At 40.7% G+C, this 72,089-nt stretch overlaps 1 protein-coding gene across 1 annotated transcript; it reads left to right on the top strand.

Moving 5' to 3' along the window:
- Nucleotides 1-28,796: 28,796 nt before the first annotated feature.
- On the top strand, nucleotides 28,797-51,877 carry LOC149246966 (uncharacterized). Its single transcript, XM_089458068.1, has 3 exons — nucleotides 28,797-29,384; nucleotides 34,904-35,182; nucleotides 50,200-51,877. The coding sequence occupies exons 1-3, from the start codon at nucleotides 29,154-29,156 to the stop codon at nucleotides 51,583-51,585; spliced, it is 1,896 nt and encodes a 631-aa protein (XP_089314194.1). The 5' UTR covers nucleotides 28,797-29,153; the 3' UTR covers nucleotides 51,586-51,877.
- The last annotated feature ends 20,212 nt before the right edge of the window (nucleotides 51,878-72,089 follow it).

Genomic DNA, 72,089 nt, shown 5'->3' with positions numbered 1-72,089 from the left:
AGCTGGTTCAGTAATACAAGTGTTTACCTTCACACTAGGATTAGTTGTACTGTCTTTTGGTGGCTGCTGAACTTCTTCTGTAAAGGCAGGGATACCAGAAATGTTTGGAGTAACCGGAGTCTTCGATGGTGTTGGAACACTTGTTCTAACTTTACCAGGGGATTTGGAACCGGTTAAACGAGTTCGCTTTGTCCGTAACAGTTTCGATTCTGGAGACAAAGACGGTTGACTCGTAAGCCTCCACGAATGACGGGGTTTCAATTGACTTTCTTCCACGATTGCGGATTACTCGATCAACTAAAAATCAAGGGGAAGTATGTTTCCGAATTAGATGAATTTTAGACGCTTTGACACAACTTGTTTTTTCAATTTTTAAGAGTCGAGAAAAAACAAAAGATGACTCTAGTCACCTTCGATTTTTAATGAGCCTGAAGTGACAAGTGCTCAGATGGACCTTTTCCGTTAAGGAGTCTGAAAAGGAACAAAAGGGACTGCTCTAGAAATCTAGACAGAGGGATTACCAAACTGATGAGTCCCAATTTTGGTACAATTTGGGCTCATTTTGGCCTATTCTACTTGCTCAAACCATTCATATTTTATTGCTTATGCATGCATTTCTTAGTTTATTCGTGTTGTTTGCAGGAAGAAGGGTAGACACTTTATCTACGTGACTAATGCATTATGATTTCAGGTTTTTGCATTAAAAGGGAGAAAAGACCACGTGAAAAGGAGACAAGGAGACAAGGAGGTGGCACTGCTGGTTTTTAGGGGAGGATGTCCACGGTCTTGGGGACATTCCTCGTGACTCTCACCAAGAACTCCGAGCTCCAATCCATCTCCCCTCCGAGCTTAGAAGCAGCCAGCTGTTCTACAGGAACAGCAGTTACAACTGTTCTACAGGAACAACACTTATGACTGTCCTACAGGATCAGCAGTTAAACTCTAGTTGGACAGCCGAGCTCCTAAAATCAAGGACACTTGTTGGATCACTGTTTTGCATAACTATAGAGGCCGTAGCCTTTGATAGGTTGTTGAAACTTTCACATTACTATTGTGATTTTGGAGCACAGCTCAGTTTTTGTTCCTTTTTGTAAGCCAATTTGGCATAACATCAGATTATGAATAAAGAAGGCAGATTTTGATCTAGCTCTGAGTTTTCTTAAGGAGACTATAGCTCTCAGGTTAGGGCCCAACCTGAGAGCCATAGATCCCCTCTACTGTAGTGTTGTTTCCATTTCGTTTCAGCACTTTGAGTTTTCATTTCCACATGCAATTCGAATTACAGGTTGTTAATTTAGTTGTTTTTCATGAATTTAGATAGGATTTGCTTATGGTGAGTTTGTTTACAGTTGTTTAGGTTAGCAGAGGATAGGTATAATCCATTGGAGCTCCAGCAAAAAGGTTGTTAAGTCTCCACTGCCATCTCCGTTTGGAGATTGGAGTGCAGCCTATACCAACCACAAAAATACGCATTTCTTTATTTCATGATTGCTGCAAACACAGTCACGTTATGTTAGATGCTTCCACATGATCCACACCTACACAACACTCCTTCATCACAGCTTCGTGCACATTCTCCTTCGCGTTTTGGATTGCTGTTCATAGAATTTACAAGCACAGGTAGTTTAGGTTAATGCATCTTTGGTTTGGTGACAATCATAAGCATTTGTTTCACTTACACTGCTCTCTCTCGTTCCATTACCTTCTCCTCCATCTTGATCACGCATGCAAACACATCTTTGACCCCTGCTCCGCTCTGTTATCTCCCAAAGTCTTTCATTCCTCACGTAACTTCATTCTCTAGCCCTTTCATTGACATAGCCCTTTACCTTCTAACCTACTCCCTACACTCATTTCCCATCCTATTCCTCCACTTCTACAGCCATCACCAGCCTCATTCCTACCTTACACATCTCCCCCTACCATTTCATCACTCCTCCATCACGCCAAACACTCACGGTAGGTCATCATGTAGCCATTTGTAGACATCCTGTAGAAACCAGAGTATCCTGTAGGATCCCCTGCAGACTTCCTGTAGGAGGCCACTCACTCGGTTGCCGAGCTTCTGAATGTGAGGAACCTCTGTGGATGGATGCTAAGGATCCCTAGGAACCTCTCCTAGCCTCCCCAACCTGTTCCATGCTTTCCTTCCTTCTCCATCCCATCTGCACAACCAAACCCTAGTTAGCACAAAATCACAATCATTCCATTCACTTAAGGGAAAAATACAAAAACATGTCTTTTATGATGCACATAGCTTAGATCCATGCATTCCCACTTATTAGAGGTAACAGCAGCATTGGTAGAGGTTTTCATTCACATTCTTTGCATTATAGAGGTTAGACTAGTTAAATTAGGGTTTCCTAGGTTTACATGCCTTGATTTGCTTTCAGTCCATTTTGTCAAGTAGAGTAGTTTTCCTTTGAGAATAGCTTTCGTCCATCAATTAGCAAGCTTCTTCTGAGAGCCTATAGAAGTTGGCTTGAGCCCTAGCGGACTTGTGCCAGCTGACCAAGTGACAGCTGCGACAAGAGCTAGTACTTGTGCATATAGCACCGTCGCTTCCAAGTTTGTACGAACTACCGGGTTGATAAAATGAGAGACAGGAAGCCCCAGGAGTTGTAGCATTATTGCTACAATACTGGAGCTCACCACAAACCAATCGCAAAACTGCAGAATACTTTTTACGGTATGGCAGTCAATCTTCCTGAATGTTGTGTTCAGTGCATTGTGATCGATAGGGAAACAGACACGGATTCCTATGGATAAAGGATAAAGCCTATTGTGGTCTCCCAAAATATACTCGACGGTACGTGGGAGCACAAGTCCGTACTGGCACTTGTCGTCTCAAAGTGGAGGAATCACCCAACCAACAGTGAAAACAATAGTTACCAGGCTTTACGACGCTGGAATACGTCTCTAGCCTAGACTTCTAGATGTTGTGCGTTAGGTTCCAAAGCGTTTTTAGATTCATTAAATTTATTTTATAGCTGATCTTGCTTAAGAAATTTTCCTTTCAGGTTCACCGCATGATGTAGATGTACAATTCCTAAAATGCAATCTAAGATGATAAACAGTCGTTTAATCTTCTTTTTGCAATGAAAATCCTAGCTACTAAGGAAAGAGAGATGATTTTCTTTCAACATAGAGCAGAGAGCACACACTATATGCATTGTCCTAAATCAAACCAACAAACAGTCTAAATGCAAATGCACATGCATGTATTTGTTTTCAGCCTTCTTAATGTGTGAATGATAAAAAGAAAGCTAAGCGCAAATCTGAATTATCTTTCAAAGCGACAATTACTAACAAGCTTCTTTTCAAAACAAGATGAGGACAATGACGAAACTTTGCTATTCGGAATTGAAAACTTGCTTTCGACACTTGAAAAACTATTAATTCAAATCAAATATAAGAGTAACAGTGTAATCGACTATCAAGAACAATCAGATTCTCTTCTATGACTAAAAACGACACTTGCGACACTTTCAAATCAAGAAACAACAGTACAATTACGCTACTTCTTTGTAAAAGAGAACTGAAAATGACTCAAAATACATAAAAACATTTACAGTTCTTTGCACAATGGAGGCGGAATAATGGCAAGAAAGAGGGTTTCAACAGAGGTGTACTGACTACAGGCAGCAAAACTCCTGAATAGAGCTGAAAAGCATGAACATAGAAGCCAAAATCTAAGAGCAGAAGAGGTCTGATCAGTGCACCTGTAGCACAGGGAAACTGAAATGCAACGCACCTACTACACTCGGGAAGTGTGATGCATTTAGGTTTCAAAGAAGACACAGTGCGATAGACCAGGGACGAGACTTTAGCTGGGTTCCGGGTCACAGTTTGCAACTCAGTTCAGGGATTTAGGCTGAGCAAGTGGTAATCAGTAAATCAATCACAGGGGTAGATCTAAGGAGGTTACTAGAGACACCACAAGGGCAATTACAGAGCTTGTAAATCAATTGTTTAATTCATAAACAAAACCTAGAGATAGACTGAAGCAGCATTGATCTACTTTGCACTTGCATAGCAAATGCAGTTCGAAGGCTAGCTGGTTGTAAGTTTATAAAGTAAACAAATGTAGATAAACAAACAATCTATTCGCTCCCCAGCAGAGTCGCCATTTTTTTATCGGAAAACTAGTGTCTATGTAGAGCTGCTAGTCCCACTAAGGCTGGTAGCTACCTTAGAAACAAACAAACTAAAAACTACTTTCGTTTTCCTTTATGAGAAATAGATAAGAGGGGAATAAGGAGACCAACCTCTATCTTGCGCTTGGTTCCTTGCTCGATTCCTCTCCCTTCTAATAGGTCTTCGCCACTCGCTTCCTCGTCTACCCAGCTTCAAAGAACACCTGTAGAATCAAAGCAGCATAACACTATCCAAGAACATAGATCTATTATCATAAACAATATAGGACCAGATATATATTGACCACACAAATGCATATAACATCAATCATACAAGAATGTGGAGGAAAACTTGAATAGATTTATTGATAATCAAGAAAGAGCAAAGAGGATTACAACCAATTGTTCTCACCCAGCATCATCCTCTCAGCAAGAAAGCCCTTCTTCACCTCATGAAAAGCTTAGATCACCCAACACTATGATATTGCACCAAGAAACCAACAACACTTCCTTACAAGATACAAAATTCCAGCCTCTGGATCTATGGGATGAGGGATCCATATATAGATGTTTGCAAGGGGGGTGAGTCAGCTTTTGAGATTTGATTAGTGTCCTCTCTCTGATAGTTCTTGATTCCACTTGAAGACTGATGATCTCTTACTCATCCCTGGGCGAATGCAGAGAGGCAAGTGTCACAGGAGAAGTTTCTGGAAGATTCCATGCTCCTCCACCTTGCGGATTGACCCTGCCATTTGTCCACTCTCGCCCATCGCACCCCATAGAAGGGCTTCTCAACATGCATCACACCTACTGTGTGTAGGCAGGTAGGATGCAACGCACTTTGACCATGGAGCAGGTGAAATGGTCCAGTTTTGACCAGTTCTGAGTAGTTTTTCATGGAGAACTTCTGGGAGATGCTATAATCAGTTGACCTTGTTCTTTTAGGGGTTGGAATAACACCTTTAGGGACTTAGGAACCCTTGGTTTATGGACATTTATGATTGGGGTTGCAGTGCCCAAAAATGTCTATAACACCTTCCAAGGCATACTCGAGTCTCAAGCCATAGAACGCCATTGACCAACCTGAAGTATGAGATGAATTCGATTTGTACCTGCAACCCCGAACTTTAAACTTCGAATTCTCTTCTCTATATACTATTCACTACTCTGATAACCTTTGCTCTGATACCATGTAGAAATTCTCACTATAGATTAACCTGATAATGCAATATAACTAAAGCAAAATACTTTAATCTACTTCTACAATCAAACTTGCGGAAGCTTAATAGATTTGAGCAAGATCAAGTAGAACACATATAACCAAAAGAAGAGTCAATACACATCAAACACAAAAGAATACTCAGGGGAAAGCCTCAGCTAAAAACCCCACTATCTGTATTATCATACAAGGCGGAAAATACATCAGAATTATACAAAGCTTTAGCTCCCATAGCTAGCTAGCTCTCAGTACAATCCTCTTGGATGCTCACACGCAAACAAGGCTTCTCACAAACCTTCTCCTCTGCCCTCCAAGCCTCTTATTTCCTTGTGTAGCTTCTCCTGGGTGATAGTTGTTACCAAGTGTAACATTGATCACTCACACTGATCCTACACCCTGTCAAAACTGCGCAATCCTCAAGGAACCTTGTTCCTTCTGCATAGATGAGTTTCCTTTATAGGAAAACTCATGCAACTGATAGTAACCTGTCCCTGTCTTTAATCTCAACTGGGTCTTTCTCTGAATAGACATGCATGAGTTATTTATGAGATAATCTTCAGTTATCTGGAGTACACTAGTTTGATGCATGCAGGCATTAACTGACTGAACTCACAATTAGTTCCTCAAATTGTTTGGAACTAATTTAACTGGACATAACTCAGATAACTGAGCTAACTAATTAAAACTCAAATATAACTCATCCTTATCTCCTTAATTAAGTGATAATCTCCTTAATTTAAGGGATAGTTGTTGCATGATTTCACAAAGACTTCTAGCTTGAATTTCTCCAACTAATTAATCCAAGACGAATTAATTAATTATTTTTCAAACAGCTGGTGAGGCTAAATTTGAATTTTAATTCTCAATTTTAATTCAAGGACAAATTAAAATTGGAATATTCTGAATGATATTTTTAGCATTTCTTGTTGCTATTCTCAACGCTCCCTCTCAACAAGAAAGGAATTCAACTCGATCTCGATCCCGAACCTTTGGAATGTTCTGCATGCAACACTTCTCTCTAGTGTTGTTGCTCCAGAAACTCTAGAAACAACAAAAAAATATCCAACCTGAATTAGTATGATGCATTTGTCATCAAAGTCTCTGACTGCGTCAATCCCACTGATTCCTCCCACTACTATGTACTTTGGGCTCCCGTAGCAAGGTACGATCCATGATATAAAACCTCTTAATGGACCCTGCCCAATTTCAGCCTTCTTGAGACTATCACTTCACATCGCCCCACCTCACACCTGGAGGTATGGCTGCATGTGATCCCTCTACTGACTTGGCTTGAAATTTCCCCCTACTAGAGGTCTCTGCATGATTGGATGCCTCCACTTGGTCTCCTCTCAGCATCTCCAATTGTGGCTCCTCCACAATTGTCTAAGACTTCTTTTGGGACTGCAGGTTGAGAGGTAATTTACTCTCCCTCTCAACCACCAAGTCTCTAACATTTTCTTTGCTCCTCAAGGTTGCATGCATCTTGAACCTCAAGAGCATATGGGTTATTAACTCATGAAATGATCTGTTTCACCTGTCCCATGGTGATGTGTCTAAGGAAAACCTTTCCCTTACTGAAGACAATATCATAGCCTTTGTCCTCTAACATCACAATCGATACCAAGTTCTTCTTCAGTCCAGGCACATACTTCACATCTGTCAAGCTGATAAGAGCTCTGTGCTCCCTCTGAAAAGCAACCGTGCCCACTCCTGAAACACTAAACCTTTCATCGTCACACATCTCTATGAGTATCTTAAGGTCTTTCTCCTCCAAGGTACTGAATAAACTTTTATCATCGGTCATGTGGAATGAGGCTCCACTGTCAAGAAACCAACCAAAACCCATCATCGATGACACTATGCATGCGATGAGGGTGAAGTCCATCTCGAAATGAGAGGCTAATGCCTCAACTACTGATCCTTCCGAGGATCCCTTCTTGGACTTCTTCGATGGGCAATTAGTCACATCATGACCCATCTCATGAAAATTAAAGCATCTCACTTTAGATTTGTCACCCTTCTTCCCTCCATGAGAAGAATTCGATTTGGGATGAGAATCCTTCTCCTTCACTTTCCTTGCCTTACTCGTTAAGGCCAGATTTTCTTCATCATCCTTGGATGAAGAACCATCTCGTGTGATCCTCCTAATCTCCTCCTGCATGAGATCCGACCACAGTCATTCCCAATCCGACAGTTTCTCCCTTCCATTCACAGAGTCCTGGTAGCTATGCTAGCTCTTTGGAAGACCGTGGAGAGTAAGGCTCACCATATCATCATCGGCAATAGTTATTCCCACACTGCTAAGCTCATCTCTACAGGTGGTGAGCTTGTTCAGATATGTGGAAATAGTATCGCAGTTCTCCATCTTGATTCTTCGAAGCCTATCCTTGAGTGCCAATTTTCTCTGGTCGTTATTGTTCTAGTAGAGGTCCTTCAATGTATTCCACATTGAATATGGAGTATCCTTCACATGGAGACTCGAGACAATATGGTCTCGAACTCCTCAAGGATGATCCATCTCGCCCTTGCCACACACTTCTTCCACTTAGCCAACTCTTGTGCATTAGTTGAAGCTGGCTTTTGATATCTTGATCAATGAAATTCTTCAAGTTGTTGCCATCTAATACAGCCTCCATGTGATATTTCCATGATATGTAATTCAAGTTGCCTTCCAAGGCATACTCGAGTCTCAAGCCATAGAACACCATTGACCAACCTAAAGTATGAGATGAATTCGATTTGTACCTACAACCTCGAACTTTAAACTTCGAATTCTCTTCTCTGTATACTGTTCACTGCTCCGATAACCTTTGCTCTAATACCATGTAGAAATACTCAATGTATATTAACCTGATAATGCAATATAACTAAAGAAAAATACTTTAATCTACTTCTACAATCAAACTTGCGGAAGCTTAATAGATTTGAGAAAGATCAAGCACAATACATATAACCAGAAGAAAAATCAATACACATGAAACACAAAAGAATACTCAGGGGAAAGCCTCAGCTAAAAACCCTGCTATCTGTATTATCATACAAGGTGGAAATACATCAGAATTATACAAAGCTTTAGCTCCCACAGCTAGCCAGCTCTCAGTACAATCCTCCTGGATGCTCACATACAAACAAGGCTTCTCACAAACCTTCTCCTCTACCCTCCAAGCCTCCGATTTCCTTGCATAGCTTCTCCTGGGTGATCCAGTTGTTACCAAGTGTAACACTGATCACTCACACTGATCCTACACCCTGTCAGAACTGTGTAATCCTCAAGGAACCTTGTTCCTTCTGCATGGATGAGTTTCCTTTATAGGAAAACTCATGCAACTGATAGTACCTGTCCCTGTCTTTAATCTCAATTGGGTCTTTCTCTGAATAGACATGCATGAGTTATTTATGAGAGAATCTTCAATTATCTGGAGTACACTAGTTTGATGCAGGCATGCATTAACCGATTGAACTCACAATTAGTTCCTCAAACTATTTGGAACTAACTTAACTAGACATAACTCAGATAACTAAGCTAACTAATTACAACTCAAATACAACTCATCCTTATCTCCTTAATTAAGGAATAATCTCCTTAATTTAAGGGATAATTGTTGCATAACTTCACAAAGACTTCTAGCTTGAATTTCTCCAACTAATTAATCCAAGATGAATTAATTAATCATTTTTCAAACAGCTGGTGAGACTAAATTCGAATTTTAATTCAAGGACAAATTAAAATTGGAATATTCTGAATGTTATTTTTAACATTTCTTGATGTTATTCTCAACATGCTCCAGCAGCGCAAAAGCCCCACAACCCCTAGTTAAGGCTGCGTGAAGGCGAATATATGAAGGCGTGAAGGTCTCGCGGGCCAGGGAAGTGCGTGAAGTAACCTGTGTGAAGGTATTCACAGTTGGACCAAATCAACCCCTCATACATCTCAAGGGTGCGGAAACCTGGTTCCAGCATCCCCCCATACTGCTTCGGGTGAGACCTCATTCTGCGCTCTGCGGATTGTTGCCGAAAGGGCCAATAGTACAGGGATTCGTTTGGCTAATTAACTCCGAACTTGGGTCAGGCCCCAACAAGCCAACAAATGGTTCTGTTGTCGGGACTAGAATCTGCATGGAGATGTCTGATGTTGTATCATTGGAATACAACTAAGAAAGGAATTGAAGGTTGGTTGGATAGGAGAATTCACGAGTTCGCGGTGAAAGAGAATAGGAATCCGCGGCTATCAAAAGAAGAGTGGTTAGACTACTACCTGTACACAAAGATCCACGAAATTTTCTTCGCACCTTTCCCTAGTGAGCTGTACGAGTGGATCACGAAGCTAGTAGATAACCAAGGAAGGTGTAAGCTCGACAGTCCTATTGTGTGGACCCCAGAGTTGGTGCGCAGATTGGAAGCATCAGAGGATAAGATCGTGTGCACTGTTGATCACTGGCTCGATCGAATTATAGGAGGATTCATTACTGAGTTCGCAGTAGATACTTCAGTCAACTATAGCAAGGCAGAACGACACTTCCTCAAAGGACCACGAGGTAAGTACATTAAGTCTCTGAACACTTGGATTAAAATGCTAATTTGTGAAAATTGGATTATGCGAATACATTGATGTTTGGGGCTACGCGAAGTGGGAGAATTTACAGAAACGAAGGTAGCGCAAAACTAGAAACTAGCCCCTTGATTTCATCTCTGCGAGGGGATGAGGAAGAGCTCACGAAGGTCTCACCAAGAAGTGCGATCAATTTGATAAGGCAGAGGATTCCACACATACCACTGCCACCCACACCACCAATAGCTTCACTGCCTTCACCCCCATCTTCGCCCGTACCACCTCCGCCACCACTGCGAGTCAATATGGCAAGTGCGATAAAGATGTCGGTGTTCAAGGGAGTAGGAAATGAAGATCTAGACCAGTTTTGGTTCGTGATAAAATTTTTATGGGAAGCATAGGGAGTTACAAACGACATATAAAGAAGGTGATGTTGATCATCGCTCTGCAGGATCGCGTGCTAACCTGCTATATTAAGCATTCTAATGACAATCCGAATGCAGGGATCATGGATATCCAAATCGCGTTGAACAGAGAATTTAGCAGGCCGAAGACAGAGATGCAATCGATCATTGGGTTCAAGGAGATAACGATGCTACTAGGCAAGACTCCTTGGGAGTTGGATTAGAGACTGAAGTGCACAATTCACGAAGCTAACATGACTTTGATGGATGGACAACACCGTGAATGGTTTGTAGCATCGCTAATGCTACATTTGAGGAACGCGTTGTCACAACAAAGGTTAACAACTTAGGCAGAGGCCTTGGAGATCGTGATGAGGCTGAATGAGACCCCAATATAGGATCCTAACCTGGGAGTGTAGCAGATCCACACACAGTTGAAAAACTTGTGCCTTGAGATGCAGAGTCTGAAACAAGACAAGATAGCTCGAAGTGCGCGACGAGGTATGGTGTGTTAAATGTAAGGGTTAGGGTCATGACAAGGACCATTGCCCAATGTTCGCGAATTACCTCACAGGAGGAGGACCAAAAGCCCAAGCAGGACCTAGTGCGGCGCCTGCGTTGTGGTGAGCGATTTGTCAAATAGGAGGAAAGCATGCTACGGACAACTGCCATTTGTTGTAGAAGTACACACATAATTCACAACAGTTGTTCTGTAATTTCTGTAGATCATTGGGGCATGATGAGCGCATCTGTAGAAGCTATAAGTTGATGATGGATAAGACTCCCACCTACAGAGTTCAGGCTGAAACGTGGCCCCTTGACCAGACCGCGGGAGTGTCGCGAACCAGTTTTGAGGGGTGCAAACGAGGCCGAGGTGGAGGAGGACCTAGAAGAGGTCACAGACAACTGATATGTTACAAATGCGGGGGGGAAGGACATTTTGCCCGTGATTGTATGAATCCAACACGTCCATCATGCTTGTATTGTACATTGTTTGATCATGACACGGAGGATTGTCCCACACTGATAACGAGGTTGCGCGATAAGGAAGCGCTCCAACCTCCCTTGACTCAGAACCTGCAAATGATGAGGTCTGAGCCACACGAGGAAGACCCTAATGTAAACATTGTGCTCTGAAGTGGGATAATGACGGGGGATGATAAAGGCAAGCAACCTGAAGATAGTACTTGGGTTCGCAAGGCTCCGATGAAAGAACCAGAGTTTGATTTGGAGCACACCAAGTAAACCTTCATGGAAGCTAGGAAGAGCTTTATTAATGCTTCCACTTCAAGAAGAAAAGACATACCGGAGCCAGAAATGGACCCATCAATGCTCACGATGTTCCTAGAAACATGCATGAAGCTACTACACGATAGCAAGGCTATAAAAGGATTGCAGGAACTCATAAATAGATGCGCTGGGACTGTGCCAAGAGAACCCCATGTAGTCCGGAAGATTGGAAATCATGCGACAAGGACAGGAAGAGAAATGAGATTGAACACGCAGATTGGAGAATATGAGATGGACCAAGTGATTCTCGATTTAGGATCAGACGCAAACGTTCTGCCAAAGCAGACATGGGAGCACATGGGAAGGCTTGCGCTGCAATGGTCTCCTATCCAACTGTGAATGGCGAACCAACAAAAGATCCTACCTATGGGAAGTTTGCAGGGAATCACCGTGGATATTGAAGGAGAAAGCGTGCTGGCAGATTTTGAAGTGATAGAGATTGTTGATGACAACAATCCCTACCTTGCGCTATTAGGAATAGATTGGGCCACTGACATTAATGTGGTGATAAATATGAAGAAGCAAAAGATGATTTTTGAGAAAAATTCTCTGTGTATAGTCGTACCTTTGGACCCTGCAGAAGGATCGCGCTACATGGAGCCAGTGCACAGCTATGAAAGTGACGACGACTTAAACTTCATCTACAAGATAACTATGCGAGAGCAAGACTGGGTAAATCCCACTGCGGATGGGTGAATCTCATGGGAGTGCAAAAGATCATGTACATTGGATTCAGACAAAGAGATAGAGCGATGGCATATCCGGTTACACGAGGTAACCACGCTAAACTGTAACATGATGACAGGATTGTTGCGCTGTATATCAACGGAAGTAATGGATATACCTATGTATGATGGGTTAAGTGAGGCTGATGACTTCCTGAATAGAATTGAAAGAGAGGTTCCGAAACAACAACTTTTTGAGGCTTTGAAATGGGTACTACGCGCTATGCACGCAAGGTGGTGGGGTACGCACCAAGGAAGCTTTAAGGACTAGCGCGAATGTAGGAGAATGATGCGCATGTGTTTTGGGAAGCCTCAGATGCATCTAAAGGACAAGTATGATGGACGAGATGATCCACGCACACATTGGTCCAGGTGGGTACATGCATATGGTAAACAACCTGCGTGGATGCACATGGACTTCATGTTCTAAAACATGGTCAATAAGCAAGTGTTGGCAAGGAAATTGCGTGAACGGTCCCTCCAGTTGGGACGACGAAGTTTGGAAAGAATGCATGTGTAGAAGGTTACCCACGCAGAAGCCTTTAACGAAGTGTGTGAAGCACTGAACAGGGTATATAATGCATAGTAGAGTGATTGGGACCTGTGCATACTAGCAGTTCTATGGGCATATAGGACAATGTGTAAGAAACTGATGGGCAAACACCTTCTACATTGGTCTATGGAGCAAACATTGTAGTTCCAATAGCGCACAGTAAGCCTAGTCCGTGCATAGCAGCACCAGTAGATATGCCGGTTCGCAAAGCCTTGGAAGAAGGGATCGCGCAGTTGAACAAAGCAGAATGCTTGGGACCTGGGGACAGAATCCGACAAGGTGATATTAGGCTTCAAGAACTCATGAAGGAAAGGGTGTGGTTAAGGGGGAAAATCGCCCTGGTGGAAGCGGAAGTCAAGAAGCTTGAGGATGAAATAAAGAAGGATTTTCTCGAGAAGAAAACCAGGGTGATAAAATAGGGTGTGCACGATTATGTTGACGAATTTGGGGAGTACTGCTGAGCATTGATCAACCTGATGCCTTGGATTGGACCGCATATTACTAAAGGGATCACCCATGGTGGCGCGATGCTGATGGTAAAGTACGCGACGCAGACAATTAAAATAAAAGGCGGATTTTCTCCAGGAAAAGTGACGAATGAACGGTTGGAACCCTATACAAGTGGTGCAACCACCTGACTAGCCGTGGGAAGTATAGTCTTAGTGCTCCTGGCAATTGAAAGGAGGTGTGGGACTATAAACTACTATGCCCGAGAGCTACATGATGTCGGGGGTGTGCGTAGAGGCAAAGTGTCACAAGGTTCGCAACCACACAAGGGGGGTTGCGTTGCCATGCGGGTTGGTTGGAAAGTGACCGTTGTAGTCACTATTCATGATGTGATGCTTGACTTGAGACCAAATGGAGCGGGCGGCAGGCATTTAAGATGAGATTTATGGGCAAGATTTGGGCAAATCTGCCGCCAAGGGAGCATTAATGGATCGGATTTGGGGGAAACGGTCGAATTCAAATTCAAAAGGCGCTATAAAATACAAAGGGTTGCCTAGGAAACAACACTTGGTAATTTACGAATTGAGTTGTTGAGCGCCTCGAGTATTCTAAACTGAGATTTGTTTGTCCCGTGGAGAGCGTTGGTTGAGCGCCTGAGTGAACGGTTGAGAGATTTCTGGACGAACAAGATGGCAGTGTCTGAACAATCTAGGGAAATCGTAGATATGAACGCCGAAGAAGCCGCACAGGCTATGACCATAGAAGATGCCCCTGAGAGCATCAAGATTGTGGCGGAAATCCCAAAATAACCGCACACACCGAGATTGAAGAAAGATAAACAACCAATGATTTTGGTGCGTGTGTCCCTCTGAAACCCATTGCAAACTAGACTAACTATGGAGGAAAAAGGGAAAGCGGTTAACCTGGAAACCGATGAGGAGGAAGAAGACCTTGAGGACCTCATAATCAAAGAAGATGAGGATGAGGGTATGGAGGAATAAATAGATGGAGTGGTCCCTCTAACTAAGCTTCCCGCATATGTCCCTCCGCAGAAGGGGAAGGTGAAGGTGCCCAAGGACATCGATGAGAGCAAGAGCTCTTTGCAGACTCCACTCCTCCCAGACGATATCATCTTTGAAGGAATGCACTTAGGAAGGGTGCCAAGCTTAAAATTTTAAGACTGGGATCTCGCTGACCATGAGAAATTCCCTCACCTGGCGACTGCGCACCTCATGAAGCCAAAGAAACACACTACAGTGGGAGTCATAGAGCTGGAGCCGTGAAAGTGGTTAAGAGGAGTCGAAAAGGTGGGGTTATTGAACCTGCTCTGGGTGCTACATTACCATCGCGCCCCAGTGACTATCTTCGTCATCAGGCAACTACTCTACCTGGTGCATGGTGGGTGTTTGTGGTTGGAGGAGCCCATCCCCATCATGAACCACTTAATCCACCGAGTTACTCAACTCCCGTGTAAAGGTGAAGACCTCGCAGGCATTTCGAAGGGGAAGAGCAGCGATTTGGCCATTGTAGAGGCCATGAAAAAGAAATACAAACTGGAAAAGAAGAAGAGGGGCTATGCGATCTCTAGTATCAACAACAAAGCAGTCAGAGTGGTGACTCAGATACTGGCGGGTAAGGTCATGCAGAAGTGACGCGTGAACGAGGTACCCGCGCCGGTGGTGGCACTTGTTGAATAGTGCGCAGAATGGGTCCAGTTTAACTAGTCTGAATTCTTGTGCAAGGATTTCTTGGAAAATTGTCGGCACAAGAATAAGGAAAAACCTTCCACTATGCATGGCTTCTGCTGTCCATAGTGCTGGTGGCTAGGGAATTGTCGGAGGACAACCAGTTCCCCACAATTGCAAGGGATCTCCTGGAGGCCGCGAAGTACGCTTCGCTATGGGCCATTAAGGATGTGAACCGGATCCATGACAGAAAAATATTCTAGGTGTTCATGGAGATGAACATCAGAATGGGGATTAACCGCAAGCCATAGTTATCACCCACTGTCTACAACAGCCTGCAAAGTTTTGCAGAATTTAAAGCGGACTTTCATCACATCTACCTCAGGGCACGCAAGGACCCTGCAAAGAAGTGGAATGAAATGCCTTATATAGCCACAGATGATGTGATCTTCGACGTGCTTGAGACTTGGTTGCCGGAGTGGCGCGCTCCGCACATCTCTGTGCTGGAAAAATCCACTGCGCAAAAGAAGGAGGAGGAGGAAAAACTGCGTGTGGCGTAGTTGGCGGAAAAGAGAAGGAAAGAAGCAGCAACAACAAAAGTGCAGGAGGCGCAGGACGCCATGCAAACAACAATAGAACAGAAAATTTTTGTAGCAGCAGCAGCACAAAAGGTAGCAGAGAAGGTGTGCGAGGGCCAGAAGTCGCCTTCACCTAAGCAGGAGAAAGAGATGGAAACAGAGGAAGAAGAGGGTGGTGCGAACCCACAAACAACATCGACAAAATTGAAGCGCTAGTGCCCAAGCGAGCGGACGGGACTGCGCAAGAAGGTAAAAGTGTCCAAGTTGTCTATCGACCTGATCACCCTTACTGGGGGGGATCTGCACGATATAGGAGAGACGATGTGTGACGTCACCACAGAGGCCCTCCAGAACTTCGTGGTGGAGAATCAAATTATGTTGGGGGCCCTCCGAGCACAGATTCAGGAGTTGTAGGTGCGCGCTCCTCAGGTTGGTACCGTCTCAACCAGCCTCATAGTAGGAATAGCCAAAGCCGAGGAAATGTTGCGCGCTTGTACAACCAACACAATAGTGCTACCAGAAGGGGCACTGGTTACAGCAAATGAGGTCGATCGGCCTACGGTTAGTACACTAAAGGGGATAGGGATCAACATGGCTATGCTCTCGCGGGAGACACTTTATGTTCTACAGGATGGGATTAATGCAGAACTGTGAGCTAGGGAGAGCCGCGTGTTGCAGGTGCTGAGTGAGCAAAAGATCAACTTGGAGCAGTTGAGCTTGTAGCACGACAAAGTCGTGTCTCAGAATAGGCAGATGGTGCAGGTACTGGAAGAAGCCTGCTAGATGGTCCCTGAGTTGGAAATCCCAACTGAAGCACCAACAGAGGCGCGCATCTAAAGATTAGCAGCAAGGGTGCACGAGGCGCGAGAAGAAATGGCCAAGATTCAGCTGGAGCTGAACCTTTAGATAACAGAGCTATAGTTGAAGGCGCAGCCTTCAACTCCTCCAGAGGTGAGGGAATAGCGCGCAAGCGCCATTACATCAGGGCTAGAGGAGATTAGCGGTGCAGTAAGAGACTGCACCAGAATGTTAGAAGAATCATTCGAGGTCCTCACAAATATGCAAGAGGACCTGAAGATACAGTGCTTGGAAACAGAGGCACGTGATCTACAACAACAGTATGACAACGTCAAAGGGACCATGCAGACGATGGCCCTCACTCAGAGTCTCACGTGAATGCAACATGCCAAAGCGCTGAAAGAGCAAGTAGATGCAACGTGACATAAAGAAGCAGTTTTGAAGGCGCTTGTTCAACCTTGGATCAATGAGGCCTTCGTAATCACAACAACAATTGAAGGCAAGCTCGCGCAGCTACAGGGGAGCCAAGAATAGATGTAGGGGAGAAGTTCTGACACCGCGGTCTCGAAACAACGAGTAAAGGAGATTCAACAGACAGTCGCTCAGTGCGCTGCCAACCTTGCAGCAGTTCGAGCAAAGTTGGGAGGTCTCTGCGCGAAGATCTCTGCACCGACAGCGTGACTCGAGGGCGAGTCATGATGTTTGTGTTAGGGGCCTGTTGGGCGTGGGATCCCCCCCAAGGTAAGTTTTGGGGTTTAAAGCCCAATTTTTTACTAATTCCATTGTAAAGACTCCATGAATTGTGGGTGCGGAGCACGAAGTTGTAATAGAGTCATAGGGTTGTCCGCCCTCACTTTTGTAATGTAGTGTCAGTTTGAGAGATCTACCCATGGTCCGCAGACCATGGGATTGTATAAATAGAGCGAGGCTCTAAGTAGTTAAGAGGGGGATGGATCATCTAAGAAATTGATGAAGCAGTAAGTCGAAGTGTAGAGTTGTGTCTTTGGGTCGTAGAGTAGGAGAAGGCTCTGCAACTGAGTGCATAGAGGCCTAGTAGTTCGCAACTGAGTGCGTGGACCCCTGCAGCTGAGTGCGCAGGGTAGGTCGAGTTTGTAACAGTTGGAAACATTAATAAAGAGAAGTTTTACCATATTTCTGTGTATCTTTTCCCATTTTACATATTATTGGGTATGAATTGCAAGTTTACTATTTATTTACTGCGCGAACTTATATAAAGGTGTTGAGTAAATGAATATAATACAAGGTATTTGTTTATGCGAAGATAACTGACTATTATAAGAAGATAGGTAAGATCCTCGGTGTGACTTAGGGAAGTAGTGCAGATCCCTGCTCCACCAGCGCGAAAGCCTCACAGGCCCTGGTTAGGGTTGCGCGAAGGTGAATATATCAGGGCGTGAAGGCCTCGCAGGCTAGGGAAGTGTGCGAAGTAATCTGCGTGAAGGTATTCATAGTTGGACCAAATAAACCCCTCAGACATCTCAAGGGTGAGGAAACTTGGTTCCAGCATCCCCCCATACTGCTTTGAGTGAGACCTCAATCTGCGCTCCACAAATTGTTGCTGAAAGGGCCAGTAGTACAAGGATTTGTTTGGCTAATTAACTTCGAACCTGGGTTAGGCCCCGACAAGCCAACAATGTATAAGATGTTTGGTGCTACATCACACATCAACACTAAATCATGTCTTCTCTCATGAATCTTGACTCCTAATTTAGCCTCAAAATATCAACAAAAAATATAATAAATGTCTTGTCATCATGAGCCATCTACAATGAAATCAAATAAATAAACTAGTTCTTCTACCCCTTTTATGGGTAAAGATGATGGCCCTAGAAATGGCTTTTCCTCTAGAGGAAGATGGTCTTACGATTGGCGTTAGACCATGTTGTCCTCTGAAAGAAGAAGTAAGACGGAGAATCTAACATCCTCTATTAGTGCTACTACTAAGTCCAACTTGCTCTATTAAATTCCATAAAGGTGGTGGCACTTATTCACTCACAATCTTAATAGTCATCTCCTCTCTCTCCTCCTCCTCCTCTGCCTCTCTTTCCCCTGTTACTTCCTCCAATGCCTCCTCCTCTAACCAATAAGGGACTGATTCCATGATATGCATCTCAATCTCATCCCTCTATGCAACAATGTGTCAATCCCATCCAATGAAATGGCATCCAGTTCAAGTGTTTTTTGAAGTTATCTCACCTACAATTAGAGGTTGTAATAGATGTAGACAATGCCATTAAGGAATTGGGATTCCAACCTATATGAGAGTCATAAATTAATAATTAATAATTATCATACACCATTAGTTGTGGGAATCCCTCTATTAGAGAATAACACTCTACACGAAAGTTTGAAAACTTCATTCCTAAATGTTACAATTTATACATGAAGAGAGCCAGAGATTCTACTATGAATCCTGCCGACTATCATTATTTCTTACCTGCATTGCCGACCAACATTCATTTCTATTTATAGAGCAGTCTTCATCTTCACATGAACAAAGATTGTGATTATTATTCTAACAACTTCCCTTAATAAAAACCTATATGTTAACTCGTCTATTGGTCTAAGCCTTAGATAGGCTTACAAACATGATCAAAATATTTTATTTTGACTTTCTTTGCTACAATATATTTATGAAACTTTTTCTTGAACTTGTTGCTCCAAACTTATTTCTTCTTCTTCTTACTCCAGATCATGAACACTAGATATTTCTCCTTGTTACAACTATGATGATGCCAATTCATTTCAACTCGTTTTTCAGGACGTTAACTTCCATAATTGAGATTTTTTAAGTATTGTCCATGAATTGATTCATTCATGTTGTTTTCAACAAAGTCCAAGTCTTGATTGTAGATAGACATTACAATTGGGTTCTCTTCTTATTTTTCAGTTGCTTCTTCCTGGCTGCTAGCAATAATTGCACACTGGTAAACATTCATGATATTTGCAAAATCATCATAATTTGGGTTCTTTTCAATTTTGTCTTCTTCTGCCAAATATTCACTCTTTTCTACATTACAATATTTGTACTCGTCTTGCTCATCCAATTGATCTTCAATCTGGTTTACTGCTTCATTGAGCAGGTTAACTATGAGTTTTTTTCCCTACAAAATTTTGAACCAACTTTGTCTTGAAAGTTGTTCATTATCATATTTCACTTTAACTTCTTCAATTCCTTCTCTCTCTTCTTCTGTAACTTTCTCTATAATTTCTTTTGGTGACTCTTTAGACATCTTGCTCCCCCTCACAACATACGTCATCTTGAGAATATTCCAAAATACTTTTGCACTCTTTACTTCACCAAATTCATTTAAAATTCTTGATAAAATATTTTCATCGAGAGTTTATATAATGAGAAACAATGCTACTGCGCCTATACTCTTATCTCGGGGATTTAGTTTCTTGAACAAATTCTCATAAATATATTGAACCAAGCAGTCCCTCGATTTTAATTGCCTAAAGCTTAAAGAACTTACATCAATCACTTTAATATTGCATCGTTGTCTTCAAATTCTTTGGGCAAGTTTAGATTTATATCTAACTTTTCATATTCCGCCTCTACTTTTTTATTCTCTCTCTTAATTTTTTGAGTTTTCTTCGGAATTATTTGAGTCTCTTTTTCTGACCTGTCTCTCTACCATATAGCCAAATCTGTAACAAACAACAAACTTTGGCTCCTCAATATTGCATGTCAACACATACTAATTTCAACACACCTTCCTTTTCTCTACACAGAGGTCCACGTGGATGAGATCTTCAACACATACAACTGGCGTTAACAATTTCTCTCTGACCGACCTAGGTTCAATCCAGGCTCATTCAATGCAAACATTCATAAAATTCCCCAAGTTCATATTTATTTAAATATGTCTCCAAACACAACTCCTTAGACTTCACTAATTCTAGCGCACCCTCCAACAGATTGTCAAACTTAATGCAAGAAATCTGACAACAACTCCACTTTCTTCCATGCAGTAGTAATTAAAGTAAGCACAATATGCTTTAGCAACAATCAATTGTGATCTCTAAAATTTGTGCAGCACTAGTGCCAATGACTTGCAACTATACTCTGAAGTTATTTCTGAGGATCAAGGTTGAGCGCACTCTTTCAATGCAACCTCAAGACCCTTAAAAGGGATATTAGTCAACACCTATGGAAATTTCCACAATGTTGGCATTTGTCTTGGAATTTGAACTTTTGGGGCATCCTTAGCCATAGAAATATGTAGGAAAAAACAATTCCAAGAGATACACACAGTTCTCTTCTTCAAAATGGATGACTCATTACATGCAATTTCAAGCAACAATTCTTAATCCTCAGCAGCAATAACAAACACCTACAACTATAACTGACTTCAACAAATTTCAGGTGACCTTTGAACAATGCATCTTCTCTAGAAAATCATGAAAAAACTACTCTTTCAACAATGATTTACACAATCGGCTTCTCAATCAACAACTATCTCAATGTTGATGTGAGCTCAGGACATCCTCACACTGATCTTGGAAACGTTATCTTCTTTGAGTAGCTATCCAATCAAGCAAAAGTCTCAATGCACCACACAACATTCAACGTAACACACTACTTTCAAATTTCACATTCATTGCATACTTCTAACACAATTTACACACAAATATCAGTGAAGGTGTAGTGACAGTATAAAAAATCTCCCTCAATGCAACAAATCTCCTCCTCCTGGTCTACGACTTTCAATGTCTTTTTTACGTAGGCTTTATTGTCCTCTCCAAACCATTGAAGCGAATGCATTGTACATGAGCCAGAGGTCTTGAACTATATGAAACCACCTCCTTGGGAAAGCAACAATATCACTTGCAACTCAGGTCACTGTCTCCTCTGACTCGATGTTAGTTAGTCTCCATAGGAAACTCCCTAGTAGAATGTTTCTTGGCCTTTGAAATTCCTCCTCCTACACAGATAGGAACAGTCAACACAAAACATTGCTTTTAATTCGAACAACGTTATCTAGACAATAACTCTTGAATGACTTCACTCCACCATGCGTGCACTGACCGCTCCTTAACCACACAAGCCGGTTGCTTGCCACTCGCAAATGGGTTACTACCTTACAAACTAACTCCACACACAGATGGATATTTATGTTGCACGCTAGTGATCTTCCTCTCTACACATAGTGATGGCTCACCTATCCTCCAACACTTAGGTTTCAACACATTTCAGTGCCACACACACTTTGCTTCACATTGGTTCCACTCTAGCCTTGGTTCACTGGTAGAATCGATTCCTTTTCCTTTTTCCTTTTTTTTTGCACAGAGCCCGACTTTCTACACCTCTTAGTCCGTCAAGCTCTCTCTTTCAAATCTCAGGCAATGACCCTTGTGTCTCACAAACGTATCAACACATATAGTGATTTCTTTCTCCATAGATCTACAACTACAACGCTCTTTACACACTATTCTAATCCACGCTTCAACAATGAAGGATGACCTGCCTCAACGAGCTCTCTAAAACTTTAGCGCACCCACATGTCCCTTCGCCTCCGCCTTGACTGCAATTAAACACACAGATTCAACCGCTGCACAGACTCACTCTGCTTCCAGCCTCACAACCCTCAACTCTAATACCATATTAGAAAAGAAAACTCTATATGAAAGCTTGAAAACTTCATTCCTAAACTCTGCAATTTATACGTGAAGAGAGTTGGAGATTCTACAGTGAATCATGTTGACTATCATTATTTGCTACCTACATGGTCGACCAACAGTTTAGCACCGACTATAGAAAAGTCTTCGTCATCACATGAACAAAGGTTGTGATTATTATTCTGACACCCTCTCCATGCCACAATAAGTTGATGATGGTAAACAAAGCACACTCTCTCCTTGACAATATGAGGGAAAACGAATGGGTAAAGAAAACCCCATAAAAATAAAAATAAAAATATGGTGGCAATTGATGGGCATACTTTTGCTTTTTTGTAAATAAGATAAAGTTATATTACTCCAAAAATGAGGTATTTACAATATGAGATGGATGGTGCGAGCCAAGTGCTCCAGCACTAGAGCCATGCTTTCGTATCCCAGAGTAGACAAAACATGCATTCTTAACATTTGTGGAACAAAATTTTACAATGATTTTTACAAAAAGTGACTCTCCTTGACTAAGAGAAATTTTGCTTTTACATTTGGGGCAATTAGCAAAATACTTCTTACTTTAATTTTGTGAAGAAGGAAGGGAAGAGTTGTTGGAAGAAACAGAACTACAGAAAGTGGCGAAAATATCCCTCAAGATACTGGTTGGAGTGTTGAGGGACTTGAGAGTCTGGTGAGACACCTTGATGTCGTTATCTTACAAGACGCGTATAGTCGACAACTTCTCGAGAGATGGAATTAGGTTCATAGTTGAACTTGTAAAAAGAGTGCTTCCCAAGGGCGCTAAGCAGTGACCTCTGCAGGGTCATCGTCCAAGCTAATAGGTTGTGGATTCAAACTACTTATCTAATATGGTAAAACAAAAGACTTGAGTATACTCTACTCATAAGTGGAAATAATTAATCGATTGAGAAATCACAACATAACATGAGACACGATTCAATCGCATATGCTCAGATATTTATCTAAGGGGAAATCTTGCTGCTCAAAACCCCTTCCTATCTATATATTGCATTAGATCAAAAAAAATAAAGAAGAAATACAATGCTTGTTCAACCTAATCAATCTCTGCACAAGTATAATATATCTCTATGCTTCCTAAACAAGCTCTAGTCAATATTTAGCCAATTCTGTTGCCTGCCAAGCTCCTATTTCCTTGCGATGTTTCTCAAGGAATTAACCCCCTATTAATTAGGGAAATCCCCATCCTGAATTGCACAATCCATATAGGCACTTCTCTGACTGCATGCACCACTTGTACAACTCGGAAAATTATATAGTTGATAGTACACTACCCTTGAACTCCAATCTCAACTAGGTAACTCAAATTTCATGCGTGCATGAGTTAATTATGGTTGATTTATCAGTTAACTGGTTGAACACATGAAGTTGCACCCCACTGCTAGACCTCCTACTAGTTCATCCTACAGTTGGAACTATTTTAACTGACATTAACTCAGTTTAACTGAATTAAACTATTACAACTCAAATTGAACTCAACCTAGGGTCCGAAAAATTAGGAACCACTCTACATGACTCAAGTTAGGCCCTCAACTCGAATTAACTGAGGCAACTAAGTGAAATTAACTTAGTTAACTCATTCTTGATGTCTTATGAAGTAGAATTACAATTTTCTCCTAATTTAATTCAAGGGAAAATTAAATTAGGATTTTCTTGTTGCCATTTTCAACACTCCCTCTCAACAAGAAAGGGATTCACATTTAGCTCGATCCAAAACCTTTGGAATGTATTGCATGAAACACCTCTCATTGTCGTTGTTTCTATTACAACATCTACAACTGAGAATAATAAATAAATAATAAATAATCACTGAATCAATCTGCAATTGTCTACTGGGAAAATTGTGTTGGTACTGACTTTGCTACTAAGCCTCCTACTCTCTTGTCAACACTGCTCTACACTCCTTAATATCCGACTGACATTGATCCTCTTGCTACTAAATACTGTGGCCCCCCCATAGCAAGGTAATGATCCATGAGACAAACACACCTTAATGGACCCTGCCCAAATTTCTGCAACTCTTGGACTAAGGATCTACATCGCTCCACCTCACTCCTGGAGGTATAGCTACATGTGCTCCCTCTTCCCACTTGGCTCGAACTCTCCTCCTACTGGAGGTCTCTAATTGGTCCTCTTCATCATCATCCTCCTAGTCAGCCCAACTGCCAACTGGCTGAGGCTTCCTCTTGAGAGCTAAATCATGCTCCCTCTCAACCACAACATCTCTAATCCCTACCTTGCTCCTCAAGGTTGTGCATGCATCTTCCTCTAATGTGTAGAGGCTCTCGATCCTGACACCAAATTTCTTGATTTGACATGAAGCAAGATGCTTGAGGTAGGCCTTCCCATCTCTGAAGACTACCTCATACCCTTTGTCTTCAATCCTCAATTTCTTCATCAGTTCAAGTTTCTTGGCTTCATTTCTATTTCTGAATAGCTCATTGAGAGTCTTCCACATAGAAAAGGGAGTCTCTTTGCCATGTAATTTCAAGACTATGTGGTCTCTCACACCCTCCAGGATGATCCTCCTGGCTCTAGCTACACACTTCTTCCAATCTGCTAGATTTTGAGCATCAATTGCTGTCGATTTCTGGATATCATTATCAATGAATTCCTTCAACCCATTATCTTCCAACACTGCCTCCATGTGATCCTTCCAAGCAACATAATTCAAGCTTCCCTCAAGGGCATACTCGAGTCTTAGTCCATAGAAATCCATCCTGCTAGCTTTGAAGAAATGATCCTACAAGTTCGATCCTCCTGCAATAACAAGTTTGAAATCTCTTCTCTATTGTGATTCCTACTCTGATACCATATAGAAATTCCTTGTATATTAATCTTCTTATGTAGCATGCTAAAACTAAAGACTTGAATCTACTCTACTCATCAGTGGAAACAGTTAATCGATCGAGAAATCACAACATAAACATGAGACAAGATTCAATCACATATGCTCAAATATTTATCTAAGGGAAAGCTTGCTTCTCAAAACCCCTTCCTATCTGTATATTGCATTGATTATAAAAAATAGAGAAGAAATACAATGCTTGTTCAACCTAAACAATCTCTGCACAAGTGTAATCTATCTCTCTGCTTCTTAGACAAGCTCTGGTCAATACTTATCCAATTATGATGTCTGCCAAACTCTTATTTCCTTACATTGTTTCTCAAGCAATTAGCCCCCTATTAATTAGGGAAATCCCCATCTTGAATTGCACAATCCTATATGCCCTTCTCTAACTATATGCACCACTTGTACAACTCGGAAAATTATGCAACTAATAGTACAATACCCTTGAACTCCAATCTCAACTAGGTAACTCAAATTTCATGCATGAATGAGTTAATTATGGCTGATTTATCAGTTAACTGGTTGAACACATGAAGCTGCATCCCACTGCTAGACCTCATACTAGTTCCTCCAACAATTGGAACTAGTTTAACTAACACTAACTCAGTTTAACTGAACTAAACTATTACAACTCAAATTAAACTCAACCTAGACTCCTAAAATTTAGGAACCACTCTACATGACTCAAGTTAGGCCCTCAACTCAAATTAACTTAGCCAACTAAGTGAAATTAACTTAGTTAACTCATTCTTGTTGTCTTTTGATGTGGAATTACAATTTTCTCCTAATTTAATTCAAGGGAAAATTAAATAAGGATTTTCTTGTTGCCATTTTCAACAATTTTGAGGTAAAAATGGGTCTCAAAATAAAAATGTACAACCACAATCAACTTTATAAAAACTAATAGGATTCAAGATGATGAGGATGTCAACCATGGGGGATGATTCACCATTAATGGCGTAAAAATATTAAAAAATAAAAGAATAAAAATAATATTTTTTCAACTTATCTCCCTACGATTTTACTCAAATTTCGAGCAGGAGCACCCGTTAAATGTGGAATTTAATTCTTCATCTAAGGAGTATGCATGTTGCATAATTTGGATGGATCCTACTACATGAAAAATGAAAAATACATGAAAAACATGATTGCAATTACATTTTTTCATGCATTTCTCATTTTTCATGTAGTAAGGTCCATAGAAAGTATGTAAACATGGGTAATTCTTGGATGCAAAATTAAATTCCGCATTCAATGACTACTCCTACTCAAAATTTGAGTAAAACCATAGGGAGACAAGTTGAAAATATGACTTGAAAAAATAGTTTTTTCTTTTTTTCCCGCTAAAATTTGATGATGTGATCTAATCTTATTTTATTATTTGCACTATTATTTTATAATATTCCTTAGGAGGTCCATTTTAGACCTCAAAATTTCTCTAATGTGCACACGCTTTCTTTGCACACCAAAAGCAGTGTCTGACCGCCCTTGCCTCGCTCCAGAGGACACACATTACAAAATCGACAACATGTATAATTTTAATTTTGTGAATTCCACAAATGCACATGTAAACCAATGAAAACTTAAAACAAAGTTAATAATAAAATAAAAATGGTGCCACTTACTATTCATATTAAAACATTACATAGGAAATAATATTTTGCTTGAGCGTTTGATATGAAAGTTATAAACATACAAGATATATATTTGCATAGATTTCAATTTTATGGAATAAATCATGACACGAGCACATAGTACAATTTTTGCACAATGTCCAAGTTCACATTAATGCATTACTAGGTATTAGCCTATGGTAGAAGGGTGTACTCTAATCGTACCAGTCACAATTCATTCACTCTATCATTCTGGCCAGACTTAGCCAAAAAGGATTCTAACATTATTAAGCCAAGTGCACCACCTTCGCCTTCGATGAAGGCAAGAGGATCGATCCAAAACAATAGGTTGAATCTGAGCATAGCCCCTCCTTGTTTGGATCCTCCACCACCTCAGAACACTCTCAACCTTGACAAATCTAATTCTCACTGCTCCACATTTTGTTCTAGTAACCTTGATTCGAGTAGCAATGTTGTTAGTGTAGTCTGGTTAAGATTAATATTTAAAATTTTGATTTATTAGCGTCTATCACTATGTTGGAGTCCCTTTTGCCATGCCTTATTTTACACTGGTCACATTGTGTGGAGTGCAAAGCCAATGAAAGCCATCTCTACACTCCACACAATGATCCTCAGAGTGTGGAGGCGGCTTTCATTCTATGGAGTACGAAGCCACCTCCGCACTCTACATAACCACATTACATTTCAACTAAAGAGAACATAATTTTAATTATCGGATTTAATGAACTTCACTATTGAAATCGAACGACCTTACATTAATAACCCATTTAATTATATTATAACTTAGTCGTTGCTACTTTCAAGGCCATAAAAACATCCTCATGCATTGATTAACTTTGAAACTTGCGATCTCAGAAGAAAACTTATTCATTCATACATCAAAATGTTGAAAGAAATATAATTTTTAAATTTTAAAATATAGAGACTCTTGACTTATTGCAATGATTTTATTACGAAAACTTGTAGTTTGTATGCAAGGGTCTTGAAACGAGAAAGAATTTGAAAGCATGAATGTAGGCCAATAACACCAACACGGACAACTTCGTTTACGGTTTCAATTTCCATGTGTATAAAGAATTGTGCGGAGTGTGAAGGTGCGGAGAAAACTCCACACAATGAAAGCTTTTTGTACTCCGCATACAACAATGAGTTATCTATGGTGTGTCATGTCTAATTTCAGATCAATTGTTATCTCTTTCTATTTAAATAGTCTCAAAGTAGAAACACTTTTTAACACTATGAGCTCCCTCATGTTTAATGTAGAGGAAGCACATGTGGAGGCAAAAATAACGATAGATTGCGAAAACAATTGCGGAAACAAAACATTTATTGAATAGTGACAAAACACAAACGCTTGTATAAGAGTCTAAGGGGTCATAATGTAATCAGAGCCGACATAACAATAATAATGTAAGGGCACAATAATAACAATTGTGGGCTTCTGTAGGGCACAATAATAACAATATGGAGACTACATGGGTTACAACAATATAATAAGGGGGTTGTACTAATAACAATAAGGGGTTACACTAGTAGTATATGGAACTAACACCAACTACCTTAATCAATTAATTACCGGTAGAGACAAAGACTATGTTGCATTGTTGCTATTAATCTTTTCTCAATATTATTATTTGAACTTTTTTGATCTTTCATAACAATTTATTTTCAAAACATCAATATCGAAAGAACAATTTAATTATCAATGTGATGATTATAAAATTTGTTCTTATTATTATTACAGACTTTCCCAATATTTAAAAACAATTTATTTTCAAAATATCAATGTCGTTGCATTTTTTTTTGTATCTCAAAGGAACCCAACAACTCGCCTGATAGGTAACTAGTAAAATTCTGATGATCTACGACTTGTCCTCCTCTCCGTAACTAGGTCTTTTTTTTGTATCTCAAAGGAACCCAACAACTCGCCTGATAGGTAACTAGTAAAATTCTGATGATCTACGACTTGTCCTCCTCTCCGTAACTAAGTCACAACGTTGTATCTCTCAACTTTTACAGAATTCATATTACTTCGATCACCAATTAAACTACTATTAGATATTATCATTGTAACTATATATTTTTTCTAATAAAAAAATAAAATGCTTATTTCAACACAACAACCTTTTTAAAAAACCAAAATTTGGAAAAAAAAAAAATTTAAAACCAAAATTTGGGAAAAGAAATAAATAAATTAAGGCTAGTTGGGAAAGAAAAACAAACGCCCACGCCCAATGTCATTAACATGCTCACGACCCACCCAACCGACTTTCTTTGCCATCCAAACTCCTCGGCTAGGATTACTCCATTATGCTGAGAGAAGGCGTAAGGCTTTGCACTCACACATTACTTAGATTCTAAGCAACAGAAAATTTATTAACAAGCTTTCATATAAACGGAGAATCACCATTTCATGGAATAGAAGGCTCTTCTCCCCGCAGATGCTCGGCATTTTAATCAAGCTCCTTTATTTCTAAATACACATTTATCCGATCCATCATCGTATCCAGATTCAACGCAACACGTGAAAACGCGGGCAGTCTGATTTTATTCCTGAATTGGGTCAATACTACTTGGAAATTGGATTGAGATACGGTGGGATGCGCAAAGGATGATTTCGCCAGAAGCCATGGACAATCAGAACAGAGGATTGAGAGGATCTGAGAACGCCCAGTTCTTTGATCTGCTGCAACCATCTTCCTCGCCAAATAACAAGACGAAGAAGAAGATAGAGGAGATCAATTTTGATATCGTTCCCAGCTACGATTTTCAGCCCATTCACCCGAAAGTTGCAGAAGACATCCCCCATGTTACGACACCGAAGTCAATGTTGTCTTCCAAGGTAACAGTCTCATCCCTCTTTAGCTCAATTTTGTAATTGTTTTTATTAATTTTCCGTGGGTATGTGAATTCATGGATGGATGATATGTATTATTGAGATCAAATCAGGACGGTATTGATTACGTCGGCAAATTTATAGCCCGAAAATCCAGTTTTGCTTTGTGGGTTCCATTTTAGAATCATTTTAGACAGCTTGGTCTTCTTGCTCTGTAATATGAGGGCCAATTTGGCATTTATTAGAGATTTATGTACCAGAAATGTCAGCTTGAGATGCCTGCATATTTGGTTATAAACTGACTTATAAGGTTTAGTCCTGGCTTAGGGTTAAACTTGACAGCCACATGTGTATTTTCAATCTTTATTGTCTCCGTTTATGATTTCTCTCACCGTCGTCCTCGTGAGCTGCGGCACTCTCTAAATAGCCATTCACAGAAGGGTCCAACAAAGTTGCTTGAATGATGATGGTGGGAAAACAGTGAAATCGCGTTACTCTGCCTCTGCATGCTCTGAGGCGAGGCATGCCGGCGAATTTCCTTTGGTCCCAACATACTATTTAGAGACTTTTCCTACTTATAAATAAATTAGGGTATTGTTGATTTACCAATAATTTTGCGCCATTGAACTGCAGTCTGCTAAGGAATTTGTCGGGAGTAAAATTAGGTTTTATTAGATTGAACTGAATTTGTTAATTCTTATCTCACCTCATGACACGCTTTTATAAAATTCCCATTTGTAAGGGCTTATTTATTTTCTCAGAAAGTTCTCAACCCAATTCACTTGATGTATTGGCCAGTTAAAACTGATCCCACATTGAATATATTAATTGTTAATATGATATTCAATTCATGCTAGCTATATACTTTAACATCTACTCCAAAACCAACCTTTTTCTAGAACATGATATGTTGTGTGAAAGTATGATGTTAAGAGGGGGTTGCAGTGAAGATGTTATTGATTTAGTTTTTTTCACAAGAAAGAGCATCCACATAGAGACACCTCCCCAGATGTTGCGGAATCAAAGGGGGAAGACAATATGACCTTTTGAGAGGAGATTTAGGTGGGCAGAGATCCTTTCAACCAAAGATTTAAGAGAAACCAACTGTGATGCTAGCTCCACATGTTTTCTGCCGTAAATTTGCATAAATACCGTTTTCTCTTTTTTTCAAGTCCTTGAGTTTTAGAAGCTGAGTCACCGTTTCCACTGTAATCTGTTCTCTTATCCTATTGTCTGCCTTGAGTTTTGTGTCATTCTTGCCAGCAATCCCAATGGATGGTGGATTCATAATGCTACACTGCATTACAGCCACCACATGTTTGCATCTTTCAACCTCCTTAATTTTGCGTATACACAGTAGTTCTGTCTACAATGGCAATGGGCTATTGCTGCTATAAAATTATGCAGAGCTCCCCTGCCTGAAGTTTGAAGAACAAATCTAGAAACCATTTCTGAACAAAATGCTCATGTCCAACTCTCCTGTGTTGCTATCCCCAGTCTGCAGACCAAGAGGAGAGGGTGTGACTACGACTTCATCCCAAGACTGAACACCTAAACCCTTGCTCGAGCCTTCTGTTCTTCTATTCTCAACCAGTGAATCAAGAGTGGAGAGGGTGGAAATGATATTGAACCAGACCAGCATTACAACAAATCCACAAACTTCAAGACATCCATTGTACTGCACATAAACACACACCAGAAGGAAGAGCGTGGAGTAAAGAACGATAAGATGCCTTAATTCCATGTAGTTCTTTGCCTTGATGATGGGGCACTTGTTGTAGTATCACACTATTATCATAATGAATGGGCAAATCAAGGGAGGGACATGAAGTATGGAGCCTCATGGACCTTATATACAAATTCATTTTTATCCTGGTGGCTAGGTTGGTCTGAACATCAGCTTCCCTGTTTTGGTTTCGCAAGATTGGATTGAAGTCAATATTGGTAAAGTCTGAGACCAATCTGATGATCCACTGTGTAAGTCCAGAAAGCCTGAAGCTTTGAAGAGGAGTTGATCGAACAGTGACTTTAGTATAAGCAAGGAGTCCTTGACCACTGTTGCTTGGCAAACTCGTTTCTCCTTTAGTGCAACTAGGCCTTGATATACCACTTTTGCTTCTGCTTTGTTATTGGTTGCATTGCCCAGTCCCCGTGCACACCCTAATTCCTTTTTTCATTCAGGGTCTAAATGACGCCCACCCCCCAATACCTGCAGCCCCATTAGTGGTTTAATTACAGGTGCAAAATTCTTTCATTTCTCTTACTATGATTTTGGAACTACAGCAAAAACCTAGTCCTGCTGTGCGCTGTATGGCTTTGTACGGCCTGCTCAAACTGCTGAAGAAATGCTGAGCTGCTGTACGTCTGCTATACAGCTGTCTGCCTGCTGATATGCACCCAGAAATCATATGGCTGCTGTATGGCTTCCTGAAGTTGGCCTCTTCAGTAGTTGTGTATGGCCTCCTTTGACTTTTGGTGGCTGTGTCATCCTCCACCTGCTGCTAACTATATTATCTCTCTCTGTCTTGTACACTTAGTAAATCATTTGTCACTCTATGCAATTGATTCACTGTAACTTTCTATTACCAACTGTGTCTTTTCCCTCTATCTTGCCCTTACTTTATAATTTTGACTTGATGGTTTAGTCTCCATAGCCCTAATCTGTCAATGAGATCGACTGTTGAGATTAAATCCCAAACAATGGTGAAGATTACATCTAAAATTCTAAATCACTAGTTTAAAATTACACTTTATCAGGCTTTAATCAACTCCATAAAATTAGAAGGTTATTCACTTTAATAATTAACTTCAATAAAGTGAATTACAAAGGTAAAAGGACTTTGGATTATTTTTCTGTTGGAATTTCTAAGTTTGACACGTTAGAAACCCTTCATGCACTTTACTGGTTTATTCCTACCTACTTGTTCTGATAATTAACAAGTTATTTACCATGTAAATACTGAAAATAAATACAATTACATGCTCAACACATTACAGATAATCAATTGAAGGAAATACAAACAAGCACACAAGTGACACCGTTGTTTTTGGACTAATGTCCTCGGAAAAACCCAATGTGGGAAAACCAATGTAGCTATCTGAGGGTTTGGTTTATTAAGTAGTTTCAGAATACAATTTGGGTGCCAAATACGGCTCACCCAACAGAGAAAAATCTCGGTAGTAGTACCTCTCTACGCAGAAGCAGATATTTCGGTTGAAACCCCAGATAAACACTCCGGCAGCTCCATAGCTCCAATCTGCCCCACGAAACCCCAACGTCAGCCTCTAGGGACTACGTCAGCCTCTCTCTGGCCTAACGTTAGCCCAACGTCACTCTAGCTTGGCCTGTGTCAGCCTCTGGAGGCACTGTGTCAGTCCTCTGGCCCTCTGTGTCACTCACACTAGCCCTCTGAGGCACTGCGCAACTCCTGGCTGGCTCTGCGTGAGCCCTGGCTGGCTCTGCGTGAACCCTTGGCTGCTTCTGCGTCCCTCTCTCCGGCTACTGCACTGATCCTCCTGGTGCTATCTCTGCCTCTCTGCTTCTGTATTCACTGCTCCTCAGCTGCAACTTTGATCACTCTCTCAACTTTGTCAGCAAACCCAGCCCCAGAAAGTCGAAATCTTGATCTCTTGGTGTGTTCTCCAAGTGACCCTCAAGCCTCCTCTTATACTTTTCTCATTGACAAATCAACGGCCGAGATTAAGTCCCGAATCAATGGCTAAGATTAGATCTGGCTTGATCCATGACTTTTGGACCATTCTAACACAGTTTTATATTAATTCACATTAATATTTTATTTTCCGTAAGTTTAGACTTAGGGACTCCATTAAAAATATTAATTATTTTAATATCTCCCAAACTGTTTAGAATCTGCCCAAATCTTTTCTGGGTATTGGATATTTCACGTGCCTTAGCCTCTCCACCAATTTTCGTGGCTAGATCACATCCGCTGTTACACCAAATCAACATTTTCTGCATGTTTGACACTAAACCTGTGCGGAAGTACCTGTCCAAGCTATACATTCTCAAGAACTCACAAGGCAACCATGTTATTGCAGTTCCAATCTAATGTCCAGGGTTCCTAAGTTTAGATGATGGTTGTGTGCATGGCCATTCTGAAAACATTATCAGTTTATTATCATCTTTGTTTTAGTATTCATAGATTTCACGAGGATTTTATTGAAGTCAGTGGAAAACTGCTTCATGCTACAAAATCTGGTCACACTTATGCTACAGATGCATAAACAGCTGACTAATATCTTATTGAAAAGTGCCTTTGACCTTTGCCCAAATCATTCCATCAAATCCTAGTAGTGGGGATAATCTTCCAAGACAGCTAGCTTTTCCCGGATACCATCTCTAACCAGTCTGGGTGTATGTGTGGTTTGAGGTGAGAGCTTTTAGTGAACCACATTATATAGGTGCCAAATATTTGTATCATATTGCCCATTCTATGGTGCTGATATTATTGTCAGGAAACAAGATGGCTTGCCTAGGTATTTGGAGTTTTAAAGGCATGAGAAACATTGTGAAATGCCTCCAAGGACATTTGAAATGATAACCTAGAAAATCGTAAGCTTTGAAGTTTGATAAGCTAGAAAAAGCAGTTATCCAAAAACCTTATGATGTAAGGATCAGAGTCTCATAGGATTGTTGAGCGGAGACGCTCATTCACAGCCCAGTATGAGGGTATGTGTAATTCCATCCATGCTCAACTTGGACTTGACACATGTCCCTTAAAAAATACTCTTTAAAAATAATTAATAATCCCATTCTCATTGCGTTTACTTGGTTCATTGCTAATATTACAATTCAGTATGAAAGAGATGTGGTAAAAATATTTCACTTTCACTTTTGGAGTTATTAATAAACTATTTCCATGTCTATGTTAAATAATACATTAAAAATTAAAAAAACCTTCTACTCTTATTTCTTCTATAAATATTTCCTTTCCTTTTGTTCATATATATATATATATATAGAGAGAGTGTACATATATCTGTTAATGTTGACCTTTGTAAGATATTTCAATACTCAAAAGGAAAAAGTAATTAAAGGTAAAATAATTTAGTTCAATATTAATAAATTATTCAAAAGTATAATGTAAACAATGAAAAATTACACATGGTCTATATATAGAGAGATAGAAAACCACTATAGGTCCATCTAAATCACGGATTTATAGCACTAAAAGGGATTAAATCTCTTGGCGTGTATTTTTTTTTCAGGTTTTGCATTCTAAAAAGAGGTTTGCATATAATGAGATTTGATTCCTCTTGGCTCTTGGTAGATCCGTGATTAATATGGATCTATACTGGTTCTAATACACCATTAAATATACATTTTGCTTGGAATGGTAATAGGACTAGATTATCTTTCTCATTTATCTAAGAAATCTTTGTTAAAGGTTGTATGATCTGTTCCTTTTGATGGTATAATCTGTAAGTTATTGTAATGTGTAAATAGCATCTTGAACACATTAAATCGATTATTTTTCTGACTGTTTATTTGCCACCAATCATAGGCTTACAGCTTTGCTGAACATACCGAGCCTGCAAAACCAAGGCAAGAGAATAATCGAGAATCATACGATGTAGTGACAGTTGAAGCAGTTGAACGTATCATGAAGCAGTATACTGATAACCTGCTACATGCATTAGAAGGAATAAGTAGAAGGCTTTCACATCTGGAATCCACAACACGCCATCTTGAGACTTCACTGGGAGAGTTGAAAATGACTGTCGAAAATAATCATGGAGCAACTGATGGAAGGCTTAGACTGTTGGAGAACCATACAAAAGAGGTGAAGTTTTGGTTTTAGTTGCCATCTTTTTGGTCTGACTTGTGGATGATAATATTCTAGGTTGGTTTTCAAACTGTATACTTCAGTCTTGAGATATAGCTCACTAAAGAAGTCTATATGAATATGATGCTATTACTTAATCTACTTGTTGGAGTCATGATAAAATGCTGTTCAACTGCCTTTTATATGCTCCTTGTCAACTCCAAACAACCTTTGTGGCGCGTTTGAGGTTCATTATATCTTTGGATAGCTATTATATCACACCACCACTGGTATTGCAGTGCTACTGATGGCTAATGTCTGTAAGTAGTTTATATGGCATAGTCAGTATTTTTATAGTCTCATCTAAATTATGATACCATCAAATGACAGAAGCTTTAAAATTCATTAAAGTTTGAAAATTTGAATATCACCTAACATGGAAGCTGAATGATCATTGAAGTTTGTGGTATTTGTGCTTCATAATAATTAGCTGACGATGATGTTGGTCAGAGTTTTCCAGGTAACATATCCTGGATATTTATGCTTCATATTGCAAGGGCGGTACCCAAGGTAAACCCTAGATTCTTCAGGGCACAATGCCAGTTAATCAATTGGGCTCAAAGGCAATATAACAATTCTTATTATGAGCTCAATGTGTCACTTAGGGGACTAGAACCTGGGTGGGGAGGATAACATTCTGTCCCTCAATCACTTAGGTTAAGTTGAACCCAATTGATATGGTAGTCACAGTTTATCAAGAGATAATAGACATATGATGGTCCATTTCAGATTTATTAATGTTAATGCAACATAGAGTGCTATGCATTTGGTTACATAAAGGACTTGCCTATATATTATTATTAATTAACTTCCTTTATATATTATTATAAATATTGGTGCCTTTTTGTAGATTTTCCCATTTTTTCTGGAAATCACTGTTCTGTGTCTTTGTGCACACAAGATTCCCTTGTAGAAAACGTTAATGATACACTATACTTGTAACCGGTAACAATTGTAAATCAGCAACTACAAGATAGTTTTCTTTGGAGCCATATCACTTGCACCCACAAGAATCTGGTTTGACATTGCAGGCCAACCTGGACACACTCTTGGAAGGTCGATCAAATTACGTTTCTAATGGTGTTTTTTTTTTGTGGTTCACTGTACCAGAGATCGATACTAGCTACATCCACGGAAAACCCCCCGTGTCTAGGTGAGCCAATTTTCTTTTCATGTAGAAATTACTCCCAAGGAGTGAGCATGCCCATCTCGGTGGAACAGGAACCCTGGTGGGGAGGATAATAGCAACTCCTCCCTACTACCTGAGCTACACCCACTTGACTATGTTTCTAATGGTATTGTTTGTATTAGGTTAATACATTCCTATTGTATGGTTTATGACTACCAGCTAGATGAAATTTTTATGTTATCAAACATCTTTCGCAGGTGTTTCTTCAAAATTTATAATTATTCACAATAAAAGTTACACATGGTCTTGACATTCAATTTTTGTTGATAAGCTGCTTCATATTTATTAATAGACAGACAATATACATGCATTTTATTAATAGACAGCCTATGAACCTTTTCTAGAATAATACTGTCTGTTAGATTCAGCATGAATTTTGCCTTTAAGGTCTTCCAATTCTTTCAATCACTGGACTGATTGTCATAGAGGTCACTTGAGATCCGATTGTCTTTCTTGTACAGTCTCTTGGTTGAGAACCAAGGGATTTCAGCAAGTGGATTTCCCTTTTGGAAAACAAATGGTGGCCACCATAGACATTGGTCACTTCTCCAGACCAATTTGTGCATGATGGCCTCTGAATCTTTTCAAAAGCTTTGGGCTACAAAGGATCCTTTCACCTGAACAAGTGCTAGTGTTTAATGGGGTTTGGAGATTTAGTTTACTCCGTATCTTATGGCCAAGTGTGGTCCTTGAGGTGATGCCACTTTTGGGCAGGCTATTCCATGCTTCCTCCTCTTCAGTTGCTGTAATGATTGATTTGGTACAAAGAGCTTGTGCTTGTTGGGGTGCCTAAAATACCCAGTCCTCCTCTCTCTATGGGGGTCCAACAAAGGCCACATCTAACTCTATGAAAACTCTTGACTCCACTAGAGATGGCCCATAGAAAAATTCTGAGAAGCTTTTGTGCAATGATCTTGGGATTGTGTTGAGGTGGCTATGATACACAGTCATGGGTAGTAGGGATGCAGCACGATGACTAATAGACATGGGTAGTAGTCAACACTTTGGGTACATTTTTAAAATTTCCCTGCAGGTGATAAGGAATTAAAGCAACAGTTATTGATTTTTTAAACTCTTAGTAGTACTGCTTCCCATAGCTCCTTCACGTAGGCTTTGAAGGAGAGGGGAATACTAGGGAATTCAAACACATGGCCAATCTATAACCAAGCCCATCCTTGGCCTATCAGCCAGTCAAGGACATCCTTCTGACTGAGCTGATAATGCTGAGTTTTGGCCATTTGACTTTGAGTTGAAGGCCTCATAGAAAAATTGCACGTAGTGCATGATGTTGTCTAGAGTCTAGACTCTAGAGTTTGCTTGTCTTTAGCGATGGTTAGAAATGAATCATCCCTGAAGTGGGCATTCACTAGTTGACTGCCATCCAGCTCTGTGAGAACTGAGAAGTATATCTTTGATGAGGTCATGCACTATACTACATACTACCATGGATGAGATAACCAGGGGCCTCCACAACCATTACATGGAGTGTTAGGGTCAGTGGGAAACCCTGTTAGATTGACCAGGTGAGACCAGTTCTGTATCTCTTCAGAGATGGCTTAATTGATAGAAAGACACACTATGACATCTAAGTTCTGCAAAGAAAATTTCTGTCGCCTTAAAAAAGGGGCTAAATCCAAGTGCTTTAAGCATGGTGAGGATGAATGGCCATTCCAATGTCATATTCTTTTGCAAAATCAATCTTAATGGACATGGCGTCTAGGGCTTGTCTTCTGGCCCATTCCATCCATTCCCAGATAACAATCACATTATCCAACATTTATCTTCCTTGGATAAATAGCAGGATATATTTTAACCTCAGGGTGAGTGATTTTGCTAAAATTTTGTAAGAGACATTCCACTGTTATTGGCCACCAGCTTGTGACTAATTCTTGGTCACTCATGTTATTGGCCATCAGCAATGGGATGAATTTGATCATCATCTTGATGTGCTTGCCCAAGTGCAAATTTGCACAGTTTCTTTCTACACTTGTAAAATAGCAGATCTGGCACCTCAAAGTCCTGTGTGCTTTTATAAAATTCACATGAATATCCATCCTGACTGGGCAACTTATCATTGGCCATTTCCTTTAAGGGCATGGCCATTGTCAGTTCATCTAAAATCAGCTCTTCCTCGTGTTGGCTTATTGGGGCATGACCCAGGTTTAGAGTTAATTTAGCCAAACAAATCCAGATACTATTGGCCCTTTCGGCAACAGTGTGCGGAGTGCGGACTGGGGTCTCACCCGAAGTAGTATGGGAGGGTGCTAGAACCAGGTTTCCGCACCCTGGAGATGTTTGATGAGTTCAAGTGGTCTGCAGTTCAACCCTGCGCGTAAGTCGCTTCGCGCCCTTTCCTGTACCTCACAGCCTGATACACTGCTTTCGCGCAGCCTACTCAGGGGCCGAACACTGCGCTTCTGCGTTATTACCCAAGTCCTTACTGGTACTCCAATGTTGGTTGATTATGTTAGCCTACTTGTGTGCTTTAAGTTAGACTTAACAACATAAACCATTCATACAGGTGCGTGCAATGATTAAACAATATATTTGCAAATTATATCAAACATGCATTAACCCAAGAATAGATACACAAAATTATAATAAAACTTCTCTTTATTAATTCCTTCTTCGGTTACAGACTCGACTCCGCCTTGCGCACTCAACTGCAGGGGTCTGCACACTCAGCTATGGACTACTAGGCCTTTGCGCACTCAGCTGCAGAGCCTTCTCCTACCCTACGACCCAAAGACACACTTCACTTAGTCACTTAGACTCTTCCCATCTCTTTTACTCTCTCTTCTTCTGTCTCTTTTTTACACTTAGAGCTTCGCTCTATTTATACAATCCCATGGTCCATGGACTATGGGTAGGTCTATCCAGCCGATATTACATTACAAAATTAGGGCGGACAACCCTGTGACTCTATTATATGCCCGCAATTCGCTGATCTTTACAACAGAATGGGTCAAAACTTGGGCTCTGAGCCCCAAAACATGCCTTGGGGGGATTCCATGCCCAACAGGCCCCCAACACAAACATCGTGACTTGCCCTTGTGTCACTTTGTCGGCGCGACGATCTTTGCACGGAGTCCCTCCAACTGTTCTCGAACTGTGCAGAGGTCAGCAACGACAGAGCTGCTGCTTGCTGGATCTGCTGCATGCGTTGTTTTGAGACCTCTGTGTTTGGGGTGCTTCTCTGCATCAATGTGTGCATTCCCTGTATGTGTGAGAGCTTGCCTTCGATGTCTGCGTGATGGTGAAGGCCTCGTCGATCTAGGGTTGGACGCGCGCTTTTAGAATTGCCTCCTTATGTCATGCTGCGTCCACCTGCTCCTTCAGTGCTTTAGCTTGCTGCATCCTTGCAAGCCGCTGGGTGAGGACCACTATTTGCGCAGTTCCTCGGACACTGTCATACTGCTGTGGGAGTTTGTGCGCCTCTGTCTCTAAGTGCTGAATGTTGGGGTCCTCCTGCAGAGTTGTGAGGACCTCAAGTGATTTTTCCAACATGCTAGTGCAGTCTCATACTGCACCTCCGATTTCCTCTAATCCCGCTGTGATAGCGCTAGCGCACTGTTCTCTAACTTCCCGGGGAGTGGATGGCTGCGCCTTTAATCACAGCTCGACGATCTGCAGATTCATCTCCAGCTAAACCTTTGTCGTTTCTTCCTTGGCCTCGCGAACTCCTGTTGCTAACCTGTGGATCTGCACCTCTACCAGTAGATCTGCTAGGATGGCCAACCGGGACGCTCTGGCAAGCGTCGTCTACCACCTGCATCAACTGTTGATTTTGCGACACCAATTCATTGCGCTGCAAGCCGTTTGTTCCATGTTTATCTTTTGCTCGCTGAGGACTTGGAGCGCGCGGCTCTCCCTAGCGTGCAGCTTTGCCATTATCCCATCCTGCAATAGATATAGTGTCTCACGCAGAAGGGCAACTAGATTAACACCGAGGCCATTCATCATGCTAATTGAAAACTGTTTGCCTCATTTGATGTCACTAGAGCCCCTTCTGGCAACACTATTGTGTTCGCCATCTGCGCGCGCAACATCTGCTCTACTGTTGTGGTTCTTACTATAAGGTGGGTTGAAAGGGTTCCAACCTGAGGGGTGCGCGTTTGTAACTCCTGCAACTGCGCTTTGAAGGCCCCCAACACAGTTTGGTGCTCCTGCATGAAATCCTAAAGAGCCTCATTTGTGACATCGCGCATCGTCTTGCCGATGTCATGTAGATCATCCTTGGTTAGAGTGATCGGGCCAATGGCCAATTTCGAGGCCTTGACTTTCTTCCTCGATCCTGCTCGCTCTGCCGGGTGTTGGCGCTTCAACTATGTGGACGCGATTCATGGGTTTGTGTCTCCTTCTTCTGCTTTTGCTTCCTCTACTGTCTACCCTTACAAAGGCATTGCTTGGCCCTCGCCTGTCTTTGCGGTTGCTTCCTGTGCGATGCTGTTGCTGCAGTCTTTTCCTGCTTAGCTGCTTTCTATGCTGCTTCTTGTGCAGCTCGCACCTCGGTTGCTACTGTTTCCTTCCACCTTTTCTCGGCCAACTATGCGATGTGCAGCGTGGCGTCGTCTTTCTTCTTCTGCACTGCCGCCCTCTCGAGTTCTGCAAGATCTGGGGCATGCCATTCCGGAGGCCATGCCTCCAAGACAGTGAAAATGGCATCATCAGTGGCTACAAAGGGTAGCTTTGTCCACTGCTTCGTCGGATCCTTTCGCGCCCTGATATATATGTTGTGCATGTTTGCCTTAAATTCTGCAAAACTCTGCAGATTGTTGTACACCGTGGGCGACAAGCGCGGCTTCTGGTTGATCCACATTCGGATGTTCATCTCCATGAGCACCCAGAAGATCGTGTTGTCGCATATTCTTGTAGCATCCTTCGTGTCCCAGAGCAAAGCGTACTTCGCGGCCTCCAGTAATTCTTTGTTAATTATGGGGAATTGACTGTCCTCGACAATTCCCCTACTACGAGCACTATGGATAGCAACAACCACGCATAGTGGAAGGTTTTACCTTGCTCCTGGGCTTCGCGACAATTCTTTAAGAATTTCGTGCAGAGGAATTCAGACTAGTTAAACTGGACCCCCTCCGCGCACTGCTCGGCTAGTGCGATCACTGGCGTAGGTACCTTGTCGGCGCGGCACTTCCGCATAACTTTGCCTGCGAGGATTTGGGTTGCTACGTGGTCTGCTTTGTCCTCGATGTTGGAGATAGCGTAGCCCCTCTTCTTCTTTTCCAGCTTGTACTTCGCCTTCATGGCCTCCGCGATGGCCAAATCACTGCGCTTTCCTTTTGATATGGTCGCGGGGTCCTTTCATTTGTATGGAAGTCGGGAAACGCGATGAATCAGGTGTGCCGTGATGGGGATGGGTTCATCCAGCCATAAATACCCATCATACTCCAGGCAGAGGAGCTGCCTGATGACGAAAATGGTTATTGGGGCATGGTGGAAATGTGACACCAATAGTAGGTTCAGCAACCCGGCCTTTGCCACACCGTGCAACCACTTCTGCGGCTCTAATATTGTCACCACCCCCGCAGTGTTCTGCATCATGAGATTTCTGGTCTCAATGTGAGGGAACTTCTTGCGGTCGTTGAGGTCCCAATCTTCAAATTTCATGGTCAGCACGCGGCCCAGGTGCGTGCCTTTAAACATAGTGCCATCTGGGAGGAGCGGGGTCTGAGCGAACTCTTGGTCTCGTCGAGGTCCTTGGGCACCTTGGCCTTCCCTTTTCACGGGGGGACATAGGCGGACAGTTTTGTCGCAGAGTCCATAGGTTGAATATCCACCTCCATGCCTTCGTCTTCTTCCTCTACGATGATAAGGGCCTGCAAATCTTCTTCTTCTTCATCTGTTTTTATCGTGACAACTTTCCCTTTTTCCTCCATCGACAGTTTGTTGCGCAGCGGGTTCTGCGGGGACGCGTACGGTAGCCGTTGCTTGTTTATCCTTCTTGGGTCTTGGCATACGCGGTGATTTGGGGATCTCCGCCACAATCCCGGCACCTTCTGGAACATCCTCCACAGCTAGGGCCTGCGCGGCCTCGTCGATGATTACCTCTTTTATTCCCAGACCATCCTTAGTTGCTATCATTGTAGCTGTGCTGCAATCTGTCACTCGCAAATTCAGGGGCTCAATCAACGCTCGGCTCAACCAAGTGTTGTTTGCTGGGCAACCCTTTGTGTGTTATAGCACTTTTTGAATTCGAATTCGATCGTTCCCCCCAATTTCAGTTCATTAATGCTTTCTTCGGAGTAGGTTTTCCCAAATCTTGGCCATAAATCGCGTCTTGAATACCTGTTACCCGCTCCATTTGGCCTCAAGTCGAGCATCCGATCGTGAATAGTGACTTCAATGGTCACTTTCTGGCCAACCCGCGCGGCAGCGCAGCCCCCCGTGTGAGATCGTGCACCTTGTGACTCTGCTTCTGCGATCATCTCCAATATTGCGCAGCTCCCGGGCATAATAGTTTATAGTCTTGCGCTCCCTTTCAATTGCCTAGAGCACTAAGATTGTCCTTCCCTTAGTTAGTCAGGTGGTCGCACCACCTGTGTAGAGTTCCATCCTGTCCCCCATCATGGTTCCTGGAGAATCCCCACCTTGTATTGTTACGGTCAGCATCGCGCATTTCACCATTTGCAATGCGCTACCCTGGTCACTATGCTTAACAATATGCAGTCCAAGCGAAGGCATCAGATTGATCAATTCACGACAATCGGTCTTAACCCTGTCATCTAGATCGCATGCACCTTGTCTTACCGGCCTGGGCTTTTTGCTGAGAAAATCTTTCTTTATTTCGCCCTCCAGCTTCTGGACCTCCTCGTCTATCAAAGTGCTTTTCTTTCTTAACTGTGCCCTTTCTTCAAGTTCGTGGAGTCTAAGGTTTCCCTGGTGGATTTCTTCCTCAAGTCTCATGCGTTCTGTTTCTTGCAGCTGTGTGATCCCTCCTTTCCGGGCTTCGCGAACCATCGTATCTATGGTGCTACCGTGCGCGGTCTAGGCTTTGCATGCTCCATAGGGATTATAGCCTCTGCTTCATACTTCAGCGTCGGAAGTGCCCACGTGGTCGGGGTTTTGCACATGGTCCTGTAAGCCCATAGAACCGCTGGTACACGTAGGTCCCAGGCATTGCGTTTCACATGGTGGACCGCGTTCAGTACTTTGCATACTTTGTCAAAGGTTTCCATGCGGATACTCTTCAGCGCGCTTGGTCTTATCATACTTCTTGGTCGTCGTTCACGCCATTGTCTTGCCCGCTCCTGTTTGTTGGTCATGTTTCCTATCGCGAGGATAGTGTGTGTTCGTGTAGGTTGCGCACCATATGCCTGTACCCATCTGGAGAGGTGGGCGCGCAGGCTGTTTCGTCCATCATACCTGGCTTTCATCCACATCTGAGGCTTTCCAAACCGCATGAGCATCATCCTTTTGCATTCGCGCCAGTCCTCAAAACTTCTTTGATGCGTACCCCACCATCTTGTGGGCATAGCGCGCAGTGCCCATTTCAGAGCATCGAAACGCTGCTGTTCCGGTACTTCTCTTTCAAATTTGTTTAGGAAATCATCCACCTCGCTCAACCCGTCATACATAGGCAGATCTCTTACCTCTGTTGTCACGCATCATAGCGACCTTGTCATCATGTTGCAATTGAGCGTGGTTACCTTGTGTAACCGGTTCTGCCATCGTTCTATCTCCTCGTCCAAATCTGAGGTGCAGGAGCTTTTGCGCTCCCATGAAATCCTGCCATCCACTGTTGGATTCACCCAGTCTTGCTCCCGCACGGTTATCCTGTAGATATAGTCTAGATCGTCATCACTGTTATAGTCGCGCACTGGCTTTGTGTAGCGTGATCCTTTCGCAGGGTCTAAAGGTACCACTACGCTTTGTTACTTTTTCTCGAAAATCATCTTGTTCTTCTTTAGATTTATCACTCCATTCATGTCAGTGGCCGAATCTATTCCCAACAGCGCGGGATAGGGATTGTTGTCATCAACAATCTTTATCACTTTGAAATCTGCAAGCGCGCTCGCACTTTCAATATCCACCGTTATTCCCTGCAATCTTCCCATGGGTAGGATCTTTTGCTGGTTCGCCATTCACAATTGAATAGGAGACCATTGCAACAGGGGCCTGCCCATGCGCTCCCATGTTTGCTTTGGCAGGACGTTCGCGTCCGACCCTAGATCCAAAATCACTTAATCCATTTCATATTCCCCGATCTGCACGATCAATCTCATCTCTTTTCCCGTTCGCGTTGTGTGCTTCCTGAGCTTCCGGACTACGCGCGGTTCTCTTGGCCCAGCACATCTAGTGTGAGTTCTTGCAATCCCTTCACTGCTTTGCTGTCGCGCAATAGCTTTATGCATGTCTCCAAAAAGGTAGTGAGCATTGATCGGTCCATTTCTGGTTCTAGTTTGTCTTTACTACTTGAAGTGGAGGCCTCCGCTAAGCTCTTCTTAGCTTCCATGAATGTCTCCTTAGTGCGCGCCAAATCAAATTCTAGTTCCTTTGTTGGAGCCTTGTGAACCTAGACACTCTCTTCGGGCTGCTTGCCTTTGTCATCTTCTTTCGTAATACCACTTCGGAGCACGATATTTACATTCGGGTCTTCCTCGCACGGCTCAGACCTTATCATTTGCAGGTTTTGAGTCAGGGGAGGTTGGAGCACTCCTTTATTGCGCAACCTCGCTATTAGTGTGGGACAATCCTCTGTCTCATGATCAAACTGGGTACAATATAAGCATGATGGTCTCGTCGGATTTGTACAATTGCGGGCATAATGCCTTGGCCCTCTGTAATTGTAACAGATCAGCTGTCTGCGACCTCTTCCTGGTCCCATTCCACCTCGACCTCATCCGCGTCCCTGAAATCCAGTGCACGTCATCCCTGCATTTTGATCGAGGGCCCGTGTTTCGGTCTTAACTTTGTAGGTAGGAGTCCGATCCATCATTAGTTCATAACTTCTACAGGTGTGCTCATCATGGCCTATTGACCTACAAAAATTATAGAACAACTGCTAGGATGTCTGCGTATACTTCTGTAATAGATGGCAGTTATCTATAGCATGCTTTCCTCCTATCTGACAAATTGCGCACCATAATGCAGGCGCCGTGCTTGGTCCTGCTTGTGCCTCTGGTCTTAATGGCATTGGTCCTTCTTCCGCCAGGTAGTTGGTGAATACTGGACAATGGTCCTTGTCATGTCCCTGGCCTTTGCACTTTATGCACCATGCCTCCTCGCGCACTTATGGGCGAGCTGCCCTATTTTGTTTCAAACTTTGCATCTCAAAGCACAAGTTTTTCAACTGCGTGTGGATCTGTTGGACTCCCAGGTTAGGATCTTGTATCGGGGTCTCATGCAGTCTCATTGCGATTTCCAAGGCCTCAGCTTGAGTGGATAGCTTCTGCTGTGACAGCATGTTCCTTAGATGCGGCGTTAGTGAAGCTACAAACCATGCGCGGTGTTGCCCATTCGTCAAGGTCATGTTGGCTTCATGAATCATACACTTCAGTCTCTGATCTAGCTCCTAGGGGGTCTCGCCTGGAAGCATCGTGATTTCTTTAAATCCAATAATCGACTGTCTCTGATTTTGGCCCACTAAATTCCCTATTTAGCATAGCTTGGATATCCATGATCCGTGCATTTGGATTGTCATTGGAATGCTTAATGTACCACATCAGCGTGCGATCCTGCAAAGCGCTCACCAATGTTGCCTTCTTTATATTGTCATTTGTGACTCCTTGCACTTCCCATACAACCTTTACCACGAACCAAAACTGGTCCGGATCTTCGTTCCCTTCTCCTTTGAACACCGACAATTTTATCGTGCTCACCATACGGAATTGTGGTGGTGGCCGAGGTGGTGTGGGCGAAGATGGGGGTGAAGATGGCGAAATTGGTGGTGGTGTAGATGGGGGTGGTATGTGTGGAATTTGCTGCTTTATTAGACTGATCGCGCTTCTTGGTGAGACTTTCGTGAGCTCTTCCTTGCTTTCCCGTGGAGGTGAAATTAAGGGGTTGGACACTAGTTCTGCGTTACCTTCGTTTTTGTAGATCCTCCCACTCCGTGTAGCCCAAACATCAATTTATTCGCATAACCCGCTTTTCACACAGTAGCATCTTAATCCAAGTGTTCAAAGATTTAATGTACTTACGTCGCAGTCTTTTGAGGAAGTGTTGTTCCGCCTCACTATAGCTGACTGAAGTATCTATCGCAAACTCGGTGATAAACCCTCCTATAATTCGATGGGGGTGGTATGTGTGGAATTCGCTGCTTTATCAGACTGATCGCGCTTCTTGGTGAGACTTTCGCGAGCTCTTCCTTGCTTTCCTGTGGAGGTGAAATTAAGGGGTTGGACACTAGTTCTGCGTTACCTTCGTTTTTGTAGATCCTCCCACTCCGTGTAGCCCAAACATCAATTTATTCGCATAACCCGCTTTTCACACAATAGCATCTTAATCCAAGTGTTCAAAGATTTAACGTACTTACGTCGCAGTCTTTTGAGGAAGTGTTGTTCCGCCTCACTATAGCTGACTGAAGTATCTATCACAAACTCGGTGATAAACCCTCCTATAATTCAATCGAGCCAATGGTCCATAGTGCGCGCGATCTTATCTTCCGATGCTTCCAGTCTGCGCACCAACTCTGGAGTCCACACAATGGGTTTGTCGAGCCTACACCTTCCTTGGCTGTCTGCTAGTTTTGCGATCCACTCGTATAGTTCAGAGGGGAAGGATGCAAAGAAAATTTCGTGGATTTCTATATATAAGTAGCAATCTAAACCCTCTTGCTTTGATAACCACGGATTCCTGTTTTCTTGCGTCGCGAACTCGTGAATCTTTCTGTCCAACCACTCTTCAATTCCTTTCTTTGTTAGATTCCAGTGATACGACATCAGACATCTCTTATGCAGATCTCGGTCTCGGCAATGGAACCATTTGTTGGCTTATTGGGCCCTGACCCAGGTTCAGAGTTAATTTAGCCAAACAAATTTCGGTACTACTGGCCCTTTCGGCAACAATGCGCGGAGCGCGGACTGAGGTCTCACCCGAAGTAGTATGGGAGGGTGCTAGAACCAGGTTTCCGCACCCTGGAGATGTCTGATGAGTTCAAGTGGTCCGCTGTTCGACCCTGTGCGTAAGTCGTTTCGCGTCCTTTCCCGTACCTCCAACTTGATATACTACCTTCATGCAACCCTACTTGGGGGCCAAATGCTGCACTTCTGCGTTATTACCCAATTCCTTACTGGTATTCCAATGTTGGTTGATTATGTTAGCCTTCTTGTGTGCTTTAAGTTATACTTAACAACATAAACCATTCATACAGGTGCACGCAGTAATTAAACAATATGTTTGCAAATTATATCAAACATGCATTAACCCAAGAACAGATACACAAAATTATGATAAAACTTCTTTTTATTAATTCCTTTTTCGATTACAGACTCGACTCCGCTCTACGCACTTAGCTGCAAGAGTCCGCGCACTCAGCTGTGGACTACTAGGCCTTTGCGCACTTAGCTGTAGGGGTCCGCGCACTCAGCTGCGGATTATTAGGCCTTTGCGCACTCAGTTGCAGGGGTCCGCGCACTCAGTTGCGGATTACTAGGCCCTCTGCGCACTCAGTTGCAGAGCCTTCTCCTACCCTACGACCCAAAGACACACTTCACTTAGTCACTTAGACTCTTCCTATCTCTCTTACTCTTTCTTCTTCTGACTCCTTTTTACACTTAGAGCCTCGCTCTATTTATACAATCCCATGGTCTGCGGACAATGGGTAGGTCTATCCAGCCGACATTACATGACAAAACTAGGGCGGACAACCTTGTGACTCTATCATACATTTCGCATTCCGCGCCCGCAATTTGTGGATTTTTACAACAGAATGGGTCAAACCTTGGGCTATGAGCCCCAAAACATGCCTTGGGGGGGATTCCATGCCCAACACCTTGCATGCCCATTGTTCTTGTGGCAGCTTTCGAGGGACTATGTTGATACAATGTTGCATGGCTACCTTTTTTTTCTGTCATACCAGGCCATTAAGGACCACTTTATGATGATTAACAAAGGTTTTAATCTTCTCTCGGTTCTGGGAGGGTAGGGAGGCTGATGTAATTAGGAAAAATTTGCTGGAAATTTTCTCCAATTAATAAATTACTGTGTAATATGGATAAATTATGAAGCCACAAAATAATAGTAAGAAATGGCAGCCACAAATACTGTTTGGTACCCCATGTAGGAGAGGTTGACGCAGTAGGTTGGGGTGGTCTGCATCAAATGCATTTTGGTCAATGCTGTATGATGGATAGCAGAAGCTGACTTTTCCTTTTGGATGATCCTCTTAAGTAATTAATTTTTTTAAGAAGGGCAATTGTCTATGGAACTAAGTAAATGGTCTGATTAAAGCAATCATGGCACTGTAGGTGCTTCTATTTTTTTCCCTCTTTCTTATAAAACTATTCTTTTTTCTCTTCGTGAAGCTGTTTTCTGGTATATGAAATCTGTAATTTAATTCTCTTTGTTTGTTTAGTTGTCTTGTACGGAATCCTGAGCCATTACTCTAATATTGTCAATGCCTTCCCCTGGTTAGTCTTCTAGGAAATTTTCAATGTTCCCTTTCCCTATGCAGTAAGCAATCCTGAAGCAATATAGAGCTACTATAGAGGCCCTGGGGTAGAGCTTCCAGTCTTTTGGCCAGAATTCGATGATAATGTTTTTTGCAAGATAGTGAATTTTTGTTGTTTAAAATCGATTTTTGAATGCATAAATGGATTCAGTGCCCTCAAAATCTCGAGGCACTCAAATTCTATAGATTACAGAACTCAAACTTACTATTTCAAGAAATCCATAATGGATTTCCGACAAAATCGACCAGAAAAGGTCAAAATGTCTAATAGTTAGACTATATCATCTTGATATGCATAGCACATTTTCTTAATGTATACAATATGTAAAATTTATTCCGTTATTTCAACAATAGTATTAACTGAGGCTATGTCACTTGGAATGGGGAAATAGGCATGGGTTTCCAAAACAACACGGGCTTCAAAAAAATCATTTCCAAAATTTCATGACATGGGGAAGTAACAGAAGAGAAACACAATTTGAAATTTTCAAAGAAATGTAGAAAAACTACTAAAAAAATTAGAACATTTCACATTTATGATGAAGACATTAAAAGTCATTGGCTATATATATATATATATATATATATATTTCCATATGTTTTAAATAGATTAATATTGATAAGTAATGCATTGCTCTGTAATGCTATAATTATACTATAATATATCAGCGATGGATATTTTGTTAATACATTATTGTACATTCTGCACCCTGAGGAATAATATGGAAATCAATTAAAACATTTCAATAATCTGACTTCTATGTACCGCATCAAGCCTGTACGAAATTCGGGCAGGCTATTAGTATTATTAACCTGTGTCTTGTACAGAATGCTTGTCTTGTCAGAAACAAATCCCCTGTGCGGACTGGCATTGAGCTTGCACAAGCAGGGGAGCTGATAATCACTGATCATAGACATGTCACTGTGCACCCAAGAATTTTGATGCAAGGGAGCGAACAGAAAATTGTTTCATGAGTAGCATATTGATGATGTGTCTTGTCCAAAGTTTTTTGCCTTGTGTTTTACTTATACCTTTTTGCCTGTCCACATACTACTGGTTACTGTTTTCTCTAACACATTGATTCCCTTTTTGTCATTGTGAACTGTTTGAAATGTTACGGGAACTTGCATCAGTCTAATTTATTCTGTGATTTTTTGCAGGTACAAGCAGGTGTTCAGATCCTCAGAGATAAGCAAGAAATCGCAGAGGCTCATTCACAACTCATGAAATTACAACTTTCAAAGAGCAACAGTTCCATCTCACAAGCCAAGCCCATGGATACACAACAGAATGTATTGCCTACAAATCCACCAGCTTCATTTGTTCCCAGTCCTCCAGAACAAATGTTTTCTGTATCTTCTTCTCTGCCACCTCAACAGACAATCCCTTCCATCCAAACATCCGTAACTGCAGGATCACAATACCCAAATTCCTCAACACAAATAGTGCCAAATGAGCTTTCTTTCCAACCCCCTGTGCAACAATCTGCGCCAGCACCTCATCCATACCAATCCTCTTCTAACTTTCAGCAAGTGCCTCCAGCTTCTGTCCCATCCCTACCATACTCCCAGCAGTCCCAACCACTGCATTCTTCTGGCCAACCAGTTCCACCTTCTGTGCCATCCCTACCATACTCCCAGCAGTCCCAACCACTGCATTCTTCTGGCCAACCAGTTCCACCTTCTGTGCCATCCCTACCATTACCATACTCCCAGCAGTCCCAACCACTGCATTCTTCTGGCCAACCAGTTCCACCTTCTGTGCCATCCATACCATACTCCCAGCAGTCCCAACCACTGCATTCTTCTGGCCAACCAGTTCCACCTTCTGTGCCATCCATACCATACTCCCAGCAGTCCCAACCACTGCATTCTTCTGGCCAACCAGTTCCACCTTCTGTTCCACCTCCATATGGTCAATCTGAACGTTCTCCTCATATGTCAGTTCACTCTGTTCCACCTCCACACGGAACACCTCTCCCTTCCAATCGTTATGGTCAGGAGCCATCTTATATGCCTACAAACTATGGGGGGCCTAATCCATACCAACAACCTCCTCAAGCACCCCTACCTCCTCAATCATCTCAACATTTTCCTGGGGGGCAACAGATGTATGAACCCCCTCTTGTGAGAACTGCATCTGGACGTTCATTAACTCCTATGAGTTATGGTCCCTCCCCTACAGGTCTAAATAATAATGATCTTCAGTCACACAGTCGTCCCATTTACAGGGTGCCTCAGCCAGTTCCTTCAGCTCCAAGTGGCGGGGCGGGTTATTCACAACTACCTACTGCACAACCTGTACAGCATTCACTTCCTGTTGCATCTAGTATAACTGGCTCATCTTCTAATAGTTCTGCACATGGAAGTCAGGTTGGGGTTGATGAAGTCATAGACAACGTTTCAAAGATGGGCTATTCAAGGGCCCAAGTTGCATCCACTGTGCAGAGACTCATGGAAAAGGGACAACAGATTGATGTAAATGTAGTTTTGGATAAGTTGGATGATGGAGCGATCCAGCCACAGAAAGATTGGTTTACTCGATGATTGAACGGTAGACTTTGTGCAGGTTTAGATTGTGTACATGCTGATCAGGAGTATTGTCTACACCGTTTTCAATCTTGTTTAGTTCTATGGTAATTTATGTAACAAATTCAGCGATGTTGGGGAAATTGGTCACATCAGCTTTGTGCCTATATATTTCAAGTAAATCAGGAGATCCATTAATACTGCTTTTAAAATAATTGGGGCAAAGTTGTGGGATGACTGCTTCAGCGGTATACGTGCTTTTCATAGTGCTGTATGACATTTGTTTTAATATGAATTTTCTTGGATTTAATTAGAGTGCCAGAAAATAAAGATTTGAGAATGTTTATTGTGTTGAATGTTCTTCGATTTAATTAGAGTGCCAGAAAATAAAGATTTGAGAATGTTTATTGTGTTTATCGTTTGTCTGGCTGATTTATGATTTTAGGACTTGTGGGAATCATTTCATTTTTCGGCTTGTTTACATATTTCATATGGGTTTGAAAAAATGAACCATACACTGTATTCCGTTTGTTCAAATCTTGGGTATTTTGAAAGAAACTTTGTTATCGAAAACATGGTCTGAAATTCTGAATTCAACATCTTAAAATCTACGACTTTAATTGTGTTTCATTTCTATTTTGAACTAGAAAGCCCAGGGTTCAAATAGAGCTAGAAACTATAGGGTTCAAATATAACCCTATAATTATTAGGCATTAGGCATATGTGTTCTCACCATGGCTTGGAAGTTCAGCATATTTATCAATTGATATGGAGTACAAGATAATTTGAAGAAACTAATACGAAGACTTGTGAAAAACAACAAAAATATATTTTATGTTAACAGGTGCCTTTGCGATGTTGGTTAAAGTGTCCTGGGCCCTGGCAGAGTATTTTTATCCATCCATGGGATGTTAATGAGCAAATCTTTGGGCTGTGCTACTAGCCAATCAACACGACCTTGATCTACTCGGGAGGATCTTTTTAGAGGAATTTGGGACTGCACTTATACCAAACATCTTTTTAGGAGCTAGCCCCAAGGCTATTTTCTTGTTTTTCCTTAATGATTTCTCTACTTTGTAAGATATTTGCCATTTATCAAAATAGAGAACTTATTATCAGAATTCAAAAAGGAAGATTTGACTGATTCTTTAGTAGAGGATCTGTATAGTATCCAAGGAAGATGGAAAGTAAAATTAAAGTCAAACTTATTCTAACTAATAAAACATTTACAAGTGCTATCGAACTATAGAACAACGTCCCACTGGTAATTCAATCGTGATACTAATAACATTGATTCATCAACATCAATACAAGTTAATGCTGTTCTGGATTTGTCCCAAGTCAACACAGAAGATCATTTAGATCGTTTTCTGTTGGAGCTCATTAAATGATTGTTTACTGTTGGAGATGAGGTGGCATGTTGCACGAGGTGTGCACTTTATGAGTTATTATGTTTGTGATAATATGTTTTCGGGTCTAATGAAGTTTTAGGAATGAAATCAAATTCCTTATATTTGTAAATGATATATATATATAAAAGGTTTACCTTGTATCACAAACGTTTTTTAGTATGGCTCCTAAAACGCTAAGTCTCATGTATTTTATTGCAAATGAGCTAATGCCATGTATTTGATTATATTGATTGCTAAAACGACTTTTATTGTTATTGCATTTTATTGAGATTTTATTTTTATTTTTATATATGATATTAAAAAAGAAAGATTGCAATTTGGATTTCACGGAGCTTATAAAAATGATCAACCACCAACATTTGGAGAAGCTCACATATTTTGTGTATATAAATGGGATGGCTTTGATTATTCACAATACAAATGTTTATTTATAGTATGTTTTTATGATACAAAACTGATGATCATTATTGGATTGTTATAGGTTAAGTTGTACAAAATGATTTATATTAACTCCGTCAATGTATTTGCTTGTAAGTCCACAGTTTTCTGGAATATATTTGTCGTCTATGTAAACTCAATTCTTTCATAATATAAATATTACTACCTAGCCTACAAAAAAAATTCCGTCAATGTAAATGAGTGAGTTTTAATGCAATGAATAATATTTTATGGTTCAAAGATTGTTTATATTTATTAGTCTATCTACTCAATTATACTCAATTAATTGCATAGAGATTGATTATCATTTTAATATATTATTTGCAAAGTGAATGGTTTCACATGATAAGGGAAAGTTATAGTGCTCATTTGTTACAAATATCTCATTCTATACATCCATAGATTTCTGCTATAGGACATGATTATATCAACCTTAGAATGATAGTTCCTATATGATTTCACACTTTGCCATATAAATGTAGTTATGTGATGCCTATCCTTGAGGGATCATCACTCCATCACTCTTGAGGAGAGTGATGATGTAGCAATTATGTTCTAATTCCCCTTGGTTAGTGTGATGCACTTGTTAGTGTTCATCATGAGGCAACATAAAATGATAAGAAAATGGACAAATCCAATACTTGATTGAAAGTAGTCATTGGTCTTGCTTTGATCCCTTGTCAGAGGTCACTAACCTACATATAATCATTAGCTCATTTTTTTCCTTCGGAAGAAATGTTTCGTTAACCAAATTTTCTGTAATGTTGGCTAAGAGTATGATACTCTTTAGGCTCGCTCTAGATTTGTACAGATAGAGGGTGAATCATTCAATCAAATCCCTAAATCTAGACTCATTTATTAATAGATATAGAAATAGGTCAAAAACTTGCATACCTTTACACTTGTTAGTTGTTGTAGATCTTGATTAATGACGCTACTTGGAATCTTGCTCTTAGAGATCTTGTCCTTGTTGCTTACACTTGTGACTTAGACGCATCATAGACAAAGAACCTAGATCTTCTACAAAAACATAAAATATGTGCTAGATTTAATGTCAGAATTATAAATAAATCAAAATCCAATAAGATGAAATCAGATACACATAAGAATTGGGGGAAATGAATTGAAATTCACATAGAAAGAAGTAGAATGCTTCCAATGCTATACTTTGGATGTAAGCATCTCCTTCCGACAACTTGATTTTGATCCCTCCTTTGCTAGTAGTAAGGCTTCCTACTATATACAAAAAGGTTTCTCTTAGTATTCCACTAATATTTCCTTCCTTAATTGCTCTCACTATCCTCTCCAAGTTGGCCTCTTCTTATAGGAATTTAGAAGAGTTTGGATATAGGCTTGATGGCATGTGAAGCAAGCAATTACAAGTCATGTGCAAGTTTTATGCTCAATTGTGAGCATTTTTCCAATCTATAGTGTTTTTTTCCTTATAACATCTAACTTCCTTGTAAGGCCTATGGTGGAAAATAAAAGTATAATAGATACCTCCTAATATATGAAGTCAGAGAGAAATTAATGACTGAAATACATTACAATATGATGAATCTCAGGAAGTGGCACAAGGAAGGGGTCATGATTGAAGGAACTAGATAGGACTTGCAAGACATCATACGGATAATCCTTGAGATGAGCATACCCATGCTTGTTATGGAAGATAATTGAACATTGTTGCCAATAATATACACTATAGATCCATGGCATGAAATGCTAGGACATAGCCATGAAGGAACACACTGTGGATCCATGACACAAAAAACATCACAACCAATAATAGACACAGTGGATCTATGTCGCATTGTACATCAATAGGACATCAAACACAAAAGAAGAGTGCTCCCGAGTGTTCCTTAAAGTACATAATATGATACAATACTCCACAACAACCTGGGAGGGGTTACATATATGGGCAAGATGCCCCTAAGCCCAAATCTTTGTCCCAACCCCAATGGTATGAATCTACATCATGAAGATGGACCCTAAGGTATCTAACACAATCCACTGAGCATGAATAGGTAAGATGATGTTAAACACTCGTGGACTTGAGTGCTCCTCAAGATATAGTTCGAATTTAGTAGAAGAGTGAAATGAGGTTCAATTTCATGTCATAGTGGGTTTATAGGAGGACTCTTGGGCCTATAGGGAGTCACAACATAGACACCAAAGCAAAAATCAAGTTCTATTCTAGGGCATCCATAAAGAGGTAGAATCTACTGCTCAAGTTACAACATGCAATAAAGGCAGGATAATGTCGCAAATTGGCAAGATCGATGTAAGGCATAATGATGATAACATAGATGACCAATAATGAAAAAGAGACAGGAAAATACTTATCCTTATATGATGATATCAAAAATACATTCCTAAGATCCAATGGATGTCACAATAAAAACACCACCCAACCTTGTAAAACCATGAAAAAGACTAGACCCATGGTTAAATCACATAATGAAAGAAATAAAACATGGATTAGGTAGGAACACAACTATATATTTTTTGATTTTTGTTGAGTCTTACAATTTTCATTTTTCTATTTATTGATTTATACTTTTGGGTTTTTCATCATATCAGATGTTTTTGGTGGTACATTGCCATTAATGTTTGGCATGCTTTTTTGATACAAATGTGGCACTTACCTTACCGCCCAAGTAGTCACCATTCCATTGTCGAGGGGCATAAGTGTGAGAGGTTTTTGAGGAGGACCCATAGAAAGAGCATGATGAGCTTCATGAAAGGTTAATGAGGAAAGCTAGTGAGTGATCATATTCGATGAACTTATATGGATAGTTTTGATGATGGAATTTCACATTCAATCAGTTAGACAACCTCCACTCCATAAACTGGTTGAAAATGAGTGAAGCTAGTATCAATTTTTGTTGAGGTTAGGTAGGCCCATAACACGAAAAAGAGAATTAATTTCAAATTAATTTTGTAATTACCTACCATCCTGAGGATTAAAATGTTCAAGACATGATTGATGGCCTCTACTTGGCCATTAGCTTGGGGATAATAAGGTGTCAAGTATTCATGATGAACAATTAATTTGGATTCTAGTTTCGTCAACATTTTCTTTTGAAAGTGGAGCCATGGTTTATCACAATCATTTAGGAACATCAATCCATGCAATGATATGGTTAAATATGAACGTGGCTATAGTGGTGATGTCATTATTGAAGGTAGGAATCGCCTCAACCCACTTCAGAAAATAATTTATGACAACGATATTGTAGCCATGTTTATTAGATGAGGTAGGCTTATACTACATGAAATAAATGCCCCATTTAAAAGTTTCCAACAACAACCATAGGATAAAGCAGAACAGGATGAACAATTTTTAGTAAATATTTGACAGGGATGGACTTCTGGACCACAAGAATACAACCTTTAAAGATTGAGGGCCAAAAGTAATTGATGCACAAAATTTTCTAGGCCATGGAAGATCTTGATATATGACTATCACATGCTTCAATATGGGAATCATTTAAGACTTGTTCAACCTCTTCATAACTAAGACATTAATACAATATCAAATCAACTTCATGGATAAAGAATATCATTGATAATAATCTGTTGTGTATCCTAATGGTGTATGCATCAACACTCATTTCGAGATACATGGGGCCAAAATGGTTGAGTTTGAAGATATATAAATACGTCTCCATACCAAGGATTATATGTGAAAACAAGGAACAATGGCTCATTAGGGAACAAATCATCAACCATATTTTCCTCAGAAGCTCAAGGAAAATCAAACATTAACTCGGTGTAGGCAATTGAATTCTTAGATTTTTTAAGTGGAAAATTCGAAATCAAACTCTTGTAGAATTAAAATCATTTTCAAGTATTTCCCCCCAATGATCTGATGTGTTGCATGGATTTGGAATCTATGGTGATTGTTGTATTTCACAAGAGCATATAACATCACAAACATTGGAGATCATAAACAACTGCTAAGGTCAACTTTTCAGTGTGTGAATACTAAAGCTCAAGGCCCATGAGGCCTTTGCTACAGTGATAAATGATGTGTTCATTGTGTACCTCATCCTCTTAGACAAGAACCATACTAGTGACTGATTTTGAGTTTACGAGATAAAGAAAAAAGTCCCAAGTATAATTAGGAGGGCTCAATATTGAGCTAAACATAAAAAAATTCTTCAAAGTGTCAAAAGATCTCTATGCTTTTTCATCCCACATGAAATACACACCCTTTTTCAATAGTCGCATAAACCCTTTCATTATCCTAGTGTAATTGGTAATGAAATTGCACAAAAAATTTGCTTCCCTTGCAAATTTTGAAGTTGATGAGGAGTCAAGTTGGTGATCGCTTTCACCTTCAAGGGATTAAACATGATCCCTTACTTGGATGATGAATCCAAGTAACCTCTCATACACTACACAAAAGAGACACTTATGTGTGTTCAAATGAATATTTTAGAAGTGGCATCGAAGAAATATTGCCCATAAATGGGAAGGGCGATCCTTGCATAGTTGTGAGCAAGTAGTAAGGTCACCCATATATGCATACACTATATGTTTGATGTAATGAAAAGCATAGGAAATGACACATTGGAAAGTAACTCCATCATTTTTAAGACCAAAAGGAAACTTCTTATATGTAAACATACCCCAATGATAGATAAAAACATACTTATGTTGATCCAGTTTTTGTTGAGTGTGTGTTATATTCCTTGCATGACTTGTATGCATCACGAACAAAGGGGGGTCTAAGGGGGCTTGGCAAACCCTCCAATGTGAGGTGCCTCAGATGATTTCTTTTGGAGGTTTTTCCCGTGGATTTGCGCATGGTTTACGCATGACAATTTTGCCCATGGTTTTGTGCATGGTTTTGCATATGGTGGTTTTGCCCATGGTTTTTGGTATATCCAGTAAAGGAACTACGATTAACTTATAATACAAGGTGTATAAAATTTGATAGAAATTGCAACTGCTCAAGATTTCAACTGAAAAATAAGAGACACAAGTCTACTCTACTGATATGCGAAATGGAAAACACAATTTACAACAACATGCATAGACATTCAACAAGCAAAACCACAAATACACAGTGATTTCTATGGGAACCCAACTGGGAAAAACCCCTCAAGCCTCTTTGTATTAATAATTTGAATAGAAAAACTATTACAATTTATAGCTCTAGCTCTGAGCTCAACTTACAAAAGAATAACTATTCTCTTTGCTCAATGACAAACTTTGGCCAACACTTAGCCAATTATTTTCTCACCAAGCCTCCTATTTCCTTGCACAAATCCTGAGGAAATTAGTCCCTAAAAAAAAGAAATTTCCTCCAAATTGATTGCGCAATTCCCAAGGATTGATCTTCTAACTCATGCAACACCTGTACGCTCAAAACTAGTCTACAACTAATGTTACATTGCCTTGTCATCTCCACTTTAGTTGAGGAACTCAAATTCCTTGCATGCACTAGCTATTTTGGGCTTATTGATAAGTTAAATGATAGATCTCTAAGTTAGACTGTTGTCCCACTGCACAACTGACCTTCAAATAACTATGTCAATAGTTAGAGGTAATTTAACTAAATACAACTGAAAATAACTGGACTAGATTACTAAAATTTAGAAATCACGTATGCATAAATGAACTCCAAGCCCCTAACTCGAATTTACTGAGCTAACTAAGTGACAAAAGCCATGTCACACTAGTTAATTACCTCCAAGTTGTCTTGCTGATGTGGAAATTTGATTTACTCAATTTGACTAAGGCTAAAGTCAAATTGAGCCTGTTACCCACCATTTTGTGGGTGATATCCCTAGGAGTTTTTTTTTTCCATGATGGTCGTTAGTCAGTAGCCAGAAGTCCCTCACAACCACCAAATAGATTGATGTGCCATTTCTCCACCACCTGAGCCAACCATATGGTCCCTCACCCATTTGTCATGATCGCATGTTTGAAGGTTCCCCCCCAAAACCTAATGGTATGCCTTGTTATTTGGTAATTGAGTATTCTAGTTTATTTATCATGGAAACTTTGGGCATGGATTAATGGGAGGATTCGGCAGGAAGAGTGGTCTAGGTCTATGCTCTTTTACTGACCTATTGGTTTTAGGGATGGTACTACATGGGAAACCCTAATTTTGGTTGAGTGGTATCGCTCCCCGATTCATGTATATTACTCCCTTTCCGCTCATTACACACCCAATCATCTCTCCTCCCACCTGGGTCCACATTCCTCCACTTGGTCCACATAGGGTCAGCCACACCCCTCCCCTTGCCCCACGTCTTGGTTCGGGCTTGGAATGATTCTCAGAGGTTGATGTAGCTAAAAGAAAAAAGAAAAAAGAAAAAAGAAAAAAAAAGAAAAAAGAAAAATGATAATTGGCCACATTCAACAAGAAATAGTACCACAAAATGAAAAAGATGGTCGGGACAAAAGCATTTATCATGTGGGAAAAAGCCATGACATGAGCTCTACCCCATTCCATGGTCATCACACTGGTTCCTAAATGGCCCTTGATTAACCTCCTTTATCATTCAAGAACCCATGGTTGTCCCAACCTTAAGTGGGCGATAAACTACCCCACCTTATAAGGGGGTATCCACTGTTGTACTTTACACATCATTCTCTCATTACATAGAGCCATGAGTAGTTTACCAAAGAAAACATTGAAAAGGTAAAAGGAATATGAAGAAGGGTGGAAAAATCAAGGCCGGGGTAACTCAACACTTCCATTTTATTAGCTACCCTTGTACCATGGTTGTGACCCAAGTTGCCCCTTTTCATTCCCTACTCCATTCCAATATTATGCCACATGCCACCACCATTTGAAGGATGTACCACTGACATACCACCCCATTTAGAGGTAGAAAACACCTAATAGGATGCTTGGTTAACCCTATTTGGAGTTGGGAGACATTAGCACATGACAAAACCCACTATGGAAGGGCATGCCATTATGAAGTGCTCACTTGTTATCCATGGTTTATAAAATAATTTACTTGATTTCTTTAATGATTTGGGGTGCTGGAAGGCAAGGGGATGCATTGGATCTTATGTAATATTGCAGGTGGTTTCCATTTGGTTTTGGTCTCCCTATAGAGGGTCCTGACCCTAGAGGGCTACATTGGCACATGTAGGGTGCGTGTAGAGATCCAAAGGCCTCCACAAAAGCAGAAAACACTCCATGGATCCCCACAACCATTCAGAGACTACTCATGGTTCACTTATTGGACGAGGAAGTGCACTTGATCCATCATGACCAGCTGGCCCCAAAGTTGCACCATACACTTGGTAGATGATCAATGATTTGCACGATGATGTGGCATCACCTAAACCATCATCCTAGCCCTTGCAGGTGATCTACATGCATCTTTAATTTTCTTGGAGACCCATGAGGACACTTGTGTGTCCCCACATGTCATTTGGAAAACCACAGGTTATTATAAGGGACCAACCCCTTGTCCACTACTTTTGGGAGTTGAACTACACATTATGCACATATAGACTCCATTAGGCCTCCTCCAAAGCCCAACGACATGCACTATTCATTATTCGACTGCTTGAGAAGCTTATTCTTTTGTTTATGAGCTAGTTTGGTGGGCTTGTCACCCAAAGTTAGTTTTTTTTGCACATTTTTTTATTGTAGGGGCTTATGTAGGCATAATCATCTAAATCAAACTCATTAGAAGTGTATAAATACAAGTGACATGGATTCATTTTAGCATCATCACTTGGTTGGACTTATATCTCCTTAGATAACTTTGCTATCCTTCTTGGTGGATGAAATTTTGGAGCACGGAATGATTGCTTGGATCATTTTCTCTTGTCTTGGAGCTTCTTGTTTGGAAATTTTTTGATGGTTGGATATACTCTAATACATATAAGTGCAATTTTAATGCTATTCTTTGCTCTGTTTTTGTCACATACATTGTTGCTAGGATTTCACTATTCTAGGGCTAATTCGCTTCTTCTATTATTGCGAAGTTGTGGAAATTTTGTTTCTAGATAGCGATGCTTCATGTCCATTTATGATAAGTGAATCTTCCTAGGGATATTTCATGGTTGAAATTTATCTTTATAAGCCATATATTTTGCAAAACGAAGTATAGTCTTTGAAACTTCTCTCATTTTCCCTAGTGCTAAGTGAAGTTGCCTTTAAGGCCTCCTTGACCAAGAAAATCAAATCTGAATTCATAATCATTCTTGACTCCAATCTCCCCAAAGGATTAGGCAATGGTATACTATAGGTGATCAACCTGAAACTTAATTTCCTTCACCTTCTCCTCTTATTTCTAGGTCTAGCCCCATAGGTCACCTAGGGCATCGAATATATCACAATCTAGCCATCTAAATACTTCGATTTTTGGTCCACAACTGCACTTGTGTGTCCTCAAGAAGCCCTCCAAATTTCATGAGATTTCGACGATGGGATATTGAGATATCACAAGCCATATCTCAAAGACCAGTTCTTCCCCTTAGTTTTCCTTAAGCTAGTTACCTCATAGGGATCATTGTACCACCTTTCATTGATTTTTTTTTTCTTTGATCCCCTTCTCTTCCTTGATTAGGTCAAGCTCATCATTGGTTGATAAACCCTCCCCCCTTGACCTAGCCTTGAGTCCATTTTGTGCCGTTTCCTATCAGAGCTAACTTTTCAAGGATCACTTAGGAATCCAAGTATATAAAGATATTGAGGAATAGGAAGCTTCATTGCATGGCATAATCCCTAAACCTAACCCTTAAATACTCATCAAACTTTCATAGAAAAACCTACACCTTGCTGGCAAAGCAAGCAAGCCCTAATTTTGAGTTTCTCCTAGGAAATGTTGAGTCCTCATACTGGGTCTCCTCCCATTGGTGAAAGTCCATAAAGAGTAGGGAGCCTTAGATGAGGTGATAGTGGGCTATGTCTCCATTGTTTCCCTTGTCCTAGTAGTTGCCCCTTTAGGACCCCTGCTAGTTTGAGCGATAACATTTTGGCGCCATTGCGAGGGACACAAAACGTGTGCTTTGTCCCCCATACGACACATTGACATATCATTATTAATGACTCCATTGGAAGAATGAAGCCCTAGTTATTAATTGAACTTTATGGTCGATGCTTGTAGGGCGAAGTAAGCATTTTTATAGGAATATTTAAAATTACTGTGGTGACTCCTACAAAATTTACATGTATACCCAAACTAGGGTGTCTTTCTTTGATCATTTTGCCACTTTGGACATCGCTAGCGTCCCTGGGCACCCAAATCATGTCATAGGAAGGATCATATGTGGGGTACCCACATTTGATGGTGACCCAAGATCCACAATTAACCATGTGGAAAGATTTAATGCACATACTTCAAAGGAGAAAGTGGTCCACAAAGATTTCCTTATGTTGTTATTCTTTAGTTCTCTCTATGGTCATAACTCATGGTTGAAAAATCATGAACCTAGGAGCATCTCATCTATTGAGGAGTTAATTGATGGCTTTCTTAGGCATTTTCAAGTATGCCCCACATTGAGCATTCAAGAAGAAGGCTTCATTGAGCATCATCAAGACCTTGAGAATCTAAGTGATGAATGGGAAGATGAGTCCTCCTTGGGTCCACATGATGAAAATAATGATTTTGGGAACACACGTGTTGGGGAGGATGAGCCCATGGAAAGTGAAGTTGAGACTAACCTTACCTTTTGCAAGGATATTACTCTCGATGAATCTATTGGGTTGTGTTATATTCTTTCTACGACTAGCCCACGTAGTTAACCCATGGGTTAGTTCGCCCCCCTTCATTGTGCCGATTGCGTAGTGGGGGGTCACAGGGGGTTTGAGGGGTGTAGGTTTTGGACGCAATGGTTTTTAGTCCATGGTATTGGATGCTTCAACATGTATAAATATGTATTGTAATATTGAAAGGAACATAATGCAAAATCGAGTTGGTAGTCCCGGTTTTGGTATCCAGGGGAAAATATTTGTGTATATGTGTTTTATGTGTTATGCTCTCACATTGTTTATTTTATGTGTTCTAGAATTCATATGTAGGTAATTTCTGTACGGGTTTAAAACTTACATTTGGTATTAGAGTTGTTTTGGCTTCAAGAGGACGCCTTTGTTGCTGAAGGGTTTCGGTCGGGCCTGTGGTAGACCCTATTCAGTGGGAGATCTGCGAGATCGATTCTGGTGGTGAAAGAAGATGGCAAGCAGTTGAAATATAGAGATCGAGAAATTTAATGGTCAGAGTTTTGAGTTGTGGAAAATCAAGATGGAGGATCTGTTGGTGGATAAAGATTAGTGGATCACAGTAGATCCAGGTATTAAACCAACGGGAGTGTCTGACGAAGAATAGAAGAAATTGGATCAAAAGGAAAATAGCACAATACGATTGTGTGTCTCAGATTCAGTATTGTTGAATGTATTGGGGGAAGCTACGGTGAAGGATTTGTGGGACAAATTAGGGACTTTGTACCAATCTAAGTCTCTGGTGAATAAACTGTTCCCGGGGAAAAAACTGTATAACCTGAGGATGAAAGATGGAGACTTGGTGACAGAGCATATGAATGCATTTAATATTGTGGTAAGTTAGTTAGCATATGTTGATATTAAAATTTCAGATGAAGATAAGTGCATCAGTTTGTTGTGTTCTCTACTAGATTCGTGGGATAGTCTAGTTATTGCAATAGGTATCAATGCAACTGCCTTGTAGTTTGATGAAATAGTCTCATCCTTGCTGACAGAGGAGATGAGACGGAAAAATATGGAGAGCCAGAATGGTGATGCCTTATCTATACAAGGACGGTCCTAGAATAGAAACAAAAATAAGTCATCGAGTGGGAGATCTAAATCTAGAGAGAGATATAAATCTCCAGGAAAGCCTATAAAGGTGGTGTGCTGGAAATGCGGAAAGGAAAGGCACTACAAAAGGGACTGTATATCTAAAGCTCCTGATAAAGGAAAGGGATCTGATGATGCTCCTTCTGCAGAGGGGAAAACCACCTCAGATGAAGGTGGGGATGTGTACTTGGCTTCTTCAAGTACACATGTAGATCATGAAGCATGGTTGATTGACTCAGGTGCATCCTTTCACTTCAATCCCCATAGAGAGTGGTTTTGTGAGTATGAGAAATACGATGGTGGTGATGTCTTATTAGGAGATGACAAGAAGGCTAGAATTGTTGGTCACGGAAAAGTAAAGTTGAAGTTGCAAGGTGGAAGGGTTATAACACTTCCGAGTGTTATGCATATTCTTGCATTGGCCAGAAATTTGATTTCTGTAAGCAAGTTGGATGATGCAAGTGTAAAAATAGTGTTCGAGAAGGATACCTGCAAGATGGTTTGGGGAGCACTGGTATTGATGCGGGGAGTTCAGATTGGAAATCTGTACAAGTTGCAAGGTAGCACGGTTGTTGATGGGTGCAACAGTTCTATGGTTCCTGAAAGTGGAGCAGAATGTCTAGTGGTCTCTGGAGAGAAGACAATGTCGTTGGCATCAAAGGCTTGGGCATATTGGAGAGAAGGGCCTTCGAATACTTCATGGTAAAGGTATGGTAGAAGGTATGAGTAATAACTCTTTGGATTTTGATTTCTGCGAAAATTGTGTATATGGGAAGCAAAATTGGGTGAGTTTCCCCTCTGGTGGTAAGAGGGCGAAACATATATTAGAGTTTGTGCATAGTGATGTGTTTGGACCTGTTGACACCTAATCCTTGTGATTGGGTGAATATATGTAAATAGATAAATAAGAAATATGAACAGTCATCCCGAGATGAACTGAACAATATCTCCCTCATGTATATAATGAAGACCTACCTGATGGAATAAGGCACACGAATCATTTTTGCCTTATGGAGTTACTGCCTGGCCTGACATGGTATCAGAGCCAGTTCCATTTTTAGCTTTTATGTCCTTTGTAACTCCCTACTCTACTCCTCTGCTCCTTTGCTCTCCATTCAAAAGAGCTATCCATTCAAAGCACTGTCTCTCCATTCAAAACCGCTGTCCATTCATAGTTCGCTGCATACTAAACGTTGCATACAAAGCGCTACTCCATAAACGTTGGTGTTAGTGACCTGAACGCTGCTGCCATGCTTCCTCTACTGCAACACTCCTCTGCTGCAACGTTTCCTCTACTGCAACGCTACTCTGCTGCAACGTTTCCTCTGCTGCAACGCCGGAAGCTGTGTGCTCGGAGGATTGCATGTAAATGGTATGCTGTATCGTACCCTGCGTTGAATGGAATGTTGGATCACTACTCTGCGTTTGACCGTGAACTTCATTGAATTGTGCACTGGTTGTGTTGGTCATGGTCTGTGTGTAAATGGGGTGTAAATGGTACCACTATTCGGTGTGTTGATAGTTTTAACTCCATGCTGCATTGTTTGTATGTTTAAATAAAAAGAGGGCGTAGTTGAGGTGCTGTTCATTTTTTGGGGTTTGCTAGTGAATTGTGCGTGCGTGGATTTAATTTTTCTGGAGCCACAGGTTGGAAGAGAGTTTGGATTTTGTGCATATCCAGGACTTGTTTTTTTTCTAGCAAGCGACTTTCTGCAGTGTGAAAGAAACGCTGCATTCACTGTTGCTTCATTTCAATTCGCTTCCACCTCACCTCCCCATATTCCATAAGCGCTCCATATTGTTTTTATGCTCAGGCGGAAACGCACCTATATTGAATAAGCCTACGCAGAAGTTTGGTGCGATACATTTTTTACATGAAAACATATGTTCATGTGTGAAGGCCATGATTATTGTGTAATAAGAATAATAATATATTATATGGAGTGATAATATATTATTTCAAATGGGAATAAAAGTGAACGTGACATGAAATTCATTAAGTTTTTTATGGCGATGTGTTATATGGTAAAAAAAAAAAAACATATATGGGTATATGGAAGGTATAGCATATATATTTGAGAAGTGGAAGGTATAGCATATATATATTTTTCTATCAGCAGAAGTAATTTTTTTTACATAATGCATTCAATCATATCCATGGTGGGAATAGTTCTCACTGGCAAGGAGAACTATCCTGAATGGTCCCGGATGATAAAACATACCCTCATTTTCAATGAGTTGTGGAAAGGAGTGTGCGTCGGAGACGGAGACAATGAACCAGTACAACCTACCTCAGACAAAGAGCTTGTCATTTGGGAAAACAAGAATAACAAAGCTTATGAATTAGTTGCAGCATCTGTAAATGAAGAGGCGAGTCGCCATATTTCGTCATATTCAACTGCCTTTGAAGCCTTACAAAAGCTGAAAGAACTCTATGACTCACATTCTGCACTTGAAGTTGTTCAACTCATGATTAAACTCTTCACTCTTGAACTGCAAAATAATGATCCTTTTGCTTTTGCATATGAAGTAAAGTATATAATGCATGATATCAAATCCACTAAGGTTGAATTGGATATTCCTCTTATCGCTTTTCTCAAGGCACTTTATCTTACTTACTCCAATTATCTTGAGTCATTGCAAGCAAATGGAAATCTCAAAGATATAACCTTTGACTGTCTTGTGAAAAAGTTTGCTGAAAGAGAGAAATATTTTGAAAAGAAGACAACCCTTGAATCTTCTGAAGAGGCTGTGTGCCTTGCTCATAAAGAAAAGCATCCTGCTCAAGATTCTACAAGAGGAAGAGGTGGTCGAAGAGGAAGAGGAAGAGGAAGATATTTCAGAGGTGGGGGTGCAAACATTCTCAAGGAGAAAAGGTAGATTTGCACTGCATATGCTACAAAAGAAATGGATCACATGATGCTTCTACATGCAAGCTACCATGGGATAAAATTGAGCAGAAAAGAAACCAACAGAAAGGTAAAATTGATGATACAGACAAAGATAAAACACCTGAATCTACTCACTATGTTGTGGCACAATGTAACATTGGAGTAAATGAAGATTTATTTAATGCTTCACTTGCTTCTTGGAAAAATGCTTGGTTGCTTGATTAAGGAGCAACCTGCCACATGACTCATAGAAAAGATTTTTTTGAAGATTTCACTGACAATGTTGATGGAGCAGTATACTTTGCAGACCAATAAAAAATCAAGCCATGAGGGCTTGGCACAATCATGCTTAAACTGTCTGGTCTTCCAGACTTTCTTCTGCATCATGTTCTATATCTCCCACAACTCAAGAGAAACTTGCTGTCCTTGGTCCACATCCGCCAGCAAGGTCACTCCATTCATATGTTTGATGGAAAGCTTGAGGTAAGAAAAGAATCTGACCACTCACTTGTCATGAGGGGAATAGAAGAAGAAAGGCTTCTCAAGCTGCAAGGAACCTCTGCTCGTGCACAACATTTCTCATACAATTCTTATCATGAAGAAGGTACACTTCCATCAAGTTTATTATGGAATGCTAGATTTGGACATTTGAACTATGATAATTGTTTAGTCAATTTAGTATGTCCTAAATTGCTGCATTAATTATCAGTCCGGGAGTCATAAACTGATGAAGTCTGGTGCACTATATGTGCAAGACAACCTCTTTCTTACTTTTTATTGTTTTCAATTTTATTTTGTTTTTTGGGGTTTTATCTTGGTTTGTCTCCTAATGTGAATTGAAATCATATTCCTAAGTTTTAAGAATACTTTAGAAGGTAAGTATGGATATATATTTTAAGGCAATTATGTCCTTTATGATGACTTTTAGAACTTAACACTTTAGAGGATCTCAAAAGATGCTAGTGATGAAATTAGTACTTGAACAAGAATGAAAATGTGTAGCTATTCAAATCAAACAAATGATAAACTACTGATCATGAAATCACTATCTCTGCTTCTCATCTAAATACAGAAATAAAAGTTAAGCTATTGCACTCAAACAAATTAAAAACTGCAAACTAATAAAAGTAAAACCAATGCATTTCACTTATAGTCCGATAGCTCGCCAAGTAGCCTTTCGGGGTTAAGCCATGGCTCTGGAGATAACGTCAATAACATGAGGAATTGATATCTAAACTATCTACTTGCAAATGAAAATAAAATCAAGTCATTTCACTTATAGTTCGATAGCTCGGCATGTAGCTTTTCCGAGTTAAGCCATGGCTCTGGAGATAACATCAATAACATGAAGAACCTGATATCTAATTGTAGAAATGAAAGTAAAAACAAATCACCTCACTCATAATCTGATAGCTTGCCAAGTAGCTTTTTGGGGTTAAGCCATGGCTCTGGAGATATGTTAAATGACATGAAGAATTTGATATCTAAATTAACTACCAAAAACAAATGAATAAGACTGAAATCAAAGCATAACCGAAATTGAAAGCTAAGAAAAACAAAGTCAGCAGAGAAGCCAATCTCATGTCACTATTTATTGCAAAAATTGTATGAAAATGCCCGAGCCTAGCCTATCCTGAAACACACTGATCAGTGTTAGCACAAATATACAATGCTTGGAAAATCATGTACAAGAATGAAACATTAATACCATTACTGAAATATGAAATATACATAGATGAACAAAATACGAAATATATACAATGGAAATAAGACAACATATAAAAACTTTACAGAAGTAAAGAAACGAAACCTTAGCCAGCATGGGCCCTCTACACGGCGTTGGTTAACACGCTGTCAGTATGAAATTACGCTCACACAGTCATATAAAACAGAGTCTTGTTATATTGCAAAACAGAGGAAGGATCCTCTCGTTACAACATCAGGACCAATGTCACGACACAGTATATGAATTAACAACAAGATTACATCAAAAAATAGCTACATGCGTTTGCAAACGCGTTATTTATAAAGGAAATTACATAACTATTTTTCCTATGGAACTCCTTCAGCAGAAGACACGTAAAAAGACAACACCCGTAAGCTTAGCGTGTTGGTTGCCATGATCATTCAATCTACCAAAAGGTGGCTGTTGGATTTACGTCGTGGAGGCAGTCTACAACTGTCAAAATGAACCCATGGATCTAGGAACGGTCTCGGACCCTTTACGTGTTGAAACAGAGACCTGTTTGCTGTAGAACTCCTCGTTTGACCACCGTTTGACCAAGGCTTTCCTCTACGAATCTGGCTGAACCAATAGGACTTGGTCCATGTCCAGATCATTTTTGAACTGCCCACATGCTTTGTTTTGCTTGCTGACACTTGCAACCTAGAGATCAACAAAAACAACTGCAGAATCTCAAGTCAGCTGCGGAAAGTGGTTGCATTCCACAGTTGATGAGCAAAATCTAAGTCAAATAGCAAACACAAAAACATAGTTAGAAAACCACTTAAATGCACTCTCAGAATCAATATGTAAGGATCATTGATAGCTTGTGAGGCACTGGTGAGGGGAAAAAGTCTAGAAAAATGTGTAGAAGAGATGTAGTTTCAGGGCTTAACAACAGTCTCCGCTTGTTGAAGAAAAATGGTGTTGCTGGTTTGCCTACAATTTCTAGGAAACTTAAGCAATGTGATGCTTGCATTCTAGGAAAGCATAGCAAACAGTCTTTTCATGATTCACATTCAAGAGCACATAGAAAACTTGAACTCATTCATTCAGATTTATGTGGTCCAATGCCTGTTCCTTCTGCAAATGGAAATAAATATATCATGAAATTTATTGATGACTACACCAGAATGTGTTGGGTTTATTTATTTAAGAACAAATCTGATGCTTTTCAAACATTCAAGAATTTTCATAAATGGATTGAAAATGATGCACAATCTCATATTGGGTCTATTCGCACTGATAATGGAAAAGAATTCACATCAAGTGAATTTGAAAACTATCTTCGCTAACATGGGATCAAACATCAAACAATTGTGCCTTATAATCCCCAACAGAATGGTGTAGCTGAAAGAATGAATAGGACAATCTTAAATATAGTATGATCCATGCTCTTCTTAAAAAATGTAAAGATAATGTTTTGGGCTGATGCTGTTTTATGTGCTGCATATATAAAGAATAGACGTCCATCTAATGCTATAAGAAACAAGACTCCATATGAAATGTGGCATGGACATGTTACTTCGGTAAAGCATCTTAGGGTCTTTGGTTCCACCTGTTATGCCTTGATACCAAAAGTACATAGAAACAAACTTGGTGCTAGAAGTCGTAAGTGTATCTTTTTGGGGTATTCAAACACCTCCAAAGCATACCGTCTCTATGATGAAGTAAATAAGAAGTTTGTTGTATCTAGAGATGTAATTTTTCTTGAATCATCCAAAACTGACAATGTTGTTGAGCGGCAACTTGATCGCTTGGATAGATTCGAAAAAGCAAAATCATTTCAAGAATTTGATAATCAGATTCCACATCTTGAAGGGGGGATTTCTATACTAGATCAACATGAAAAATATTCTTCTGAAGAAAACTCTCCCCTGCATGAAACTCCAACAACGAATGATGCTTTAAGCGATGTATTGATAGAATTGGGAGACTCAATCTTGATTCAGTCCCAACTCAAACAACGAAGCAGCCTGGGCCATCTGAGAAAGGTCCCCCAAAGTGGCTGACAAAGACACTTGAAAGTGTTCATCCAGATGAGGTTGGAAAGACAGGAACTAGAAATTCAAACCGGCAAAATGGAGGTGACGTGGATAACTCTAATTCACCTGTTGATATGGATGTTTCTTATGATTGTGAATTGAACTTGTCTACAGATTTTGAACCAACTTCCTTCAAAGAAGCCGCTTCTCATGATGAATGGAAAGAAGCAATGAAAAAGGAGTATGATGCCCTCATAAAGAATGACACTTGGAAGCTAGTTGATCCTCCATTAGGAACCAAACCAATTGGTTGCAAGTGGGTCTACAAGAAATTATAAAGTTGATGGCTCACTTGACAAGAACAAAGCTAGGCTTGTGGAAAAAGGTTTTGCACAGAAGTAAGGGGTCGATTATGAGGAGACTTTTTCCCCCACAACAAAATGGGCTACCATCCGGACACTCTTTGCACTAGTAGCTCAGAACGGTTGGAAAGTACACCAAATGGATGTAAAAACTGCTTTCTTAAATGGAGATCTAAAAGAGAATGTTTTTATGTCCCAGCTTGAAGAATTTGCTGTGAAAGGACATGAACATAAATTATGCAAATTGGTGAAGTCCTTGTATGGCCTTAAACAAGCACCGCGAGCTTGGTATGAAAAACTAACTGAGCATCTTCTGAAACTCAATTTCAAACATTATGATCTTGATGATGCAACTTTATTTGTCAAGAAAGTTGGCAAAACAGTTGTATATCTTGTGGTATATGTAGATGATATTTTGATGACAGGGAACAATGAAAGCTACATTGCATCCATAAAGAAGGAATTGGGGAAAAGTTTTGAAATGACTGATTTGGGCTATGTTCATTACTATCTTGGCATTGAAGTAACCCAACATCCGAAGTCCATATTTCTTTCTCAAAAGAAATACATTGGAGATCTGTTGAACAGGTTTGGCATGACAGAGTGCAATCCTCTTACTACTCCAATGGAACAAAACTTAAAGCTCACATCTATTGAAGGAAAAGAATTTGAGGATGCAACAAAGTATAGACAGCTTGTAGGAAGTCTCAACTACCTAACTACTACCAGACCAGACATTTCGTTTGCTGTTGGAATCCTCTCCAGGTTTATGCAAAAGCCTTGTGAGGGACATTGGTCTGTTGCAAAAAGAGTTCTAAGGTACTTGAAGGGAACTCAAGACTTTGGAATCAAGTATACACAGGTGGACGATTTCAGCTTGATTAGATACTCTGATTCAGACTTCAATGGAGAC

This window comes from Pinus tabuliformis, chromosome 7 (assembly GCF_031772625.1).
Source record: "Pinus tabuliformis cultivar Carrire ecotype Pingquan chromosome 7, CPIR1, whole genome shotgun sequence".
NCBI lineage: Eukaryota > Viridiplantae > Streptophyta > Pinopsida > Pinales > Pinaceae > Pinus > Pinus tabuliformis.
The sequence above is the reverse complement of the archived record's forward strand: the minus strand, read 5'-3'. Positions and strand labels throughout refer to the sequence as shown.

Coding starts and splice junctions, on each gene's coding strand:
- LOC149246966 (XM_089458068.1), top strand. CDS start 29,154: ATGATTTCGCCAGAAGCCATGGACAATCAGAACAGAGGATTGAGAGGA. Junction 29,385..34,903: donor AGTCAATGTTGTCTTCCAAG/GTAACAGTCTCA, acceptor CACCAATCATAG/GCTTACAGCTTTGCTGAACA. Junction 35,183..50,199: donor TGGAGAACCATACAAAAGAG/GTGAAGTTTTGG, acceptor GATTTTTTGCAG/GTACAAGCAGGTGTTCAGAT.